This window comes from Symphalangus syndactylus, chromosome 6 (assembly GCF_028878055.3).
Source record: "Symphalangus syndactylus isolate Jambi chromosome 6, NHGRI_mSymSyn1-v2.1_pri, whole genome shotgun sequence".
NCBI classification, from domain to species: Eukaryota; Metazoa; Chordata; class Mammalia; order Primates; family Hylobatidae; genus Symphalangus; species Symphalangus syndactylus.
This window is the reverse complement of record NC_072428.2, coordinates 81,175,541-81,245,780: the sequence shown is the minus strand read 5'-3', so window position 1 is coordinate 81,245,780 and position 70,240 is coordinate 81,175,541. Positions and strand designations below refer to the sequence as shown.

Below are 70,240 nucleotides of genomic sequence, written 5' to 3'. Positions count from 1 at the left end.
CGTATTCAAAGGCACAATGACATTGGGAGGAGTCAGGGGAACGATGTCAGAGAGATTCTGAGTAGTGCTACCCTGGGTTAGCAGGCACAGGGGCCAGGGTGCATGGGTTCATCAGGATTCAGTGGGGACCCCAAGGGTTGAAGATCAGGGGCACAGCAGCACCCAGAAGCCTTGGCAAGATGCTGAAGCCCCGAGTTCAAAGGTGCAACTTTGTCCATCAAAGCTTCATCTGTATACAGCAGATGAGGCTCAGGGCCCAGAGCTGAGTGCACTGTGCCCACCAGGAGGGGCCTCCTGGCCTGAGCCAGAATGGTCGTCTCCTGAGCCCCCAGTTCCAGAGCACAACGACTACGACCACGACCATGTCTGACAGTTTGGGGATGAAGATCTGGGGTGGACAGAATGAGGGTCAGCAATGGGATCCAGCCAGGCTTCTGGGAGCTGCAGGTCATGGTGGCCTCACTATGGGAAGCAGCTCCTAGGGCCGCTGAAGGACGTAGGCATGGAGAGCACATAACGGCACCCATGGTCACAGGCAAACTGGGGCTTTGAGCTCAGTGAAGAGGGAGATGCCTCAGGCCAAACACGGCTCTCCTGGTCAACTGGGCCTCCCTCTAGCTGCTGGCTGGCTAGTGCCCTGGGCTCCGTGTGGTCAACAATTGCCTGGTCTTGCCTGTGTTTCCGCAGCTCATAGGGCTTGGTTTACAGGATGTGCACAAAGGCGTCCATGGGAAAAAGTCACCCTCGTCCCCTGGCAGCCTCACTGGGAGGCCACTTTGCTGTAATTGATCCATAGCAGGGTCACAAAACTGATGTCCTTCACCAAAGGGCTAGTTTCCTGATTTGACTTATAAGGGTCCTTTTTTAAAAGGCAATTTTAAAACAGAGTTAACTAAGAGGCTGAAAATTAAGAGGTTGGAAAAGGCACAACAGGACAAATATTAAGAAACCTGGCATAGCAATGTATTTATAAGATCAAAGTGGCACATTTTATAACTATCAAAAAGAAAACTTCACTAGAAACATGTTACAATGATGAACATCATACACCTAACCATATGGCATTGAGTCATAGAAAATGAATCCTGAGAATTATAAGGTAAAACTGATGATTCTGCAATTATGGCAGGAGTTTTGATTTTTTTTAACACCATTCTCTCTGAAAGTGACAAAGGAGAGAAGAAAATTAATAATTCTATAAGAGTTTGAACAAACTTAACAACTTTGATCATATAACTCATCACCACTATAAAGCAAAGAAAACTGCTTTACAATAGATATAAAACATTTACAAAAATTTAGCAATTCGGGGTACAAAATAAATATCAATTAAAATTCCATACAATCAGTGTATTGAGCACAATCTTGACCACAATTAAATATAATTTAAAGTCAGCAAAAAGAGTTGAACCTAATCTTATTTATTTCAAAATTAATATCCATGTTTGTAGAAGTCTATTCATCTCTATGTTCAACTCAGCAGTTAGTAAAAACCAAAACCAAACAAAACAGAATTAGGCAATAAAAATGAAAGATTAAAATAATGAGAGAATGATAAACAAAAGAGAAAACAAAGATACACAAAAAAAGAGATGATTAAGGTACTGAAATCTGATGCCTTTAAAGAAAAATAAAATAAAGAATTGGCAATACTGATGGAGAAAAAGAAATTTCTAGACCTAGGAAAGGAAATGTATTGGACAAGTCTGGGATATCTTCAAGTGCTTGAAAACAAGGATGTTTTAAATACAAACAAACAAAAACCTTGATGGGGGTATGGCAACGGGGCACAGGAATGAACGGAAACAGCTCCCAATGGCCAAAGCTTGAACAAACTTAGCAAAAAAAAAAAAAAAAAGTAATCTTGAATTATAATCGAAAGTACAAAATAAATATCTATGAGTTCATACTGATATAAATAAATGATTGAATAAATTAACAAATTGAAGAAAAGAGACAAATCTATCTTATAGCAGAATTCCAAATAAATTATACAGATGCTGTACCCTAAATAATAGGGAGAATAATACCCTGCTCCTTTTTAAATTATTTTCTTCAAATGACATGTAAAAATTGTGTATATTGATGGTGTACAACATGACATTTTGATATGTGGAATAAGTCAATCAAGCTTATTAACATATGCATCATCTCACATATCGTTTATAGTGAGAGCACAAATCTACCCTCTTAGCATTCGTCAAGTGTACAATACATTATGATTAACTATAGTCACCATGCTGTATAATAAATCTCCAGAACCTGCTCCTCTCAAACTAAAATTTTGTACCCGTTGACGAACATCTCCTCAATGTCCCCACCCTTCAGCTTCTGATAACTACCATTAAACTCTCTGCTTCTATGAATTTGACTCTTAGCTTCCACATATAAATGAGTTCACGCAGTATTTGTTCTCCTGTGTGACTTATTTAACTTAGCATAATGTCTTTCAGGTTCATTGATGTTGTTGCAAATGACAGGATTTCAATCTTTTTAAGGCTGAATATAATTCTATTGTATACATATACCACAGTTTCTTTATCCATTCATTCATCCACTGAGAGACACAGGTTGACACCATATCTTGGCTGTTGTGAAAAATGCTGCAATGAAAATGAACATAGGCATGCAGATATCTCTTCAACGTGCTGCTTTCATTTCCTTTGGATATATACCTGTCACATAAAATTTTAAGAAGCCATTGATTTGGACTGGGCTCCTGCACAAGACTCAACAAACCAAACCAATATAGAGTTTAATCATGATAGCTTAGCTTCAGTTAATCACAGAAGGTTCTGTAACCAATTAACCAACTAAGTTATAACTAATTAAGTTGTCTCTATACCTCACTTCTGTTTACTATAAATGCTGCCAGATCACTTTTTTGGCCAGAGTCCTCTGAACCTGTTTTGGTTTTGGGGGGCTGTCCAATTTGAGAACTGTTTTTTGTATTGTTTTATTTTGTTTTACTTAAATAAACTCTGGTAAATTTAAGTTTAAGGGTTTTTTCCTTTTAACAGATTGGCGTGGTCAGCAGGATCTGAAGCAGAACTCCAGTGATTGCCAGGGGCACCGGGTAACCAGGTATAGTTACCTGCATTGTGCTTATTTTTTCCTTGCTGCATCTGGGGCTCATGAGTAAGTTCTCTCTTGGATTCCAAAGCTCCACAGATTTGTGCTTTGAGCTATCTTTGAGCAAAGTTTTGATCCGGACTAGATTTGGAAGTTGATTCTAGAATCATGAATAAAGGATCTTTCTTTTTGCCTTGAGCCCAAAACCGAGGTTAATTTGTGCTATGAGAGAGCACATGAACTTGAGCTGGGTACCAAGGATTATCTTGTGCTGTAAGAAGGCATATAACCTTTGGGGTTTGCAGTGTCTAGATCAGACAGAAACTGGACTACAAGATAGGGAGTTCATTTGGATTAAGGAGTCTAGAACTCTCTGTCCTAGCAGACTGGGAATCATGAGTTCATATGAATCTAAAAAGTCCAGAACTCTTCTCTGTAACTCCAGTTAATTTTATATACAGTACAAGAATGCTTTTATAGATAAATGGGTGAACCTTACCAAAGGTAAGTTAGGGTTACTGTGGCCACAGTGGGGAAGTTTTAATTCAGATAAAGTTTTTCAATTTTGAGGCACACTAGAAAAGCAAAGGTTAATTTCAAAAGATACAGAAAAAGCATTAAATAAAATTCAACATCCCAAGGCCATATATGACAAAGCCACAGATGGCATCATATTTAATGGGAAAAAGCTAAAAGCCTTTTCTCTAAGACTGGAACAAGACAAGGATGCCCACTTTCACCAATTTTATTCTTTATAGTACTAGAAATCCTAGTTACAGCTATTAGACAAAAATAAGAAATAAAGGGCATTTGTATTGGAGAGGAAGAAGTCAAACAGTCCTTGTTTCCAGATTATATACTCTTTTATTTAGAAGAAACTAAAGACCACCAAAAAAACTGTTTGAATTGACAAATGAATTCAATAAAGTTCCAGGATACAAAATCAACATGCAAAAATCAGTAGCATTTCTATACACTAACTGCAAACAATCTGAAGAAGAAATCAAGAAAACAGTTCCATTTACAATAGCTGCAAAAAATAAAATAAAATACCTAGGGATAAATTTAACCAAAGAAGTGACAGATCTCTACAATTAAAACTATAAAACACTGATAAAAAATACAGGACACAAAAAATGGAAAGATATTTCATGTTCATGGATTAGAATAATTAATATTACTAAAATGTCCATAGGGATCTACAGCTTTACTGCAATCCCTTTCAAAATACCAGTGATATTCTTCACAGAAATATAAAAAAAAATTCCTAAAATTTATATAGAGCCACAAAAGACACCAAACAGTCAAAGCAATTCTGAGCAAAAAAGAACATTACTTGACTTCAAAATATACTACAAAGGGATAGTAACCAAAACAGCATGGTACTGGTATAAAAACAGACATACAGACAAATAGAACACAATAGAGAATGCAGAAATAAATTTATGCATTTACAGCCAGCTCATTTTCAACAAAGGCAATAAGAATGTGCATTGGAGAAAGAACACACTCTTCAATAAATGGTGCTGGGAAAACTGGATATCCAAAAGTGGAAGATTGAAATTATGCCCCTATCTCTCACCATACACAAAAATCAAATCAAAATGGATTAAAGACTTAAATGTGTGACCTGAAACTATAAAACTACTAGAAAAAAATTGGGGAAATACTTTGGAACATTGGTCTGGGCAAAAGTTTCCTGAGTAAGATCTTAAAAGCACAAGCAACTAAAGCAAAAGTAGACAAATGAGGTTATATCAAATTAAAAAGCTCCTGCATAGGAAAGGGAACAACTAACAAACTGAAGAGACACCCTGTTGAATTTAATTGAGTGCTTTTCTGTATCTTTTGAAATTAATCCTACAGAATGGGAGAAAAGATTTGCAAACTATTGGGCATTTTTATTTATTTCATTGGTATCTAAAAGATTAAATGTATCAAAAGTTGCCTCCTTACAAAAGGCAAACAGGTGCATGTTTTTACAGCTTCAATAGCTACAGTGTCCAAGAGGGTTCTTGTACATATTTTGAACCAAAACCAAGGATTTCTAAACTAAAAAAACTGTGCCCTGGTATGTGTGACTTTATTGTAAACAGTCATGCCACTGGAAAAGAAAGTGTCTACTTTATCCACTCATCTTGGCCTGGATTTCCCCTCTATATTTCCCCTCTAAAGGAAACTCCTAAAGATTTTGCTGCTGGGGCAATAATCAACTTATTTAATTAGTCCTCTCTGCTTTTCTTTCTCTATTTGCTCCTGCTTCTCCCATAGGAACCTTTTCTCTAGTTAATCCTGCTTCTCCCGTGGGAATCTCTTAGTCGACTAAAATCTCTCTTCTCGGTCCCCTGCTGACTATATGCACTGCCAACGAACTATCTCTTTATTGTTGTAATGATCTTTGCTCTGCACCTCCAAACTCTTTCTTGGTTGTAAGAAATATTTTAAAAGTATATCTCCATTTGTAAGGGAGTCTCCTTCTCTGCACCTGGAGGAGAAGGAAGATTAAATCACTGGAAACTTTTTAGAATGGAGAAGGCAAAGACTTAGGTCTGTGTAAGGAGTCTCACCTTTGACCATTTTGTCCTAACTAGGCTTCCTATAGGCTTTTCTTTGTCTCAAGAGGTAATGGTGTTTAGGCCTGAAATCTGATGCAATGACAACCTAACCAACAATAATTAGGCTGGTCAGTTAAGGAAATTACAAGGACCCTTTGACTCAACTCTTGCTGAAATGAATAAAATGGTCAGAGGTTGAAGAAAATATCCTCAGATAAATGGGTTTTGAGAAAGATTAGACTCTTAGAAGGATAGATGATGGTTTGTAACAAGGTCTGTCTGGGTGTGGTGAAGTCTCCTCTTCCGCAATGAGTTAATTTTCAGAGGATTAATGACAATTGAGTTCGTTTTGTAAAAGCTGTCTTAAGGCAGACGGAGGGACCCTCAGAAAGCCCTGCATCTTGTGTTTTTCAAGTTCCTGCAGCTCAAAATAATCACCATAATAAAGCAATATATTTTTAGGGTAGCATTACCTAAATTTCTTCAATGGTAGCTTTGTTTACTGAGCAATTTAAGCATAATTGTTAAGAATGAGTAAATTAGGAGGAGTAAAAATGGGATGGAAGTTTGTGGATGAACTTGACATGGTTTCTGAGCCCTTTTAAAGTAAATTAAAATGCCAAAATGTGCCGCTCAACCATTCTGATTTTGTGTTTTGGAAGAAGGGTCTCTGATGAAGAGAGGATAAATGTGATACTGACTAGTGGGGAATTTCTCAATTAACTTTAATGATTGGGGTACGCTACTAGAAATTGTAAAGAAGAGAAAATAGCTGTTCACTGCTTTCATTCAGAAAATATGGAATGTGTCTTGACTAGTTTGAAAACACTGAGTAATGAAATGATGAGCTGGTTGAGGCTGATAATCAATGCATGGCCATATTCGTTTCTTTAACTGATATTTGACCATTTAGTATGTGTAACATCCTACCAGGGCCAGGGAAGTAATGTTAAACAAGGTAGATGTAGTTTCTTCCATCATGCAGTGTCACAGAAGAACTAGATGTACACATGTACGCAGTGTAAGTCAAAAAATTAATAATTTTTTAAGTGCTATGAAGAAAAAGTATTATTCAATCCCTGTGTTCTGTGTTAGTATCTGCAAATAGATGAATGGTTGAATTGAACTCATGTCAGCCATTTTTATTGTCATTTATCTGTCATAGTGTCATTTATTAGACACAGTGCTATGACACTATGTCATTTATTAGACATAGTGCTAATATCACAGGTTAATGTTTTGAAAATGGATAAATTCTGCTAGTGATACATCTTTTTATATGATGTAAAGAAGCTAGGTGTATCTGGGTATTAATAAACATGAAATGGATTGTATTATGAGGAAACATTTTTCTAAAATTATGAAATGGGCCTCATCTACAAAATGCTGATATAAAACAGTTCAAAATTGCTCACTCTGGCTGGACATGATGGCTCATGCCTGTAATCCCTGAATTTGGGGAGGCTGACACAGGAGGAATCATTCATTGATGAAAGTTCTGCCCTCCATAACTCATCATGGAGTAGACAAAATAATACAAATTTTAAAAAGTATTGGCATGGTGACTCTTCTAAAAGTGCTAAAATTGTTTATAACCAGTGTTTGGTTTGTCAAGCCCATAATCCTAGGGAGACAATCAAAACTTCAGGTGGCATACTCCTGTTATCTGATGAACCACTTGAACATTTACAGAGAAATTTTGATTACTATTTTCCATGAAATATGAATATGTTCTTGTGGTAGTCTGTGTTCCACTTTTGTAGAAGTTTCCGTATGCAGAAGGGCGAATACTAGGGCAGTAGCTGAAAGGTGATTTAAAAATGTGTTTCCTGGCTGGGTGCAGTGGCTCATGCCTATAATCCCAGCAATTTAGGAGACCCAGGCGGGCAGATCACGAGGTCGGGAGATCGAGACCATCTTGGCTAACACAGTGAAACCCTGTCTCTACTAAAAATACAGAAAATTAGCTGGGCATGGTGGCACGCGCCTATAGTCCCAGCTACTTGGGAGCCTGAGAGAGGAGAACTGCTTGAACCCAGGAGGTGGAGGTTGCAGTAAGCTGAGATCATGCCACTGCACTCCAGCCTGGGTGACTGTCTCAAAAAAAAAAAAAAAAGTGTTTCCTTTATGTGGCATTCCTGGGGGGTCTCCAGTGATAGAGGTGTTTGTTTTACTGGACAAAATTTGTAGGACAGTTAAATAAGGTATTACAAACATAATGGCAGTTAAGAGAACCAAATGATGAAGTTAACTGAATCAACTGAAGTTAACTGAATCAATTGACTGAATCAATTGGATTACCTTGGCCAAGGGAACTCTTATTGGCTTTAATAACGATCAGACCCACACCATTGGAAAGCATGGATTGGTCCTTTGTGGAATGGTTGCTGGAGAGCCTATGCACTGGTGATGAAACTTCACTTCATATATCTTCAGTTCTCTTAAACTCTCATATGAGTAAATACTGCAAGGTTTTAATGCATTGTCCCAAATAATATTTTCTCCAGGTAAAGGAAGCTCTTCATGACTTATCAACTGTAGATAACTAGATCTTTCACTATCTAGAAACCTGAATACTGGGTCTTCTGGAAATGGTATCAGAAAAGGACTTCTCTTAAACCACATTGGAAGAATTATGCCAGATTCTTCTCATCGCCCACGCTACTGTGGATGTTTGTTTGCTTCAAGCCTTTGGTCTTCATCTCACAACTCAGGAGAATCCTTCCAGACTTTTTGAACTGTATACTTGTTGGAGACTTTAAGGTAAAGCTGACTAGGGACGAGCTTCCCCAGAAGTAGACAGCATCTTAGATGTGAACAGCCTTTCCCAAAATGCAAGAACAAGACTAATCATAACGAGACTCTTACTTTTCTTAATTTTTTCTTTGTTATGGCTACCTCTTTTCCTTGGTAGGATAATACTGTAATCAGACTTCTAGACTCACTTGTTCTCACTGTTTTAATTTAACCAAGTCATGGGATGCTAGAATACATACTAGCTGAACAAAGAGGAGTTTGTCTAGTTGCTAATACTTTTTGTTGCATGTGAATAAATACTTTGAGCATTGTAGGGACTCATTTACCAAAAATATTAATGGATAGGCTATTAGGCTAAAATGAATAGACTAATCTGGCTCATTCTTTGGGTAATCAATTTTTATTGGCTTTGTTGATGAGGACCCTGGCTAAGGAACATACTTTAAATTCTTAGTATTATTCTCCTAAAAGTCTCCCTCACGAACTGTATTTTCTCAAAAAGTCTCAAATATCTACACGCAGCCATCTGATGAATGCCAAATGGTTTCCCTTCAGCCTGCAGTGACAAAAACTTAAATAAATGTATGATTATGGGGACATAACTCATACCTATGAATGACATGTTGAGACCAGAAACCCAAGACAACGGTGACTGAGAGTAGCACCAATTCCCCCAATTTTGGTCACACTTTAGCTGCTAAGAGCGTGACCAAAAGAGGGGAATTGTTAAGCAAAACTGTAAAAGGCCATTGATTTAGACTTGGCTCCTGCACTCAGCTCAACAGTCCAAACCAATATAGAGTTTAATCATAGTAGCTGTACTTCAATTAATTGCAGGAGGTTCTGTAACCAATAAACCAATGAAGCTGTGACCACCTAAGTTGTCCCTAGACCTCAGTAACATTTTTTCTAAATGCTGCCAGATCACCTTGTTGGCTGGAGAACCCTGAACCTGTTTTGGCTCTGGGGACTGCCTGACTCAAGGGTTGTTTTTTGCTTTGTTCAAATAAACTATGTTAAATGTAAAAGTCTAAGGCTTTTTCCTTTTAACACCTGGTAGTGGGATTGCTGGTAGTTCTATTTATTAAAATTTTTTATTTATATTTAAGATACACAACATGCTTTTACACAACATATATAGGCAGTAAAAAGGTTACTACAGTGAAGCAAATCAACATATCCATCATCTCACATGCCCATTGTTTCATTGTTTTGTGTTTTTGTGGCTAGAGTAGTTGAAATCTACTCATTTAGCATGAATCTAGCACTATTTATTTATTTATTTATTTATTTATTTATTTATTTATTTATTTTGCAGAGAGGGGATCTCATTATGTTACCCAAGCAGGTCTTGAACTCCTGGGCTCAAACGATCCTTCTGCCTTGACCTCCCAAAGCGCTGGGATTACAGGCATCTGCAACCACATCTGGCAAGACAATTTTATTATCTATAGTCTTCATGTGATACATGAAATCTCTCAACTTGTTCATCCTATATATATGCTACCTTTTATCCTCTGACCATTTCCTCATTTTTCCTCCAACCCACACTCCTGCTGTTGGTAACCACTATTTTATTCTCTATCTCTGCATATTTGAATTTTTCTTTTTTTCTTAACATTCCACAAATGAGATAATGCAATATTTTTCATTCTGTGTCTGGCTTATGTCACTTAACATAACATCCTCCAGGCTCATCCACATTGTGGCAAATGGCAAGATTTTATTCATTTTTAGGACTGAAAAATATTCCATAGTGTCTATGTATCAGGATTTCTTGGCTGAGCATGGTGGCTGACACCTGTAACCCCAGCACTTTGGTAGGCCGAGGTGGGCCGATCACTTGAGGTCAGAAGTTCAAGACCAGCCTGGCAAGCATGATGAAACCCCATCTCTACTAAAAACAGAAAAATTAGCTGGGCATGGTAGCGCATGCCTATAATCCCAGCTACTCAGGAGGCTGAGGCTGGAGGATCCCTTGGGCATGGGAAGCAGAGGTTGCAGTGAGCTGAGATGGTGACACTGCACTCCAGCCAGGGTGACAGAGCGAGATTCCATCTAAAAAAAAAAAAAAACAAAAAACTTTATCCATTCGTCAGTCAACAGCCAGGCTGTTTCCGTACCTTGGCTACTGTGAATAGTGCTGCAATGAACATAGAAATGCAGATATCTTTACAAGGTGATGATTTCATTTCCTTTGGGTATATGCCATGGGTCATATGATAGGTTTATTTTTAATTTCTTTTGGAAACCTTCATACTGTTTTCTGTAATGGCTGTACCAATCTATATTCCCACCAATAGTGTATGAGTTCCCTTTTCTCCGTACCATTGTCAACATTTGCTGTCTTTTTTGACTTTTTGATAGTAGCCATCCTAACAGGTGTGAAGTGGTATCTCAAAGTGGTTTGATTTGCATTTCCCTGATTAATGATGCTGGGCACCTTTTAATATACTTGTTGGCTATTTTAATGTTTCCTTTGGACAAACATCTATTCAGGTCTTACATGTGCACACTTATAGCAGTGCAAATTGCAATTGCAAACATGTGGAACCAATGCAAATACCCATCAATCAACCAGTGGATAAACAAACTGTGGTGTGTATATATATATATATACACACACACACACAATGGAATACTACTCACCGATGAAAAGGAATGAGTTAACAGCATTCACAACAACCTGGATGGGATTAGAGACTATTATCCTAAGTGAAGTAACTCAGGAATGGGAAACCAAACATCATATGTTCTCACTCCTAAGTGAGAGCTAAGCTATGAGGATGCAAAGGCATAAGAATGACACAATGGATGTTGGGGACTTAAGGGCAAAGGGTAGGAAGGGGGTGAGGGATAAAAGACTACAAATTGGGTGCAGTGTATACTGCTTGAGTGACTGGTGCACCAAAATCTCACAAATCACCACTAAAAAACTTACTCATGTATCCAAACACCACCTGTTGCCCAATTACCTATGGAAATAAAAAGTTTAAAAATATAAATAAATCAAACAAAAAATCTGCACCACACCAAAAAAAGAGTTTCCCCTGTTTTCTTCTAGTAGTTTTACCATTTCTGGTATTATGTTTTAACTCTTTTAACTATTTAGAGTTGATATTTGTATATGGTGTGAGATGAGGATTTAATTTCATTCTTCCCCATGTGGATTATCCAGTTTTCCTAGAACCATTTACTGAAGAGATTGTCCTTTCCCCATTGTGTGTTCTTGGCACCTTTAACAAAGATCAAGTGACCATAAATGCATGGGTTTACTTCTTGGCTCATTATGCTGTTCCATTTGTCTACGTGTCTGTTTTTATGCCACTGCCATGCTGTTTTGATACTACAGATTTGCAGTAGATTTGCAATAAGGTACTGTGATGCCTCCAGCTTTGTGTTGGAAGTGGGGCCTGGTGGGAGGTACTTAGATCATGGGATTGGGTTTCTCATGAATGGTTTAGCATCATCCCTCCTTGGTACTGTCCTTGCAATAGTAGAGTTCTCATGAGACCTGGTCATGAAAGTGTGTGGCACCAACCCCCTCTCTCTCTTTCTCCTGCTCCAACCACATGAGGTGCCTGCTTCCGCTTCACCTTCCGCCACGATTTTTTTTTTTTTTTTTTTTTAAGATGGAGTCTTGCTCTGTCGCCCAGGCTGGAGTCCAGTGGCGCGCTCGGCTCACTGCAAGCTCCACCTCCCGGGTTCACGCCATTCTCCTGCCTCAGCCTCCTGAGTAGCTGGGACTACAGGCGCCTGCCACCACACCTGGCTAAATTTTTTGTATTTTTAGTAGAGACAGGGTTTCACGGTGTTAGCCAGTATGGTCTCAATCTCCTGACCTCGTGATCCGCCCACCTTGGCCTCCCGAAGTGCTGGGATTACAGGCCTCAGCCACCGTGCCCGGCTGCCTTCTGCCATTATTCTAAGTTTCCTGAGGCTTCCCCAGAAGCTGAGCAAATGCCAGCATCATGCTTCTCATATAGCCTGTGAAACTGTGAGGCAATTAAGCCTGTTTTATTTACAAATTACCCAGTTTCAGGTATGTCTTTATAGCAATGCAAGGATGGACTAATCCACCATCCTCGAAGCATGACTGCAACCCAGCCCCCCTACCCAGCCGGACAGCCATGTGACAACCATCCCCTGAGCTCATTCACCACCATACAATGCCATAAATGTTTTCAAATAATTATGAAGTAATAAAGAATAATCTACACACACACACATACACACACAGGTTGAAAACACAATAATTGCAATAAAATCAAATTTTAACATTTTGGTTACCTTTAATATATTTGGGAACAAATACTGGTGACAACATATTTTAAGTACATAAATAACTCAGAAAAGTCGTATCTTTTATTCTGGAACTCTACTGACCTTATCTGTAAAAAGAACCTAGTTTTATAAGAAAAAGGGGGTGAGGGAGGGGAAGAAAGAAATGGGTAGACTGAAGAGGAATCAAAGCTCAGGATTCTTCACAAGTGCAGCAGCTTCCACAGTTGGCCCAGAGGATGGTAGTTGCATATACCAGGTTACACTAACCTCAACAAGACGTAGTTCTCAGACACAAATGTGTCCAGTGGATAAAACCTCAGCTGCAGAAATAGATTTTAGCAATATCCAAAGACATTCCAGGGTCCGGTAGGAAGAACAAAAGTATGGCAAAATTGAAAACTACCATGGACTTGGCAGCATCCAAGGGCATCACCACGGGGGCTCTTTCATGCATAACGAGAGTCCTGCAAACTCAACCAAAGTTTTGGGATGTAAATGTAACCAGTTTCATCAAACTGTCACACAGCAGTGCAGTGGGATATAAAGACAGCCTGTGGACTTAGGGCACAGGGGCCCAGCTGCACCCAGAAGCCTTGACAGGATGCTGGAGCCTGGGGCTCAGTGGTACAGGCTTGTCCATCAAAGCCCCATCCTCAGGCTGGGGCTCAGGTTCTGGGCCCGAAGCTGTGCATGTTGTGCCCGCCAAGAGGGGCCTCTTGGCTGGAGTCTGGAGGGTCAGCTCCTGAGCTCTCAGTTTCTGAGGAGGGCGACCACGACCACGTCTGCCATTTGATGGGTGGATAATCTGTGCAGATGGACCAGGGGTGGATGATAGAGTTGAGCTGGGCTTCCTAGAGCTGTGCACAGCAGCAGCCTGGGGCTGCGTAGCAGTGCCACTAACTGCAGATCGGCGTGGGAGTGAAGAGCACACAAGGGTGTGGCACCGTGTCCCACTGCGGGCAGCCATAGGCCAAGGGGAATGCCGGGCCCAGTGGGAAGGGAGTTGTCTCAGGCCCAGCGCTGCTCTCCTGGGTAAATGGACCTCCTTCTGGGTGTTCAGCTCTTGGCTGGCTGGTACCCTGGGCTCCACGTGGTCCACAACTGCCCGGTCTTGCCCACGTTTCCACAGCTCATAGCGCTCAGGTTGCAGGATGCGCACGAAGGCGTCCATGGAAAAGGTCACCCTTGCCTCCCCACAGCTACACTGAGAGGCCATTTTGCCATAATCAATCCATCGTGGAGTGGCAAAATTGATGGCCTCTGCGCAGTTGAAACCATGGTTGAAGCCAGCATGGTAGCCATAGGGAAAGGTCACCATGAATTCTCCAGCCTCCTGAGTTATGCGATTGAAGGGAATCCCATTTTCCTTGAGAACTGTAGGCGAGATGAGGGCCACCTTGTGCCGCAGGAAGGCCCCACAGCCCCGGGAACTGCCTGGGAAAAGCTCCCTGGCCAGGCGTTCCAGGCGCTGGCCATGTTCTGGGGGCACCACATACCAAGTTTTGGGCTCCCCAAGGTGCAGGTAGTTGATGCTGTAAAGGTCCATGTCCTCCGTGTGCCAAGCAAACGTGGTCTTCCACATGCCAAAGTACAAGTAGGGTGTGTTGACGCCTTCTATGACAACCCCACATTCCTTTTCCAGCAGGTCCTGAATTGTTCCCAGGTGCCCAAGATTCCATTGTTTAGTGTTTTCATCAAACAAGGAGCCACTGATGTCAGCACCATAAATCGGTGAATTATAGATGCGGTTCTTCCAGTATTTTCGCTCCAAATCTTCAAAATTCTGGTGTGGTGGAGTCTGATATTTTTTACTGTTTGCCAAATGGCGATACTCCCCCACCGTCATGGCTTTCTTTTTTTTATGGTATTGAGTAAACACCCCTGCCCGCCCAGAGGCCACCTGCTGGAGGGGAGTGGCTATTAAGATTTCACTGATATTATCATAGGTCTCTCTGGCTTTCCATTCTTTGGGTGGAATTATCTTAGCTAAACCAGCTCTGTGTGCACCTTGGGATTCCATGTAAGCAATATATTTATCAAAATCATTAAACTCTTCTTTGGTTGGATGAAATATCATTATGTTACAATTTGGATTCTGGGCACAGTTGGCCTTAGACTTCATAGTTTCCGTTTAATAAGCAGTAAACTTTAGTGTTTAGGTATGTTCCAGATAGTGGACAATATAGGAAAATGCTACTTAAAAAAAAAATTGGGTTGGTGTATCTATGAGGTAGCAGGATCTACCAGTGTACTTTTTTTTTTGCAAATGAGATGATAATCTTTCTTGGGCTTGTTTATTCACTAGTGAGATTCCACTCTGGGCAGCAGCTTTGCCCAGGCATTGATGTTCGCTGACCCTGCAACTCTGTTATGTTTCAGTTGCTGCTGGGCTCTGTCTTCTTAAAGTCTATTGAATTACTCAGACCTGGGGGTATGACCCAAATGTAGCAGAGTATGTCCTCAGTGTTTAGAACAAAATCTAAAAGACAGAATACACAGAGATTGAAAATTAGTATTTGGAAAAAAGTATTAGGCATCCAGAAATTAAATACCAGAATAGAATACTAATATTACAAAGAGAGGCTAAAATTTTATAAGATTGATAATTCAAGTGGAGGTGTGGATGTGGAATAGTGGGAATTTTCATACCCTACTACAGAGAATATGAAGCACTATAATCACTTTGGAAAACTATTTGGACAGTATCTTCTAAAACTGAACATACACATGTTCTGTGATCCAACTGTTCCACATGCCTAGGAAATGTGTATGGTTGTGAGCTGAAAGTCACATCCAATAATGTTCATAACAACATTGTTTCTGGTAGCCAAACACTGTAAACAACCCAAATGTCCATCAGCAATAGAATAAATAAGTACACTGCAGTATATTCACACAACAGAATACCATATAGCAATGAAGATAAACAAAAGCCACATGAAAATGCAGTTTTATAAAGATCAATACTAACATTATCAAGGCTCAAAAGAATACCTATTACATAATTGCATTTATATAAAGATGAAAAGGAGGCAAAGTAATCTATGTTTGAATTGTTTCTTGGCCTTTTGGCTAAGATCAAGTGTAGTTATCTATGTTTGAAGTCAGAGTAGTGGCTACCTTGGGGAAAGAGGGGTTGTTGTGTAGGGGGGCTTAAGGGGATCTCTTGAGTAAAGTTAATCTGTTCAGAACCTGGGTGCTGGTTTCATACCCATCAGAATAACTCATTGTGTTAATTCATCAAGGTATGATGATTTTCACAAATTTCTGTATGTTCATTTAAAAATAGGGTTTAGGAGGAAAAGCATTGAAGACAACTAAGAGGCATATTTCATTGTATTAAAAGGAAAAGAAAGAATGACTGAAAATAAATTATACATTCAAATGATAAAGGCAGCAAATTACAGTTAAGGGAAAGAAAGAGGAATGGTACAGAAATAACAAAGAATAAAGATGATGTGTTTCCTTAACTCATACTGTGTGACTTTGCAGTGTCTCCTATCCCTTGCACAACTGGTATCAGCCCTACACGGACCAATCTAGCATGACAGGAATTTTCCCCCATGGAGAAGGGCCATTCAAAAGAGATGATGAAACCAGATAGTAAGGTTCCATCAGGGTTAGGATTTTTCCAGGCAAGTATACCTCAGTGAGAAAGAGATAAGGTTGTTGATGGGTTGAATGGAGAATGAACCATTATATCTATCCTGGATAAAAAAGGAAATAAGAACTTGAAGGAGCTTCGTGGGCTAGATTTCTCTATTTGGTCAAATAATTCTGTTAGGACACTAGGAAAGGGAAGCTCAAAAGAGACGGGGATGCTCGAAACAGATTTTTTAAACTAGGGGCAGTTTTTAACTGAGTGCCTATTTTACTGATGTCTTGACATCTTCCTGAGTTTTGACTTTATGCTATTATTCAACTTCAAACTGTTTCTCGCCTCCCACATTCTCTCTCCCAAACTTTCCTTTCTTTGTCAGTTCTTAAGTTCCACTCCTTCCCAAGTAGATGAACTTGACCGTTCATCTTCTTTTACTGTCCCAATAAAACAGCACATCTTCTTTCATATCCTGTAGTTCTCTTGGCACTTATCACTTCTACCTTATATAATGTGAAGTGTCACTTTATTTAGCACTTCATTTAGCCAGGCACCTTATTAAGCACTTTATAGTATCCTATTCAAAACTCACAACTAATCTATGAAGTTGGTACTATCATTATCCCCATTTTATGGAGAAAGAAACCAAGGTATAGAGAAATTTATAACTAACTCAATAGCTTGTGTTTCCAGTCTCTACAATTATGTCTATCCTTGACTTATCTTCCATATAAAAAGCATTGAGAACATGATCTGTGTCTTGTTCACTATTGTGTTTTCCAAGAATATTGGTATCTTATATATTGTAGGCACTCAAAACATTTTTATTAAATAATTAAATGAGTTGGCACACACTTCCCTCTGTCTCCTATTGATTACACCCCATCTTTCTTACTGTTCTCCCTCCTCTCAGGAGAAGAGAAAACACTGCTTTCTAGGGCTAATTTCTCCATCTGAACTCCTTAAATCAACATATCCCACTTGCTCCAGGACTATGTTGAATTAAATAATCGGTTATTTTTCTCTTTATTAAATTATCAGTCATCAATCTCTTTCCTAATTTTAGCTACTGTCCTTACTCCCTCTCTCCCTCCTCTCAGGCTCCTCTCTCTCTCCCACCCAACCCCAGGTTCTGCCCCCACCTTTCTACTGACATTGTTCTCCGTAAATCATCAGACTGACTCCCAAATTCTGCTCCAGGGGTTACACTTCACCTCTCCACATCACTGGTTCACAGAACACCTCCCCCTTCCTCCTAAAACTCCTGCAACCTCTAGGGCACTGATACTTCTTTTAACACTGGTTCTTTTCTTTCTTCTGGGTTCTACCTCCTCTTCTACCACACACATGCAGACATCTCAAAGTTCAATTTTTATCCCTCTTAACTTTCTTTCTCTCTTAAAATTTCCTATTTATAATCAGGGCTTCTGTTAGTACTATGCTGTTTCCTTTTAAACATGTTATTTATTGTCATAACTTTCTCCAATAACTGACTCTCTCCTAAGCTTCTGCTTTCCTTCTCCAACTTGGATGGCCCAGTGAGTCCCTGAAAGTCAACTGGTTTAATACAAATTGATGATCTTTCTCCTGAAACTAAGTTACTCCTTTATGTGTCTTTTATTTCTACCAAGGGCAGTATTGTGTTATTGTAGTCACCACTGACTATTACATCTCCCTTTTCCCAGACATATGGTCAGTGCCTGTCAGAGGATCCAATGATAGTCTACTGTGAGGCCTCAAAGACATCTAGACACCCCAGGGTGTACTCTCTTTATCTTCCTTATAGAAGAACCCAAGGATCCAGCTTGTCTTCCTCTCCTACTTAAAGCTGTCACTACTGAAGCGAGACATTGAGGACGTACAAGTGACAAGATTACCTGTATCATATGATAGTCTCCCAATCTCATCCCAATTTTTTAATCTTAAAAATTATTCTACAATGATTCTATTACGAATTCTTTACATTTTTGGAATATAAAATATTTCATTATTTCTACTAGAAAATTTGCTCTAAAGAAATGAAAAGAGAAAAGTGAGACAATTTAGAAGGATAATTAAATATCAGAAACTTAAATATCATGCTGAGGGTCTTTCCCTCAAGAAATAACAAAATGCTGACTATGAAAATCACACAAATCCATATTTCTTTTTGAATATACAAGTAAAATAAGCTTTAGGTTGAGCAGTTTGTATCTGTTTTATAAACTGCTTTATTTCTTTTCTACATTTCTAAGGATTCTAGGAAGAATGATGCAATATCTCCTTATACATATAGTCTTCAGGTGTTGCATATCAAAAGAAAATACTACAATTCATAAGTGTGACTGCACTCCAAAAAAAAAAAAAAACTGCTTAGAATTTGCCAGGTACAATGACGGAGTGACCCTTCAGTGTTCTAGCCAAATGTGTCACTTCTCTATGTCTTCAATGGTTGCTTTTGTTGTGAGACTACTTCTTGCTTCTTTCAACTGGAACCATAGCTACCAGTAGAGAATAATTACACTGTCACTTGATAGTCTTCCATCTTACCTTACCCACAGTAATCACAATAAGGCAGAATTCGTCATCTAAGAAAACTTGACAGTTCTGACAACCAAAGAAAAGTATTTTCTTCTTATCAGAATAATTTAAAAATAATACTTGATCCCTTAAAATTAATGGATTTCTGGAAATAAGAAAGTCTTTCTTTGGGTCTTTTAGAAATAATGCCTCCTAAGCTTCTTGCTGTGTGTGTGTATGTTGGGGGGTGTTAAACTGGGGAAGTTAAGAAGTGAAGCTGAGTAAGTTTAACAGTCCCTTTCACTGCAGCCCTTGCCCAAACTGTTTGTCTTTCTTGCTGCATATGTATTTCAAATCTATTACTTCAAGTGGGGGATTGTTGACAAAATGCCTCAGACATCAGCCCTTGTTTCTTCTGACAGTCAGTATCTAAATGCTATGTTTAATCAAATTTTTTTCTCAGTTAGAAAATCTATGACTTATTTAAAATAATTTATAAGCATAATATATTTGATAACTGAAAAAATTCTACTCTATGTAGACAAGTGATTAAACTTTTCCTGTGTTATTGGACAGCTATTTTGTTTTCACTTTTCCACGATTATTACTAATCACTTTTACTTAAATATGTAGTCCGTATTTCAGTATCTAAGACAGTACATCCCGTAAAATATTGGTTGAATGAAACTTCTTAGATTAGATACTTACAAATGAAATTACATTATAGAATTTAAATATTTTAAGATCTTTAATACATGTCGCCAAAACTTTAAAGAAAAAGCATATTTTACATCCTGAACACTGACCAACTTTACTTTGAAAAAATATATATTTCACTAATTTTGGTAAGTTAAAAAGTTAGATCAAGTTTTAATTTACATTTCTTGGACTACCACTAAGGTTGATTTTGATTTTTTTCGTAAATATTAGTCTTTTGGATTTCATCTTATGTATTGGTTCATATCCTTTGCCTGTTTTTTTCTAATAGGGTCCCAGGGTGTTTTCTTACCTAGTTATATAAACATTTTACATATTAATACATGAATATTTTACATATTAAACCCTTTTGTTAGATATGTTAACAGTTTTTTGCCAGTTTGTCATTTAACTTGTATTTCTTTACATTTATTTAACAAAAATGTTTTTGACATACAATGTTTTATTTTCCTTTGTAATATTTTTCATGCTTTTCATGTTTAGAAAGTTATAATACTTCTTCATCTAGATGGAGATAAATATTATTCTATAGTTTTTTCCTTCGTATATGCTAATTGTACCTTTAATTCTGATTTTAATTATACCTTTAATTCTGTATTTTGGAGAGGGGGGTTATTAACTTTTGAAATTATTGTGTGGGTATTGGTGTGAGCATGAGTATGAAGAGGATATGAATATGATTCTTGGTTCTTTACAGATGACCTGTTCATTATATGTGTTGTTTATTTTAGGTTGTTCATCTCTCTATCAACATTTATAGAAGCTTTTTTTGAACCCATATTCTTAAATTTTATCCATCTCAAAAATGAAGTTCTTTAATTTTAGGATTTTTTTTTTTTTTAGTTCTTTGATTTCCTCTACTCCTTTTCATCTGTATATTAACTCCTCTTATTTGGATATTGGACCTCTCATGGATTAGACCTCTAATTTTTACCTCTTTGTTTTCCCCTCCCCAAAATTTTCTATTCCTTTATCATTACATTTTATCTTCTAAAAAATTTCTTCATCTTTATCTCTAAACTTCCTCTGTCTTTTTCATTTCTCCAATCAAATTTTTAATTTCCAGTGATCATTTCTGTTACCTGTGAGTTCCTGCATGTATGTACATTGATTTGATTTCTTTCTTATTGTCTTATTCTTGCTTCATGGGAGCATTTCTTATCTCTCTAGAAATACTAAAATCTCAATGGTTTTTGAAATTCTGTTTTGTTTTTCTCCCTGCATGGTCTGTTTCTTTGAAATTGCCTTTTGTCCATTTTATCTTTCATTTTTTTGCTTTGGTCTCTTTCATATTTAAGGCTTTCCTCAAATGTCTGGTAGCCTTTAGTAATTGCCTTATATATAAAAGTACAGCACAAAAAAGGCAGATTAGAAGCTCAGGGTACATGAATTGTTTTAGTGATTATGCTTCCCTGCATGATATTCTAACTGGGCGGTTTCCTAGGTGAACTCCTAACACTGGTATTTCTAGAGCTGGTCATATTCAATGCAAAAGATGCTTCAGTCTTTCTCCTGGAGGGTACAGGTCTGACTTTCCTCCCAAATGGCAAAAGAGGCTACACATTTCTAAAAGTACCCTACTTGTACAGTTCACTTTATCAACTTATTTTCCCTAAGACAACCACCCTCTCAAAAGTATCTGGAAATTCCCAGTCCAGAGGCCACCTTTTTCCCTACTCTAGAACATGAAGTTCAATCTTTTGCCAGGGTGTAAGAGGGGCAGTTTATCCAGCTGCTTAGAGGAGGGTGGGAACCTAGGGCTCTGTTTTGTTAGACAGATTTCAACAAATTCTCCTTAGCCTCATTTTAACTGTCATTCCCAGAGGTACCTAATGCCATGACATCCTAAGCCTTTTGGGTTCTGTAGAGACAACTGTGTTGCTTCTTGGCTTTCCTCATTACCAATTTAGGACTCAACTTTCCAGTGTTTGATAAATCAGTTTATACTTGTCCATCTGCTTTCCAATTTCCAAAACTGGCCACTATCTGTTTTCCTTTACCATTTTCTGTCTTTGTAAGTTCATTTCTTAAAACAAAAATCCTGTTACTGTCACTTTAGGGAGGTTTGGAAAGGGAACAAAGTAAATGATTGTGTTTAAACCACATCTTTATTGCTTGTTTCCCAAATTTATCTCTCAATTTTCTTATACAAACTTAGTTCCAGTCAAATACTCCTAATCATTGTCCTTGACTCTATGCTTTTCTTCCCTTGCTTCACTTATCTCTTCCTTCTCTTTTATAAGTTATAAACTCTGCCTTACAGACCAATCTGAGGCTCTCCTACATCAGGGATCCTATCTCAGGATACCAACCTCAGACCTTGGTGAGAATTCTATCTTCTATACTCCATGAGTGCTACATTTATTTGGTGCTTAATACAAGCTGTTGAGGCGGCAGCTCTCCAGAATGTGTCTTACTTGACAAGCAGCTTTCATCTCTAATGGGCACTTGTCTTAAGGGAATAAGTCTCTTCCATGAGATGTGCTTGCTTCTCTCTCCAAAATATCTGCATGTCTCTGACCCAAAAGCTTTGATAGACCCTTTCTGATAAGCTGCATGAGAAAAGGAAGGTAAGGCTGAGTGGGACACCTGAGGTGAGGAGTTCAAGACCAGTCTGGCCAACATGGTGAAACCCTGTCTCTACTTAAAATACAAAAATTAGCTGGATGTGGTGGTGGCCTGTAATCCCAGCTACTTGGGAGGCTGAGGCAGAAGAATCACTTGAACCTGGGAGGTGGAGGTTGCAGTGAGCTGAGATCATGCCATTGCACTCTAGCCTGGGCAAGAAGAGTGAAACTCTGTTAAAAAAAAAAAAAAAAGAAAAAAGAAAGAAAGAGAGAGAAAGAGAGAGAGAGAAAGAAGGTTAAAGGGCAACTTTTCCTGTATCTTTTGTGCCTACAAATGCCAGTATTTGGTGTGGACTTCTTTTTATGAACATCTAGAGAAGTGTGGATATAAAGGAGAAAGACACATGGCAGCAAGTATCAGGCATGGACAGCATAGATTAAATTGTGACATAAAACCCAAAGTTTGGGACTTGGCCTTTAAATCCAGCATCTTAAGTGCATCATTATTATTTCATTGTGACATATAATAAATTGAACATGGGATTATTAACCTCATTCAAATCATCTTTATTTTCATCTGTTGCACGGATACTGCAGCAGTAACAGTGGTTATCTGGCAGCAGAGAGAGGCAGGAGCCAGAAGTCTTCCTGCTGAATCCATCTACAAGGACACACCACTCCATTGAGTTTTAAGGAATTATCTAATATATGCTTCTTTGGACTGTTAATACATTTTAAATACATGTCTTCAGTAGCATGTAAGTTTGGACTTACATGGACTCTCCCAGAGATTCTGTAAACTACTCAATAACTTTTTTAACTTTTAAAAAAAATCCCCTTTGGCTTAAAGTGAATTCTATATACATGAATAAATTTTTATTTATTCTGCAGTTAATAATTGTCTCATTCTTTCATTTGCTTGGCTTTACACTTTATATTAATTCATTCCCAGATTCATTTCCAGAAAGGTAAATCTCTTCTAAATGCATAAAACACATCTGGTACTGAATCAGATTTCTTTTCTCAGAAATATTCTTACTGGAGCCCTCAGATGCTTACTTAAATCTAGACTGATTAGTCTTTAGGTTGTTGCATGACGTGCATCTTGAGGTTTCTAGTCATTGTAATCCTGGGGGATCCCTTCCCCTCTCAATTATGTTAGATCCTGATTCCCTCCATCTCAAGTCTCCTTCTTGGTTTACTCCCTTGTGTTGGTAAAGCATATCTACCAGGAGCATCCTTAGAAGCTTCATTAGAGATTATTAAGTAGCTCACAAAATCTCAGCAGGACCAGAGACTAGGGATTGGAGCCTGTGTATCCAGGAACAATATCCAGATTACCAAACAATAGTTAGGTATTTCTATACATCCTCTGGTCAAAGGCACCAAAGACTCTGGGCAAGGGACATTTCCAATTAGAGTCTAAGCTACTGCTGCCTCTGAAAGGTCACTGTCTCTCACTACCCTTCTCCAGGAACAGAGCCTTCATGAAATCTACTTCCTCATATTTCTTTACATTATAGTCCTCCATGGGAATGTCTGATTGGAAGAGTCTAAGTCATATCTCTATGTCTTCACTGCAATAGATGCTGGATAATTGAGTTCCGGCTCTGACCTTGGTGAGGCAGGGATCATAAAGTTGGGAGGTTTACCGAAAAATAAAAAGGGAATTTTAAAGTTACTGGATGGACACAAATATCACAACTCTCTCCCGAAGTATGCATGTCTGAGTCTGAAAATGTCTTTGTTCTATTCTCGTGCTTTTCTTTCAGGATTTTCAAGACATTGTTCTGCTGAATTCTACCTTCCAAAAATCCAAAACTTGTTTTTTGTTCCTTTTTGTAATCTGTCTTTACTCTCTAAACAGTATTAGGGTATTCTTCTGTTCCTTGTTTTCTGAGATTTCATTAAGATATAATTGGTAAGTCTTCTTTGTCAATTATTGTGCTAGAATTTTCAATATAGAAACTCATGTTGTTCCTTGCTGTGAAATTGCCTTACATTATTCCTTTGACATTCCTTTCTATATTTTCAGTTTTCTCCTTCTCTGGAAATACCATCAGACAGCAAATACCGTTAGACAGCAACCTCTTGATTGATCCTCTAATTTTCTTTACTCTCCATTTCCTAATGCTTTTTCTTTGGTTATTATTTTCCAAACCTTCTGGCAATTATTTTTAATTTCCAGGAATTTTTTTTGTTCTCTGAATATTCCTTTCATTATATATTTCTGAAATTTTCCATGGCTGCAGATTTTCTCTTCTCTTCTTACAGTATTATAAGAATTTTTAAGTTTTATTTGCTCTCTACATTGTGTCTGTTTCCTCTGAGTTTGCCCTTCCACAATGTCTTGGTTTCTGTCTTTCATGTTAAACGTTTTCCTCGTATGTCTAGTTATTCTTGGCTTGTATTTGAGTCAGGCACTAAAGAGTTGCGTTTGCTACGTATGACTGGTAGGCATCATTGCGAGTGCTCCTACAGGAACCTATTCATTTCCTTTGAAGATGGGGGCACCTGTCAGTAGTTGAAGGTAAGACTATAATGAAAAGACTCTACATTTATATGTTTATCTCCTTTGATATTGGGGCCCGAATTTGTGGTGTCCGAGTTTTTGTTTTGAGAAACAAAAACCTGCATTCCAACCAGCCAGAACTGAAACCTTAATATTTTATCAAATTTGCTTCAAGTAGTTTTTAAACAACTTTATTGAGATATAATTTACACAACACAAAATTCATCAATTTTAAGTGTACACTTCAAAGATTTTTCATATATTTACAGCGCTGTGTGACCATCACCAAAACCTAATTTTAGAATACTTCTATCACTTCAAAATCAAACCTTGTTCCATTTGCAGTCACAGCTCATTTCCACCCCCAACTCCATGCAACCACTAATCTACTTTCTATCTCTATAGATTTGCCCACTCTGGACATTTAATATAAATGGAATAATATGTAATATTTTGTGTCCGGCTTCTTTTACTCCACGTTTTTGAGGTTCAACCATGTTGTAGTATATATCAGTATTTTGTTTCTTATGACCAAATCATAATCTATGGTATGGATATACTGCATTTTACTTATCCATTCATCATTTGATGGACAATTGGGTTGTTTTCATTTTGGGACTATTATGAATAATACTGTTATGAACATTCATGTACAAGTTTATGTGTGAACATGTTTTTATTTATCTTGGGTAGATACCTAGGAGTATAATTGCTGAGCCATGTGATAACTCCATGTTTAACGTTTTAACAAATTGCTACAGTTTTTCAAAGTAAATGTAACATTCATAACCAGCAATACATGAGGGTTCCAATTTCTCAACATCCACATCAGTACTTGTTATTGTCTTTTTCATTACAGCAATTCTAGCAGGTAAAAAGTCATAATTTTTGTGGTTTTTAATTTTTTGTTTTTTAAGACAGGGTCTCACTGTGTTGCCCAGGTTGGAGTGCAGTGGCATGATCACAGCTCACTGCAGCCTCGACCTCCCAGGCTCAGGTAATCCCCCTGCCTCAGCCTCCCAAGTAGCTGGAACTAACAGGCGCACATCACCATGCCTGGCTAATTTTTTTTTTTTATTTTTTGTACAGACAGGGTCTCACTATGTTGCCCAGGCTGGTCTTGAACTTCTGGGCTCAAGCAATCCTCTCACCTTGGCCTCCCAAAGTGTTGGGATTACAGGTGTGAGCCACCATGGCTGGCCTCATTGTGGTTTTCATTTGCCTTTCCTTAATGACTCATGATATTGCACATCTTTTCATAAGCTTATTGGCCATTCATATATATATATTTGGAGAAATTTCTATTCAAATCCTTTGCTTATTCTTTGTTTTCTTATTACTGTGTTGCAAGAGTTCATTATGTGTTCTGGTTACAAGTCCTTTACTGGATATATGATTTGAAAATGTGGTCTCCAAGTCTGTAGGTTTTCTTTTCACTTTCTTGACTATGTCTTTCAAAGTGCACAAGTATTGAATTTTGATGAAGCCTGTCTTATCAATTTTTGTTGTTGCTTGTGCTTTTGGCTTTGTGTCTGAGAAGTTATTGCCCAGCTCAATATCACAAAGATTTTTCCTGTTTTCTTCTAGGTGTTTTATAGTTTTAGCTCACATTCAGGCTCACAATCAATCTTAATTTTTGTGTATGCTGTGAGGTAGGAATCCAAGTTCATTCTTTTGTATGTGGATATCGAGTTGTTCCAGCACCATTTGTTATTCTTTCTCCACTGAACTGTCTTGAAACTTTTGTTGAAAATCAATTAACCATAAACCTAAGGGTTTATTTTGGACTTTCAATTCTATTCCATTGAACCACGTCTATCCTTATAGCAATTAGCAATGTCTATTAGAGCTCTGTAGTAAGATCTGAAATAGAAAAGTGTGAGCCCTCCAAATTCTTTTTTTTTTTTCAAGATTGTTTTGGCTATACTGGTTCCTTTATATTTCTATATGAATTTTAGCACCGATTTTTAATTTCTGGGGGGAAAAACGCCAGTAAGAATGATGGTAGGATTGCATCAATCTGGAGATCAATTTGTAGAGCATTATCATCTTAATAATATTAAGTTTTCTGATCCATTGACATTGAATGTCTTTCCATTTAGCTTAACAATATTTTCTAGTTCCCAGTATATGTCTTGCACTTCTTTTGTTAAATTTATTCCTAAGCATTTTAATCTTTTTGACACTATTGTGAATGGAACTGTTTTCTAAATTTCGTTTTCACATTGTTCACTACTAATGCACAGAAATCAATTTATGTATATTGATCTTGTATCCTGCAACCTTGCTGGACTTCTTTTTTAGTTTTAGTGGTTTTTAGCAAGCTACCTAGGACTTTCTACATATAAGATCATGCAATCTGTCAATAAAGATAGTTTTAGTTCTTCCTTTTCAGTCTGAACTTCTTTTTCATGCCTAATTACCCTGGCAGTGTAATGCTGAATAAAGTAGTAAAAACAGATATCCCTTAAAAATCTTGCTCCTGCTACAAGTATTTTTAAGTAGAAATAAATAAATATTTCAGATGAAATGGGATTCTTTCTCTGATCTGAATCTTAAATCCTGTTCTCTCTCCCCCTGCCTATTGCAACTACTGTCATGAATAGGCTACAACGTCCATGTTTGGGTATCTTTTTGTGTGTATATGTGTTGGGTATCCATCAATAATACTGTTTTGTGTATCGCTATTATTTTTTTGAGACGGAGTCTTGCTGTGTTGCCCAGGCTGGAGTGCAATAGCACGATCTCGGATCACTGCAACTTCTGCCTCCTGGGTTTAAGCGATTCTCCTGCCTCAGCCTCCCAAGTAGGTGGGATTACAGGTGCCTGCCACCAAGCCTGGATAATTTTTTTTTTTTTTTTTTTTTTAGTAGAGATGGGGTTTCACCATGCTGGTCAGGGTGGTCTTGAACTCCTGACCTCAGGTGATCTGCCCGCCTCAGCTTCCCAAAGTGCTGGGATGAGAGGTGTGAGCCACCATGCCCGGCCTGCTATTGTTATTTTATATAAATAATTTTAGGCTAAATATGCTCGTTTTCTACAATTTTTATTTTTATTCATTTATTATGAGAAAGGGACTGGCTCTGTTGCCCAGGGTGGAGTGCAGTGGTGCAGTCTTGGCTCACTGCAACCTCCCTCTCCAAGGCTCAAGCCATCCTCCCACCTCAGCCTCTTGAGTAGTTTGGAACATAGGCGCAGGCTACCATGCCCAGTTAATTTTTCTATTTTTTATAGAGACAGGGATTTGCCATGTTGCCCAGACTGGTCTCAAACTCCTGAGCTCAAGCAATCTGCCAGCTTCAGACTCCCAAAGTGCTGGGATTACAGGCATAAGCCACCGTGCCTGGCCTCATTTTCTGTAATTTTTAAATTCAACATTAACAGTTTCAAGATATATTCATATACACATACACGCACATATGCACAGATACACATATGTATATATACATACACACACATACATACACTATATATGGTCTGTTATAAAAATATATTTTATTAATGCACTTTCCTGTTGGTGGGTATTTACATTATTTCCAGTGTTTCCTATTACTTTCAGTACTGTGTGTGTTCTCTTTCTTATATGTGACAATTTATCTAGGGTAGATACTTTGAATTATCATTTCTAAATGATAAAGAAACAACATTTTTATTTTACTAGGCAATGTCAAATTGCTCTACCTAGTGGCTATCCTAATTAACCTATGTACTAATAGGAGTTTCTGTTTCGAGGGCATTTGATAAAATGATTTATCTCCTTTTATTTTATTATTGTAGTTGTTGTTATTGTTATTATTGTGTGACTTGTTTACTGGTGAAGTCAAGTACTTTTTCACTGATTTATTTCTTTTGTGGGTTTCGGTTTTCTGAATTACCAGTTATACCTTTTGCCCACTTTTTCAGTTAGATTGCTTTCTTTTTCTAGTGATTTTTAAAAGTTCTTTAAATGTTTGGGATAATTTTATGTCTATTGTATTGTTGCAAATAACTTAGCACACCACCTCCATTTACTGTTTATGATTTTTCTGATATTTGAAAAAATTAAATGTAGTCAAATTTATTGATCTTTTCCATTATGATTTGTGCCTTTATGTACTGTTTAAGTAATCCATGTATTCTTTGGGGTCAAAAAGATCACATTTTCTTGTCATTGTTTTCTTTGCTTTTCACTTTTGTTTTGCCCATTTAGAATACTGTGTTGTTATTGTAAGAAAGAGAACTTTTTTTTTTTTAAGAAATCCAGTTGTTTGCCACCATTTTCCCCATTCAGTTAGAATCTTTTTCTCACATATGCTAAGTTACAATGTAAGGATAGATGTCTTTCTAAACTCTTCATCTGGTCTATTTATTTATTTGTACATTGCTATGCCAATGTTAGATTGTTTTAATTACTAAAGTTTTATACTTAGGATAATTGGTAAGGCAAGTCTCCATGTACTTATTCAACTTTTTTCAATATTATCTTGGGTATATTTACAGAGTAAAACTTCAGTATTCATTTTAGAATAAATCTGTCAGGTTCTGTCAAATACTGTTAATTTAAATTGGGAATGCATTGAAATTAAAGGAAAATTAGAGGTGTATTTTCATAGCTCCCGCATTGATCATTCCCACCAATTAACTGGTATATTTATACATTTATTCAGATCTTGTTGCATGTATATCAATGAAGCTTCAGATTTGCATCAAAAAGGTAGTGAATCTGTCTTCTTAGATAAAATCTTAGGAACTTTATAATTTTTTGAGTGTACTATAAATGGAAATTTTTTTCTATTAAGTTTTCTTATTATTTATTGATCTTACATCCCTTTTCAAACCTTGTACCTCTTATTTCCTATTAGTTCTATTAGCTTGGCCATTAATTCTAGAATTCTCTGTGTAGATAATATTTTCTAGGAAAAAAATCATAAAAATTATGTCTTCTTTTTTTAATAGTCATGTCTCTTACTCTTTTTTTTTTTTAGAAATAGGGAAGTCTTAAGTAACTAGATATGATCTCTAGCAAAATGTTGAACATTGACTGAGTTGGTACAAATTCTATACTCATCTAAGATTTTAATAAGAGTGGCTCTAAACTTTGACATTAATTATATCCTATCATTTACCATCTAAACTTTTGATGACACTTTTGAGAATAAAAGAAACCCAAGGATGACAGGCATAAAGCTGGACCCTACTGATCAAGCAGTTAAAAAGCAATAGACATATAAAACTCAGTTCTGCCAAGCTGCAGAATATATATTTTTCCAAGTTCTATAAAAAATTTAGAAAATTGACCATAACTGTGGCCATAAAACAAGCTTTAACAAATGTCAAACAGTTGAGAACAGTCAGAATATGTTATTTGACCACAAACAATGAAGTTAGTAATATCAAAGATAACTTAAAAATTCCCAAACTTATAAAATAAAAGGTATATTTCTAAATAAATTTTTAATGAGAAAATAAAAAATGGAAATTAGAAAATACTTTGAACTAAATGAAAATACTATATTTCAAATCTTGTAGGATGCAGGTAAATAGCATTAAAAGGGAAATTTATAAACTTAAATACATATTTAAGAAAAGGAAAAAGGTTAAAAAAAACTAAATGAGCTAAGCATCCATCTGAGGAAGTCAGAAAAAAGTAACAGCAAAGAAAGAAAAAGAAGAGAAATAATAAAAGACCGGAAACTGATGAAATAAAAAGCCAATATAAAATATGATGAACAAAACCAAAAGTTGGGATTTTTTAAAAAAGTCTAATAAAATTTAAAAGACTGGTGAAAATGAGGAAGAACAAAAATAGAAGGCACAAATAACCAATATCAACAAAGATAAAGAAGCCATCACTACAGATGCTGCAAACATAAAAGAGACAACAAAGAAGTATGAACAACTTTATGCCAATACAGTTTAACATTTCAATGAAGTAAATACATTTTTAGAAAAATATAACAGTGATACTGACAAAAGAATAAACAGAACAATAAATATATCCATAACCCTCAAGGGCACTGAAGCAGTAGGTAAAACTCTTCCCAGAAAATATACTCTAGGCCCAGATGGCTACACCAAGAAAGTTTAGTCGACATTCAAGAAAGATATACTTCCAATCTTAGATAAATTTTCTCAGAGAATAGAAAAAGAAAGAATACTTCCCAATTCATTTTATGGTACAAATCCCCAACAAGGATACTATGAGAAAAGAAAATAGGTCAATCTCGCTTATGAATATAGATGAAAAAATCCTAACTAAAATCTGAGCAAATTGATTCCAGCAATATATACATCATGACCTAGATGGGTTTATTCCAGTAATGAAAGGATGAAACTTTAGAAAATAATAGTGTAATAGCACATATTAACAAACTAAACAGAATCTCATTAGATGCAGAGAAAGTATTTGATAAAATTAATCAATTCATCATTCTTTCAGCAAATTAAAAATAGTAGGCAAAAATCTTAATAAAGTGCATCTATCCAAAACCTTCAGCCAAATCATACTTAATAATGAAAGTTATAAGTTTTCCCTTGCAGATCAGGAAAAAGACAAGGATGCTTGCTATCAGCATTTTTATTCAACATTATCTTGGAAGTCCTAACCAACATAAGAAGGGAAACAGAAAAGGAAGAAACAAAGCTGTCACTATTGGCAGATGACATGATTGTACATGTGACAAAATCCGAAAGATCTCTGAATAGACCCTTTGAATTAATAACACAGCTTAGCAAGTTCTCTGAATTTAAAATAGCTACATATAAAAATCAATGATATTTCTACACACCAGCAACAATGAGACAACCAAAATTTAAGGAAGACGCCATTTATAATAGCATTAAGCATTAAGTAACAAGACTAATGCTAACAAAAATTTGCAAAATTTCTATGAAGACAACAATATGAATGTACTTAGGGAAGCATATTAATATAAACTAAAGACATCCTAAACAAATATAACCTGTTAATAGATTTGAAGACTTAGTATTGTAAAAATGCCATTACATTTTTAAGAATGTTTTCTTAATCTGTAAATTAAATGTTATCACAATTAAAATTCCAAAAGTATTTTTGTGGAACTTGACAATTGGCTCCTGAATTTTATAGTAAAGTCCAAAGGGCCAAGAATAGCAAAGCCACTCTTATAAAAGTGAAACAAGGTAAGAATATCTGCTCCATCGGATTTCAAGGCCCCTTCTCCCAGCATGCCACACACAAAAATGAATTTCATGTGCAGCTATGAAAGCTTTAGAAGATAACACCTGAGAATATCATTATGACTTCCCAAGTAGGGACATTCGTAATCAAGAAATGCCATGCATTAAGCAAAAAGGAAAAGAACGATAATCTGAACCACTCTAAAATTAAAGATTGTTGTATATCAAAATACACCAAAAAGAGAAGCAGAGAGGCGGCAAATTGTATATGCAGCACAAATAAGTGACAGAGAACTATGCCTAAATTTAAGAAATCATAGAAATCCATAAAGAAAAGATGATTCAATAGAAAGATTTAAACAGATACCTCACAGAAGAAGAAATCCAAATGGACAATTAACATGTGAATTAATAATCAGGGAAATGCAAACTGACACCTCAATGATATATCACTATACATACACCAAATGAGCTAAAATTGAAAAGCTGGACAATATCAAGTGTGGTGAGATTATAGAACAAGAACTCTCATCCTGTTGATGAAATATATATATATGAAAAATGCACACACATGCACCTCTGCACATTTACAAAAATGTTCATTGTGGCATTATTTGCAATTATCACTACAATGAAAAGACAATTACTAGAATTAACAAGTTACAGTGTGTATTTTTATACAATGAAACTCTAAATAGTATATCAGAGCTACAGATAGCACATATTAAGTGGGAGGAATAAAGCAAAAACACAAAGGAATACATATTCATTTACATAAACATTTTGAACGTTTATATAAGATTAAAAAATTGGCAAGACTATTATCATTTAGAAATGCACACATTGGGCCAGGTGCGGTGGCTCACACCTGTAATCCCAGCACTTTGGAAGGCTGAGGCAGGTGGATCACTTGAGGTCAGGAGTTCGAGGCCAGCCTGGCCAACATGGTGAAACTCCATCTCTACTAAAAATACAAAAATTAGCCAGGCATGGTGGCAGGCACCTGTAATCCTAGCTACTCAGGAGGCTGAGGCAGGAGAATCCATTGAGCCTGAGAGAAGGAGGTTGCAGTGAGCTGAGATTGTGCCACTGCACTCCAGCCTGGGTGAGAGTGAGACTCTGTCTCAAAAATAAATAAATAAATAAATAAATAAATAAATAAATGCATATATTGGCATTTGTTGAAATTTGGGGGGGGCTTTATACTTGATTACTTTTTGTAAACATTCAATGTTTATTGAAAAGAATATATATTCTGCTCTGATTACAGTGAACTTTTTACGTGCACATAGAAATACAATAAGCATACATATATAATGCACATATATATGTACACACATATAACTTATATAGTAGATCAATGTTGCTGTTTGCTTGATCTGCTAGTCTAAGAGAAATTTATCTTAAAAAAATTCCCACCATGATTTTAGATTTGTCACTTTTTTTACTTTTGCTTCATATTTTCTCAAGTTATGTCATTAGCTGCATACATGTCCCTGATAGTAATTTTCCTAGTGGATTTTTCTTCGTAATGTAATACATGCACTTCTTTGTCCCTATTAATGTTATTCAACCTAAGAATACTTTTGCGAACACTGCTACATCAAGGTTTTTAAATTAGAATTTGCCTGGCATGTCTTTTTCTATCTCTTTATTTTCTACATTTTAGTTTTTTAGTTTTAACTATTTTTAATATGTTTGATTTTAATTGTCTTCCCAGTAGTACACTGGTCAGCTGGTGAGGTATTTATGTGATTAGATTAGATGAGAGGTGATTAACTTATGATATTATCCAGTAACCCAGCCTGGACCATCAGCAAATGATATTTCATTTGGAGGCTGTCTCCAGGAAATAATCTCTCTAAGCCCTAGAATGTCTTCATTTAAAATCAAGATTTTGTTTTTATATTCTCACTCATCAAAACATCAAAGAAAGCGCTAGTTTTTTATATTAGAAAATGTGTCATTTTCAGGTTAAAAATTTAAAGTAGATTTCATTATTTATGTTACTTTATTTTAAAATGTAATTTCTGACATGTGGACATTGGTTTTTTTCACATTCCTATTTAAAAGCCACCAAGAAACATTTTTAAGCAAAATGTTCACATTTTGTGGGCTAATAACTTGGTAAATGAGAGTTTAGTAGAATTGGAGAGAGTGATTCAATTGGAAGAGATGGAGAGAGTTGGGTTAGAGTTCTGATTGGATTAGGGCTGATTTAATTAGGATTTTGATGGTACACATAAAGCCTGATCTCATATGATTTTTTCATTTACAGATTCTCGCCCGAAAGAAAGCCTTATTTCTGGGTCTTAGCATATCTTCATTGGAAATTGGGATTTCAGACTAATATAAGTTACTTTTTTTCCTTTAAAATATAAAATAGATTAAGGCAATAACTTTTTACAACAGAACACAATTTTTTCCTCTTAAAACTAGTTCATCCATTCATTCATCCATTCATTCTTTCTTTTATTCACTCATATGGAAACTGTTTATTGGGTAGCTATTGGTGCCAGGCATTGTTTTAATGCTTGGCCTATATTACTGAGCAAAACAAAGATCTCTGCCCTTTTAGAACTTATATTCTACATTGGAGAAGTAGAGATAGAGACAATAAATGTAACATAACTAAATTATATAGGGTCATGGAAGATGATACATGCCATGTAATTACATATAATATAATTTTAAAAGATAAAAAGAAGAAAGCAGGGGAAGGGAGATACGGAGTACAGAATGTTAGGGGACAGAGAGGGAGAACAGTTGCAATTTTAAGTAGAGATGCCCAAAGTTCGTTGGCCTCCATTTGAACAAAGACTTGAATAAGACAGGGAAGAATAGCCTTGGCAGAGAAAATAGCTAGTGTGAGGGCCCTGAAGCAGGAGCAGCTGTGTGTGTGTCCAAGCAACAATAGGAAGGAGGTAGCCATGAAAAGCATGAGCAAGTGATGAGGTCAAAGAGGTAGGGGAAAGGGTAGACCATAGAAAACTCTGGAAACCATTGTGAACACCCTGGCTTTTACTGTGAGGGTAATGGGGGACCAATGCCCTCTGCCGTCTGACTGGATCCCCTTTTCTCTCAATCCCATCCAACTATGTTATTAATTTTTTTAATTGTTGCCAATCTGATGCTGTAATGTGATAATCCATTTTTAGTTTAGTTTCATTTTCCTCATTAGAAGGTTGAGTGTCTTTCATATTTATTGACTATTGTCTATTTGAAATTGCTTTTTCTGAATGGCCTGCTTATATCTTTTGTCCATTTTTTAATTGGGTAATTTGTGATTTTTATATTATGTGTATCATTAGCAGTAGCAGTAATCCTTTATATGTTACAGGCATTACAAAATTTATTTGCTAATCTAGCATTTTATTGATTTGTTTTTGGCATCTTCTGCTATAAAATTAATTGTTGGATAGATGAATTTTTAAAAGTATTTCTCTTAAAGCTCTTAAGGTGTTCTGCTTTGATTGAAAGGTCTTTCCAAATTCTAGGTTCTATAAATAGTTTCTTAAATTTTCTTCTTAGGTTTTTATGGTTTCTATTTTCCCTTTTAGGTGTTGATTTTGTTTAAGCTTTAAACTGGAATTCCTATGTTACTCCTGCCATAAGAATAGTAAGTTTTGCAATCAAGGGCCAAACTACATCCCTTTCACATTTAATTAAATGCTACCTTTGGCATATTAAAATGAAAGAGCTTTTTTAAGGTTAAGATATACTATACCATGTCGAAAAGCTGATAAAAATGATCTGAAAGGGATGGCCTCATAGATCATAAGAAAGAGAAAATATATAGCAAAATGCCAGTCACTAAGAAACCTGGAGGAATTAGGACCCAGAGCACAAGGGAGAGTGTGGGTCACCTCATCTCCAGTAACACGTGGGAATCTGAGGATACAGGAATAGCCAAAGGCAGCTCGACAGCTCTGCGGAAAAGAGGAGATGAGAAGTCCTTGTTTAAGAGCTTCTGTTTTCTCAGAGAACTGAGAAGATCTACTGCCAGGAAAGAGAATGCAGAGGGAAAAGGAGGTGAAAGAGGCATGTGGACTTGAAGAAAGGGGAATGTGGGAAATTATATTATTGCAGAGAGGGAAAATAAACAATCAGGAGAGCACAAGAGGACTGGCAGGCAGAATTAAGGGCCAAACTAGATTTTGTGGTAACAGGTTTAACATAAGAATTCTTAGGAGGTTATATGATTTTTGCCAGCTAGGTTAACTGATTGGATGAATTTCAAGATTTTAGTAAACTTAAGTTTCTTTTTCTTAATACTTTCAAACCATTTAAGTCAAAAGCTTTAGTTTCATTTTCTTATTAGCACTTTCAGACCATTTAAGTCAAAAGCTTTTAATTTTGTGGATTGACTATATTGAATATTGGTGTTAATGAAATTATAGGGTGGTTATTTATCACCACTGGCAACCAAAAGATTGGGTTAGTGGGCTGGGAGTTAAATCAACGAAGTGATTCACTCCGGGCTAATGAGGACAGTTGGAACATAAAAACTGTGGGTATCTCCTATAATTGTGTTACCATGTTGCCATTGTTACTTCATTCCTCTACTTCATAGTGCATCATCCATTCATTCATTCATTCATTCAACAAATACTTACTCAGCACCTATTATGTGCCAGGCACTGTTCTATATGCAGAGGATACACCCAGTGAACAAGAGAGACAAGGTTCCTGCTTTCCTGGAACTTATGTTCTAATATAGGAAGATAGACAATAATAATAAAAATAATATTAATAATAATAATAATAGCTAACATTTATTTAGCAAGTACTATTTGCTGAGACAGTTCTAAGCACTTTACAAGTATTAATTCACTTAATCCTTAGAGTAGTATTATAACTTAGGGACTAGAATTATGCCCATTTTACACATGAGGAAACTGAGGGCACAGAAAGGGAAAATGACTTGCCTAAGGTTACAGAGCTAGGAAACGGCAGAACTGGAATTTAAAACAAAAATGGGCAGGCTGAATATCCTTTTCTCTTAATGACCTTCCTGTGCTGTCTCCTGAGAGACATGGAAATAAAAAATGAATAGAATAGATTCTGGTAATGTTTAGTGGTATGAAAAATGAAACAGGGTGATGTGATGGTGTACAAACACAAGTGTAGGAGGGGTGGGGGTAGGAAAACCTCACTGTGATACCTGAGACATGAAGGATGGTGATACAGTTATCTTGGGGCACAGGCAACAGAGAAAAGCTAGTGCAAAGGCCCTAAAATAGAAGGAATCTTGCCCTGCTTTCTAAAACAGAAATGCCCACTTGGCTGTGTCTAGAGCTTAGTGCGTAAGCGAGTGACTGATTGGAAGTGAAGTCTGGAAGGTAGGCAGGAGCCAGACTCCGTGGGGTCTCAGGTCACATTAAGAAATGTGATTTTTATTCTAAGTGCAGTGAAATTGTACACAGGATAGTAATACCATTTGATTAATTTTAAAAGATCACTCTCTTGGCTATATGCAACACTGACTGTAGGATAAAAGATGGCGCAGGAAGATATAATAGGAAGCAATTACAATCTAGGTAGGAGATGGTGTTGGCAAGGACAAGGGTAGTGGCAGTAGAATAAAATTTCGGGTAAGTTTTAAAAGTAGAATTGTTAAGAGCTGTAAATGAACCATATGTGAAGAGTGAAAGAAAAGGAATTTAAGTAGGCACTCCGGGATTTTGGTTTGAGTAACTAGCACGATGATAGAGTATTTTAGTGAGGCGTGTTAAGACTGGAGAAGGGATACGTTCGGTAAGAAAAATCAAGATTTTCATCTTGAACTCTATGACTGAAAGGACTTTTTCTGCTTTTATTTCTTCATTAAAAAGTTGCAAAGAATTTAGGGGTAAGAAAGCATTTAAATATTCAATTTTGTGAGTTGCTTACATTTTAAACTAAGTTGGGGAAGTTGAATTTTCATTTGTTTAACAAATATTAATTGAGCAGCTACTATATGTCAAGGTCTATGTGATGAGATACTAAGATGAGCTAAACAACCAAGATCTCTATTCTCAGAATTTTTTTTTATGGAAGGGAGGAGAGACGACTGGTGGGTTTTTGGGTTTTCTACTTTTCGTTGTCTTATTAAAACTTAACACTTAAGTAGCCATCTTAATAATTACATCTTGTGCTCCTGGTAGTTGGGCCCACCGTTCTAAACGCTCTCGTAAATACTGACATCTCCCCTCCCACTAAAACTAACGTTTTTTAAATAAGAAATTTTAGCAAACATTACGAATACAACCTTTGCTTTGAAGTGTTAATATTTTTGCAGGAATGGTACCTTTGTAAAGATCGTGGTTGCCCCGTACATATTTGTTCTTTCTTCATATCCAATTAAATGAAAACACTAGTTTTTCCGAAGCCCAACTCTCTAGGTTTGTTGGTTCTAGCTCAGGAGAAAGGATGGAAGCAGGAGTCGTTGGATTTAAACAGTTTGGTGTAATCCTTTTCCACGCTCTCTCCCGCTAGCCAGGGACGTGGTGTCGGCTACCCGGGGCTTTCCGTCCACGCAGTACCGGAATGAAGGAGTCTGGGAGGGGGTCGGGGACGGAAAAGACGGAAGAGACATTAAGTAATTGGTTCTTGAAGGTATAAAATGAGGTTTAGGGTCTACTCTAAGGAACTGATTTCAAACGCCCGCCCCCTGGGCCGTTTCGGCCCCGCCCCTTAGTGCCGTTACGCCGACTTCCACTTCGGCCACTGCGGATTGGTCGTTGCTTCCGCCCCCGAAGCGCTTGGATTTTGCTTCCGGGTCGTAGGCGCTAGCCCTGGGCGCAGAGGTTTCTGGGAGCCAAGAGGCGTAATGGCGTCTGTATGATCTTCGGAGCCTGCTGCATCGGACCTCGGCCAGTGTGAGCGGCAGGAGGATAGGAGATTATCTTTCCTATTGCGGTGGGACGGGAAAGGGCAGTTGGGGTCGGAGTCGGCGGCAGAGTGTAGAGCGCGGGCGGTGGAGGCCCTGGAGCAGCGGGCTAGGGGCGGAACCGAGTGCCTGTCAGGCGCGTCCGGAGTTCTTGGGCCCGCCGAGGAGATCGCAGCGTAAAGGCAGCTCGCCTACTGCGTAAAGCGAACCCCAGGTCCTCCCTTCACTACCCCTCGCACCGCTGCAGTGCTGGACACAGGTGAAGAGGCAGCGAGTTTCTGGTTATAGCCAAAGACTAGCTCACGGGAGGCCGGAGTGATAATTCCTTTGGTGTGTGGGAAGGGGCGGCCTCCCCAGCGCCAGATAACCCTGTTTTCTTCTTTGTATACATGTCTCTACCCTTTTTGAAAATTGAGACAATTAGCACCCCCAAAAAATCCTCCCAATTCGCCCACCCTCCCCACACACTTGCTTTTCCGACACTAACAGGGTTTTTGTGACTGCATCTGCTACACAGTATTCTTGTGACTGCTCCAAGCAGAAAGTAACTTAAGGAATGGGTCCCAGATTTTTGGCATCAGAATCCTCTGGGGGTGAGGTTCTTGTTTTTTTTTTGAACAGTCCTTAAATTATAACCCACAAACGATCTGATTTATAGTATGATGCTTGTTGTAGGAGAAAATTAGCTCAACAAACCGTTAAGATTTTTTTTCTATGTAACTGTCATTGAAGTTTAACACACTTTTCTCTGGGACATTTAGTAACTTTGTCAGTGATATTTTTTGTTTGTTTTTAGCTTTTGTTTCTACTAGCCTATTTGCTATTGTGTGAAGTTTAGATAAAATGCAAACTTTACAGAGTCTGGTAGAGTAAGGTTAAGTTGGAAATTTTTAAAACTCAGTCATGGCAGTACTGTATTTTACAAGGATTTTGACATGTCAAGTGTCATAATTCTTATAATCTATGAGGAATATCTCCATTCCACAGATGACAGAAAGTTAAGCCAGGTGACTTGTTCAAGCCCATATAGTCAGAAGGAGAATAGGGATGCAAATTCAGATCTTCATGACAGAATTTTTTGTACTAAGACGAGCCTGAGAAGCCATATTCCTTGTACAGCCTAAGCCTCATAATTTGTGTTCTTGAAAACTTTTGTTTAAGAAGATTAAGCAGGTTTTGGGGAATGAGTTTTGGAACTTATTTTAGCAGTATGGATATTAATACTCTATAAAATGTTTGCAATGTTGGAAATAACTTGATTATATTTTTCTTCAAAGCATAAAAGATGACAACAGCAGCCAGGCCAACCTTTGAACCTGCAAGAGGTGGAAGGGGAAAAGGAGAAGGTGATTTGAGCCAACTTTCAAAGCAGTATTCAAGCAGAGACCTACCCTCTCATACAAAGATAAAATACAGGTAATTAAGACTTTCTTTTTTTGTTGTTCACAAAAGACCAAATCTGTTAAATGGCATGGTCATGATACAGTAGTCTGTTTGAGTTATGTCACTTATCTATTTTCATAGGAATAGAATGCAATAGGATATTTAATACTAAAATTTTGCTGTGATTTTAAAATGCAAAATTCCTACTAACCGGGAATTTTCATATGTAGATAGAACAATAAATAATAGAAATAATAATGCCTCAGAGAGATTATACACTATCAGCACCAGTCAATATATTAAAAGTATTACTGTTAAGTTCTGAGTTGATATAATACTAATAAAAATTAAAGACATTTTAATCACTGTAAAGCCTTATTATAGGAAAATATGTGATTGAATTTGGACTTCTTGAAATATTGGGAACGTCACAAGAGTGGCTGTTAGTAACCTTCAGATTAGATTATGATCTTGTCTACTTCCCTTTTTTCTGCTCGAAGGACAAAGTCTCATTCCTGAATTGTCTTCCATTGCTACAGTGTGTGTGTGTGTGTGTGTGTGTGTAACATTTTTGCCCTCGTTTGTTTCTACTTTAGACAGACTACTCAGGATGCCCCTGAAGAGGTTCGTAACCGTGACTTCAGGAGAGAGTTGGAAGAAAGAGAGAGAGCTGCCGCAAGAGAGAAAAATAGGGATCGTCCAACCCGAGGTACCAACACTATCCAAGACATTTGTCTCATAAAATTATGTTGTTGATAGTTTTTCTTTATGTAGCAATTGGAAAATGTTAACCCTTTGTTTACTTTTACAGATTGATGTGAACTGTAATACTTTCTTAGATCATTAGAGATAATAATAACAAATACTTACCAAAGGCTTACTTGCCCAGGCACTGTGGTTGTGAGTTCACTGTGGATAATGCCTTTAATGTGGGCTCCTTGTGCCCACAGGTCCCTAAAACATTTTAAGAAAGGAAGTATTTGTTTTATTAAGTTAAATGATTTTTGTTTCCCCCCAGAACATACAACCTCCTCTTCAGTGTCAAAAAAGCCACGATTAGACCAGATTCCTGCCGCCAACCTTGATGCAGATGACCCTCTAACAGATGTATGTTTTGTTTTCTCCTTTCATCTCTAATAATTGATTTACCATGTTTTTCTAAAATATTTGTTATGTCTTTGCTTTAAGAAGTGACATATATTTATGTTTACTTACCGTTATTCAAATATAACCCTGACCTCAGTGCTAAACTTTATAGTTGATTTTTAAACCAAAAGTATTATTTTGTGAGACTTTAAGAACAAGTTTGATCTCTAGAGAATCAAATATGGAAGGAATCTGTTAAACGATATGCTTTCCCCCAAAATAATGTCCTGTACTAAACTACTGCACTACTGCTGTGTTACACACTTCTACAGGGCACCCTTCATACTGGGCTTCCTAGAAGCAGTGCCCTCTAGAGTTGTACCTGGAGGCCTTTCCATATTAGATATGTCCCCTTCTATAAGTGCAATTCACTTAATGGTTCCCTCTGTGCTTGGGGAGGAAAGTAATCTAAGCAGAAGGTTTTTAAGGATTAGCACATCAGTTAATGTTAAAATTCTGTGGGACCCTAGAGCCTATAATCAATTTGCAGTTTTCTACATACAGGACAGTGAAAAACCTGAGTGGCATCCAATGAGTAATATCTAACTATGTATACATATCAGCAGTTAATTCTAGAGTTAATTGATGGAGTTACTCATAATAGTTAAAACAAGAAACCTAATTTCAACTGAAATTTAATGATTATTCATTTGAAATTATTTTCTTCTGAGAATTTAGCACACTTTTGCACTTTTGATTATCTTTGCTGCTAGCTTAAAGTTCTGAGCTACATAAAATTGTTTTGATTTTCTTAGGGTGATAAATTGTACATATGTACTGCGTTTTGGTAGTGTATATTTTGCCTCCAATCTTCTGGGCTGTCACTGTTCTTTTAGGAGGAAGATGAAGATTTTGAAGAAGAAAGTGATGATGATGATACTGCAGCTCTTCTTGCAGAACTGGAAAAAATTAAAAAAGAAAGAGCTGAAGAGCAGGCCAGGAAGGTAAAACCAAAGTATTAAATATTTACATCTATCTTCTCACATATACTAAGGTAGAAATTTTTTTGAATATAAGTAATATCTTCTTACATTAGAAATCTCCCTTACCATGTCTAAATATAGCACTTGTAGATCTATAAATCTGATTATTTTTATGACATCCTAGGTATCCTGGTTATGTAAGAAATTCTTTTCAAATAGTTCAGATACACTGAGTAATATTCACAAGCTTGCTATTCATTTACTTGTTTATTCATTTGTTCAACATTTAGTCGATATCTGTTAATTGACAGGAGAATCAAAGATGATCAAGATATAGTTGTGGTCTACAAAGATTATCTCTCTGCTTGTCTACTGCCTAGGTACTATTAAGGCAATCAGTCAGTAGATATTATATAACCTAGGTCAAGCTACCTAACTTCTCTGAGCCCCCACAGTCTCTCTGTTTACACAATATGAGGAAAAAATATAAAACTCAAAGACAGTTAAAATTCTGAATAAATTACCCAGAGTGATAATAAGAGGTGAAACTGAGGAGGCAAGTGCAAGTCAGAGCATTAGAGGTTTGCAAAACAATGCTGAGGCAGTCTAGATTTTTTCTAAAGGACATGAGCTGGTTGATTTCAGCAGGAGATTGATAAAATTGGATATGCATCTTAGAAAGATTACTCTGGCAAAATATGGAGGATGGATTGGAAAAAAACAGTTAGGAGGCTGTTCCAGTAATCCTCCCAATTAAGAGACTCTTAGCTTGTATGATAAGAGTTGGAATTGAGGTAAGTAATTAGATGCCGATAAAGCTGATTATCAAGGAGGTCAAAGTGGGAAGGGGAGCAGGAAAAAATAAAAAAGGAGGTTGAGTTGACAGATAAAGTGACTGATTGATTGTAGCAGCAGAGAGGACCCTCACTTTCTAGGTAAATGTTGGTGCCATCAATACAAGGAATGCAAAAGAATTGCCATATTTAGGCAGAGAGAAGAGGTAGTTGATGAGTTCTGTTTTGAACATGTTAAATTTGACACATTGTGAGACATTCAGGTAGGGATGTCTGCCCCTGTTTTCAACCAGAGCAGCACAGCTTTTTTATAGATTTCTGTGAAAAATTTTATTTGAGGCAAGAATTGTTCTGTGTTTAAAAAAGAAAGTAACAAAATATACTACATGGTCAATACCAGGAATCTAGGGAAGTAGACTTCATGTGAATCAGGAGGGCCAGGGAAGAATTCAGAAAAGAGCTAGAGTTTGGGATAGACTTTGAAGATTTAGAATTCAGATTGGAAGAAGAAAAGCATTTCAAAATACAATTCTCATCAAAGTTTTGTATAAGAGAACATAATTCCTGTAATAGCTTATAGTTTTTACATCTAGTTTTTAAAAGTCAAAGAATTATAAAAACATTCCCAATCCCACTTGCATACCACTAGAGGGCAATTGTTCCAAATTTTTTTAGCTTGCCTGATAGTTCTGGACACATAAAGAGATGAGCAATTCAAATGCTTTTGGTTGACCTGAGGGAGGATAAACATTTTAGACAGAAGGCCTTGCAGTTTTGTGAGTTTCATCTAATATCTGTATTAAAATGTGTTGATATTTCTTGCAGTTGAATGATAGTTTTGTTTCTTTTATCCCTGTTTCCCTTTCTATTGGCTGGTTTTTGCCATGTCCCAAATTTAAGATTTTCAAACCATTTAGCCCTTGTCAGGGGTCAGCACTCTTTCTGTAAAGGGCCAGGTAGTAAATATTTTAGGCTGGCTGGTCGTGGAGCCTCTATCGCACCTACTCACCTCCACTGTTATAGCATAAAAACACCCACAGAGTACATAAATGAACGAGTGTGGCAATGTTCCAATAAAATATTTACAAAAACAGGTAGTTAGGATTTGACCTACATGCCATCTGATGACTAGTCTATATTATGAAACATAGTATACCTGCTGTTTGAATATAGAAAGAGTTTATGCCTTTTTTTCCAGTGCTGTGTGTGCAATCATTCAGTAACTCCAAGGAAATAATATTCCAAACATAAAATGTCCATAACCTTTATATGTCATATACATTATAAGTTTGGATATATTGTATATTTAAGCTCCTATTTTTCTAGTATTTCAGAGAAATATCTTTTCCCTTTAAGCATCAGTATAATCTGTTACAAATAAATATATAGCTTTTAGAAAGCCACCTGTTCTGTGATGGATAGTTCCTGATTTTATTTAAGTTCTGACCAGTGATGTAAAGGAATTTTCCTATTTCCTTACAAGTTAGATCTTCTTACCTCCCATTTTCATTTTTATTTTTCTTCATAAAAATGAAATTCATTGTTTACATTTGAATATTGAAATGAAGTATCAGTAACCTATATGAAAAATTAGGTTATTAAAATAGTAACTTTTTTTTAAATGACTTCCACACCATCTGTTTTTCCTTGATCTCTTAAGTCATCAATTTCTGTCATCCCCAAAACACAGCAAAATGGGATTTATATTTGGCTTAAGATAACATGTTAACAGGTAGATGTAGAAGTGATAGCTAAGGATTTTAGACATTTTATATTCCACATTCTGAGAAGGAAACTCAGGGTGATTTGACTTTGAAGAAGTTGATGCTAAAATAAAAGTGAAGAAAGACTGTGTTATAACTGATAAAGGATGGGAGGTATAAAAATAGAAACTGAGGCTGGGCACGGTGGCTCACGCCTGTAATCTCAGCACTTTGGGAGGCTGAGGTGAACGGATCACAAGGTCAGGAGTTTGAGACCAGCCTGGCCAACTTGGTGAAATTACGTCTCTACTAAAAATACAAAAATTAGCCAGGCATGATGGCGCATGCTGGAGGCTGAGGCAGGAGAATCCCTTGAACCTGGGAGGTGAAAGTTGCAGTGAGCTGAGATCATGCCGTTGCACTCCAGCCTGGGCAACAGAGTGAGACTCCATCTCAAAAAAAAAAAAAAGAAACTCAATAAGTCAATAAAAACAAAATAGATCAACCTCAGGTAAATTAGTAGAAATTCATGTTAACTGGTACATGGTAGTTTGTCCTATTTTAGGAGTTACTTCTTCATTAATAACTTGTCACCAAACCTAGAGATGCAAGTTTACATTATTAGTAATTCAAAATAAGATTAAATTTAATCACAGTTAGGTATGACCCTTTAAAGTTGAGGTAATAGTTTTGCTAAATGTGTCTTTTTGATATTCAATATGTTCTTAAATTATTAGACTATGCTTATTGATATATGCTTAAAATTTAAAGCAATTAATTTTACATGTACTTCAAGAAAGAAAATAGATTTAAATATGAATCTGTAGCATTTTGCAGTTGGAAGAGACTAATTACTGTATGATACCAACCATGAAATAATTTAAAATAAAAATGCCAAATTATTTTATTTTGATGAGGAAGACTTTTCTAGTATGCCTCGAAAACCAAAGAAAAAAAAAAAAAGAAAAGCCTGCGTTGATGCTTTTCTTGCTGTAAAATCCTAATGATCAGTTTTTTTTTTAGTGAGCTAATATAAAAAAAATTGAACCCAGAGTTAAAATAAGTAAATGTTAATCTTCCTTTATCATTCACAGGAACAAGAACAAAAAGCTGAAGAAGAGAGGATTCGTATGGAAAACATTCTAAGCGGAAACCCTCTCCTTAATCTCACTGGCCCGTCCCAGCCTCAGGCCAACTTCAAAGTTAAAAGAAGGTACTATACAGTAACGGAGTAATGGAGAGAGAGAGAGAGAGAGTGTGTGTGTGTGTGTGTGTGTGTGTGTGTGTGTGTGTGTGTGTGTGTATGTGTATACACACAGGCATGCAGATTATAAGTTGGATAGCAAGGTGCATTATATAAACTTCTAAAAGTCCACTGTTCACTGATACTCTTCTCTGTTCAATTAGGAATAATGGAAGAAGCTAAATGAAAGAAAATAAACTTATTTTCAATAGATAGTTGCATTAACCAGCTGTGTACTAGATGATGAGGTAAGCACTAGGGACAGAGTAATAAACTGAGGCCCTTACATTTTAGGTGTGCATATCAAGGGTCCTCAAGACGGCCTCTCAAATTCAGACACTCACTAGAAGAACTCAGGAGACTTGTGTAGTTATATGCTTGGCTAAGGTAATAAAGACACATAGCTAGATTATAAAGGGAAAACACACACACACAGAATAGAGGAATCCATGTGCAGGTTTCACTATGCTCTGTCCCTTCCATGAGTGGTCACACAGTACATTGTTTCCCCCAGCAATGACAGTGCAGCAACGTGTGCAGTGCTTCTGCCCAGGGAAGCCCATTAAAGATCCCGTGCCCAACGTTTTTACTGGGGGTGGCTAGTCATGTACGCAGCTTTTGCTTAGAACATACCAAATCCAGACTTCTAAAAGGATAGTAGGTGTTCGGCATAAACCACATTATTTGTAAATTGTAGGCACAGTGACAGTGGGAAGATTTCTTAGATCCAAGTTTTCAAAGGCCAGCCAGGGGCCAACCTTGCAAGCAGGCATGTCTAAGGATTGTAGTCCTAGGCCTGCTTTTTAAATTCTTTCTGTACAGTGTGTGTGTGTTTGGAGGGGTAAAAAAGGAGGGCTGAAAAGGGAGAAAATATAAATTGTAAATACTGTAAATCCTTCAGATGGTGATACGTAAAATAAAACAGAAAAGCTTACAGGAAATGCTGAGGGAGGAAGATTGGTTGTTATTTTATACACATTTGTCAAGGAACCACAGTGCTTAACTTTTAAACCGTATTCGTTATTTTTCACCACCTCTACTGCTATTATCTGCCATCTGGAGTGATGCAGTACTGCTGACCGCTTTCCCCTCTGTAGTGATGCAGTACCGCTACCTGCCTTCCCCTCGAGTGATACAGAACCACTACCTGCCCTCCCCTCTGGAGTGATGCAGTACTGCTGGCTGCTGTCCCCTCTGGAGTGGTGCAGTACTGCTGATACAGTTCTGGAATTAGTCCAAGCTGGAGATAGTAGATTTGGAAGTTATGAGCTCAGATAAACTTTTTAAAGTCTTAAGACAGGATGAAATCACCTAGGGAAGGGTATAGCTAGAGAGGAGAAGTCAGAACTGAGCATGATATGTTTAGAGGTTAGGTAGATTATTAGTTACCAGTACCTGTTCTAATCATCTGCCCAACCTCTAAACATTATACAGGTGCCTGATAAATATTGATTGAATTAATTTTGAATGAAAAAGTCTAGGCTAACAAGGAGCAGCCAGTTGGGAAGAACTGGCTAGAGAATATCACCTAGGAGTGATACTGAGGAGGAGAACTGAAAGAAGTGAAACAAAGTGTTTCAGGAGGAGAGGAGTCGATCATCGAGGACAAATACTAATGTCAGGAAAGAGCATTTTGGTGTTGGGAAGGAGGGACAAAAAGCCTGTTTGGAGTCGAGGAAAGACTGGATACAGAAAAAACTGTACTGATTATATACAAAAATAAAGCTATATAGTTTGTTCTTTTGCCTTTTTTGAATGCAAATAGAATTGGAGATAGAAACATGTCTTATATCCCAGTCATATTGATCAGCTCAGCTTGTTATGCTTCTGTGTACTGCATCAGTGATGACTTTACTGCACTGTTTTCCAAAGGTGCCCACGTTTGTTGCTCATTGTGCACTTTCCCACATTTGTTCCCATGTGCAGTTTCTCCTGACATATAAGCGCATGCACACATAAACACTCACATTATATGGGCTTGTGTTTTATATGTATTTGTAAGGGTATCTATATTATGTATATGGGCCTGTGTTTTATATGCTAGGTGATGTTCTGAAATCATGCTCTTTATTTTCTATAACACATGTATTTTATAAGTTACTTATGGGTGTTTTTTTTTCATGCTTATACATTATGGAATCCAACCAGAGTTCTGCCCTGAGCTCTTCAGCTGGTACTTCTCCTTGGTTAATGTACATGTGGGCCATATCTGAGCCTTAATTATTATACCCCAATGATACCTTCTCCTTTTGTTGGCCTATAATGTGAATATTACAGTAGATGATTACTAAACAGTAACTGATAAAAGAGGAATATCTACAATCCTCAAAACCACATAATCTAAACTACATTAAATTGATTGGCTACTATCATCTACAGATGCCTGTACTAATATTAGGGTAGTCCTAGGTGCTGCTTCTTTCTGTTAGACCTAAGAACATTAAATATTTATGCAATTAAAATGTATGTATTTCTGTTTTTTAACTCAAAAGTTTATTTTACTGGAGAAGTAATGTTTTACATGTTCTAAGTAGGAATTGCCATTCTTGCTATAAGAAAGCAAGATTATGTATTAAGGATGACATTATTCTTTTGAGTGTAATTTCTGCATCAGATGATACACATGTTCAGCATCTTTCTGTGTAACTGACTAAGCCTTGCAGTGCATGTAGTAGTCTTGTCTCCTGATACAAACATTTTCAGACATGCTGTTTGCTTTTTCTTCCTCAGGTGGGATGATGATGTTGTCTTCAAGAACTGTGCAAAAGGTGTAGATGACCAGAAGAAAGACAAAAGATTTGTAAATGACACACTGCGATCTGAATTTCACAAAAAGTTCATGGAAAAATATATTAAGTAGTACAGTTTTATGTGCTTAATTAAAGACTGTAAAACATAAAGGATCATTCTGACTTTTTTTTATGAGTTTTTTTTTCTTTTCTCCTGTCTAAACTGTGTGTGGGCTTCCCCAATTTTAAACTCCTATCTTTTTCTTTAGTGATACCTTACTTGATAATGGACTTGGGAATAGGTTTAACCCAGTTTGCATTCTCTGAATGTTTCCGGTGATACGTTTTCCTGGGAAAAGCAAATCTGCCTGTAATAAATATTTTTAATCTAAATAACCAAATCCGGGTGCCCAATTTTTTGTTGAAATTTATGCTGCTAGTAATACATTCCATAATTTCTTTTGAAAAGAAAAATTACCATTGTGTATTACAATGTGCTTATGCATTAACTTGCCCTTTCCCCCGTTTCTCTCACATTTATTTAAGATGAGTTAATTCATAATATTTTCTCTGCATTTTTTAAAATAGTATAATGAAAGATGAGAGGGATTCTATTTTGGACCACATGTTGGTGTGGAGTAGTGTCATCGACAGTAAGCAGGAGAGCATTGGGTATCGCTCACTTCTGCAGGCACTTGTTTTTTTTTTCTCATGGCCCAAGAGGAGAGCTCTATAAGCATTCTTTTAAAGTATACGGTACTCACTTGTGTTCTGGATACTCAACTGCCATGTTTCTTTTGAAAGAGATTGAATATGCACTCTGACATGCATTTAGTGCAAAGCCTGAGAAAGCTTCAAACAATATATAAAATAAAACCTTTGGAAATAATGTTTTGTTATCTTGGAGGATATATCTTTGGGAAGTGAGAGGAAGAGCTAGACTATACTAAAAGCAGTAGTTCTGGAAAATTAAGTTTTTGTGAAGCTAGGCTGTGATTTAAGAAGGCCGCTTTTGACAGAAAATTTGAGACCAGAAGTTGAGCCTTTTATAGATGAGACTCATTCATAGGCTTCCTCAGCCATGAAAGATACTGAGGTTCCTAAGGTTAAAGATAGAAGTTTTAAAGCAAAATAATGTGTTACTATTTAAGTCCTTTAATACCTTACTTCCTAATTAAATGGAAAGTTCCATTTTCCCAATGGAAGCTTGGACATTGGTTTTATCTATCCTGAGTCCGGAGTAGAGCTGGAAATGGAGCCCAGGTCTGGATTCCACATTTATGTTCTACATTTTTTCAAACTGAGCTCCTCAACAAAATTTTGGATACTTCAGCTAGTGTTTTTAAGAAGCTTTTAATATTAAAACCTTTTTATCTCCAACTTTACAACTTAGAAAATGAATTTACACATGGTGAAACCCTGTCTCTACTAAAAATACAAAAATTAGCCAGGCGTGGTGGCAGTCGCCTATAATCCCAGCTACTCAGGAGGCTAAGGCAGGAGAATTGCTTGAACCCAGGAGGCGGAGGTTGCAGTGAGCTGAGATCGTGCCGTCGCGCTCCAGCCTGGACGACAAGAGTGAAACTCCATCTCAAAAATAATAAAAATTTAAAAAAATGAATTTACATTCATTTTTGGTTATCTTCATAGCAACCTTAGGAAGTGCTGTGTTATTCAAAGTTGAGGAAAATGAAGCTCAAGCCAAGTAACTTGTTTAGGATTAATACATGATGGATCATGTATGAGCACCTTACAATTACATAAAAATATGCTTATAGATGTAGTGGGCATTATCAGACTTCTAAAACTGTAGTTCTTGGAATTGCCCTTTTTAGTATCTGAAGGGCCAGGGGTCTGACTTAGGGTGCACTATTTCTCCAGGGTCCACTTGTTTCAGATTCCCTATTTGAGCCTGAAAGGTTTAGAAAGAATTAGAGTAAAGCTGATTTCATTGATTTCTTTCTTCCTTTCCCTGTGGTTTCTCAATGTAAAACATCCTATAACCTGAGTCAGACCCAGGAGGTACATAAATGTGTTGTTAGCCTTCAGATTTACAGCGCAAGTAACAACATACTTAGCTAAATTGCCTTGCACCCTCCTTGTAAAATACTTCTTGTTGGAGTGGTTGTGGAATCTGTCTTATCCCTTCAAAAGCTGATGCCAATTGGAAAAAGAGGTCTTTGAAGCCAGGAGGACCTGGTGTGAAGCCATCTGTGCCACTTCAAGCTTTATTAGAACTAACATTTATTGGCCAGGTGTGGTGGCTTATGTCTGTAATCCCAGCACTTTGGGAGATCAAAGCGGGCAGATGACTTGATCTGGCCAACATGGCAAAACCCCATCTCTACTAAAAATACAAAAAAAATTAGCCACGCTTGGTGACTGGTGCCTGTAATCCCACCTACTGAGGCTGAGGCAAGAGAATTGCTTGAACACGGGAGGCGGAGGTTGCAGTGAGCCAAGATGGTGCCACTGCACTCCAGCCTGCATGACAGAGACTCCGTCTCAAAAACAAAAACAAAAACAAAAAAACTAAGATTTATTGAATGATCACCAACTGCATTTGTACTTTACTCATCTAATTGACACCACTGCCTGTTAGGTAGCTGATATTATTTTCCCCATTTTATAGATAAGGAAACTGACATTTGTAAGAAGTTTAAAAACAAGCAAAGTCGTAAATGTAAGGGAGGTGGGCTAAGATTGAAACCTGGAACTCTATTCTAAGCCCATCCACTTTATTGCTTTGCTTGACTGCTTCTCTGTTAATGAGCCCTTTTGACTGTTTTCTCTCCTATGGAACAATAGTAACAGGACAATCATGAGGGAGTTTTGTGAGGATTAAATAACAAGGTTTAAATATCTGGCAGGCACATAGTAAACTTCATGCATGTCTATTCACCTATCTCTAGTAGCATTTAGCAGAGGCTGTGTAAAAGTTCAAAAGCCTATTGTTTTGTTCTGTCATAAAGTTTGATTCTGAATTAAGAGACTCCCTGACCCCTCAGAACTTTGGTTGGGCCATAGGTATGGCCCAGACAGGCATTGCCTGGTCACTAGGATTGGAAACTCAGTCATAGCAACTCAAGTAAAATGGAGGCTTATCTTTAGAAAACTTAAAAGGCATTTCCTTTGTTCAGCTCTTCCTTGGTCTCCCTCTCTTTGTCTGTTCCACTTTTTCTGCAAGACTTGGTTTCTGTACCACAAAAATAGAGGTCACTCATTCATGCTCCTGGCTTCATTGATAGAAGGACTTCATGTCTTTATAGCTCCACTGGCCAATAGAGCCTCTGTGTCCTGAGACAAGGCTGGTCCTGTGAGCAGTGGGCAGGAACCCGGTTACCTAGAACAAATGTGGGCACGGACAGGAAGACGTTGACAGTACAATCTCTTGACATACTCAGCTGTACACGTTACATAAAACCTGGAAACCAAAGATACTGCAGCTGTAAATCTGGACTCCTCAGGGGCAGTGCCTGCATCTTCTCCACCATGCTGGGCACACAGCAAGGCCTGTCTAAAAACTGGGTGGCTTCAAATGTTTGCTATTTTGGAGGAAACATTATAGAGTAGAAACAGCACAAGAGCCTGAAGAAACTAGATTAAATTTTAGTTCTGCCACTTGACAGCCTTATGGCCTTAACAATTTATTTAAATCTCTGAGCCTGTTTCCTCCTTTGTACAGTGACAATAACAACACTTCCCCCAAAAAGCTGAAGATTAGAGGTGATATCAATACCTAGTTTATAGAATTGTTGGGCACTCTTGGAGGGTGGGGGTGATTATTCCCTTGTCTTCCTCACTCAAATTTCCAATCATCTAAAACACAGAGGAAAAGTATTAACTGAGGATCCAAATAGCATCCTGGCTCCAGTGCAGTTGCTCAGGCCCCACACTCAGGAGGAGTCCACCTTCAGGGTATAATGCTCAGCCGTTGCTGTCTTAAAATTGTTCATAATTTTATCTTTGAATGTGTGTTTTGTAATAAAATGTTATGGAACAGTGAAGCATGTGTCAGGGCTTGGAGGCTTGGGTCACATGAGGTCCCTGCCTCCTGGACTCCCCAGGACAGGTTCTCTGCTGCCTACTTCTGGTGCAGGCCTGGGCACAGGCTTGGGGAGGGGCAGGTACCCACACAGGCAGGGTGGAAAAGCTGCAGCCTAAAGATCAGAGGCCTGGGGAGTCCTGCCAGGATCAGGCCCTGTTGAGTCAGTTTCCTGCTAGATACCGGAAGCACAGGCACCAGTGGGCAGGGGAGTGCTTGTCCTGTCTTTAGGGCACCTTCTTAGAAATAGGGCAATTAGGCTGGACGTGGTGGCTCATGCCTGTAATCCCAGCACTTTGGGAGGCTGAGGTGGGCAGATCATGAGGTCAGGAGTTTGAGATCAGCCTGGTCAACATGGTGAAACCCTGTCTCTACTAAAAGTACAAAAAAAAAAGAAGAAAAGAAACAGGACTAATTAAATTGAGCCACTGATGTTGGAAGAGGAGACAGGTAGAGCTTTGGAAGGGTGGGGTATTGGCCAAGGTCAAGCGTGGAGGAAATGGGATCCGCCTTGGAGTAATCTTTTAGTAAATGCCTGGTGTCATTTTATTTGTGGTGCTGTTGTTATTTGTGGTGATGTTGTAGATGTGTCACTAGCATCTTTCCTAAATTACACTCCCGCAGAGCCTCCACATACATCTATGTTCCTGAAATCTTTATACAGGGCCCTTTTAGGAGTTTTGTATTTTTAAAAATGTCCTGTTCTCTCTCACCTGACCTAGCTCTCAGAGGCACTTTAGGAGGTGAGAAGAGGAGAAGGAAGAAACTTGTGTTCACACTCCTGAGAGAGGCGTCTGCCAGGTTTCCTCTCCGGGGGGGTCTCTCAAACAGCCTCCCTTTTCAGAAAGAGGCAGGGAAATGTTTCCTTAAAGTCCTAGACTAATTGGAAGCAGCTTCCTGGGAGCTCAGCCATCTCTGTATGTGCTGGAGCCCAAGAAAGGGGGAAAGAGGGGTGGGGGCTTAAATAATATTTTGACTTTTTCAGAGAAGAAGATTCTAATGCATCTTGAGATTTCCTCAGCACCCACACCTTCAAAGTCTAACTCTTGGTCTCAGAGGTCTATTTCCAGAGAGTATTTTCAGTAAGAACTGGGAAGTGAGTCACTCTCTTGAAGAGTTTACTTCAAACAAGTCACAAGGGAGGAAAAAGCTGCTAATGAGAAGAAAACTGGGATAGCAGACATGGCAAAGCTTGCAGAGCATCCAAGCATGTTCCCTGTGGCAGCAGGCCCTACAGATGCCCCAGTTCCTGAGCTGGCTTTGTGCCTCCTGCTAGGCCACCCTGACCCCACCATCCCTGTAGACCCTTCAATAAACAATAACCATTTAGGAAATATAATGGACAGACAATCCCATTCATGATAGCTACAGAGAATGTAAAATGCATAGTCATAAACTGAAGAAGAAATGTACAGGACCTCTTTGAAGAAAATGTCAATACTCTCTGGTGGGGCATTAAATAGGACTTTAATAAATGTGGAGGAATACGTATGTCTGGATGAGAAGACTCGGTGGTATAAAGATACCAGTTCTGTATCCAAAAGAAATTATGAAATGGGTTGGGATATTTTTTAACCCATATAATTGGTGTTTTGACCAAATTCTTTTAGAATTTTTCATTAGAATAAATTTGTAAGAACATCCAGAAAAAAACATCTTGCAAGCAAGAATAATGAGAGGGGTTTTCCATACCAATTTTTAAATGCATTATAAACGTACAAAAATTAGTGTGGTTCTGTCCCTAGAATAGAGAGATGAAGGAAAAATGGACTGTAATAAAAGGTCAGATACTAGCACAGTTACAAAATAATTTAGTATATGGGAAAAAAATTCTGAAAGGAGAAGAAATGAGAAAAACAATGGAAAAGAGAATGAACTATTTAGTAAATGGTGTCCGGAAAATTTACCAAAATTTGCTAGAAAATAGGTTACTACTGTCAAGCACAAGGCCAAGCAAGGCTGATAGAGTCAGTGAATAAGGAAACAACAAAACCCTTTTAGATTTAGATCGTTGGGCACTGTCAGACTCAGAAGAAAGTAGCCAAAGGTGCTAGTCCCTGTGACCCTGGTGTAGGGCAACACAGAAACAAAAGAGACCAAGTGACAGTGACTCTAATGATTGCACACCCTAGTGTGACACTGCAGCTAATGTTTTACAGCTTCCAGGCGTACCCTAAGGGTGGTGAGGAAGAACACCTCCTACCTCGCCAGAACCAGGAGATGAGAAGCAAGTAAGAAATGCCCCTTGCAGCAGCTCCTCCTAAGCATCCTATGTTCTTAGGGTCCAGGAGAGATACAAAGTGTTCTGCCAAGATTCAGGCCAGCTGTAGGTCACATCTTGCCTATGCAGCCTGTAGAGATGGCTATGAAGTCATGGGTGTCAGCACAGGGCTGTTCCCCTACTGCTACCTCACAAGTTCTCTAGGATAAGTTGCATGTGGTCTAAAAAATTTGAAGGAAAAAAACTGTACTGGAGAAAAAATAGGTAAATATGTGTTAATATTGAGCTGAGATGGCCTTTCTAAGCATGATATCAAAAGCAGAAATCATAAGAGAAAAACAAAACAGGTAAATTGATTACACAGAAAGATTTTGTAGATGAAAGAATTTAAAATGCCAGTATTATGATTAAATTTCCTTTTCAGATTTCTTTCTTAGAATGTTTGATTGGCTTTCTTCTTGTAATTTCTTCATATATTTATCTTTATTTTAAAAGATTATTTCATTATATCAGATACACAATCAAGTCCTCTCTTTTCCAGAGCCATCCAGTCTGAGCAGTGGCCTGGAGATGAGTGTCATTTATACAACTGCCTTTAATGCTCTCCTATGTAGAATCCCCTAAATTTCCAGTGTTCCATGTTTTCTTCTTTCTCGATTCGCTCCTTTCTTTCCATGGAGTACATCCTAAAATAACTTTCTAAGAAAGAATGAAGGAGACTTAACATATTGAGCCCTTGCATGTGTACATCTAACTTTATTCTGCTACCCCTCCTCCATCACACACACAGACACACACACACAAACACGTGCACACACACACACGTGCACACACACACGAAAGTTTTCCTGAATATAGGTTAAAAATAAATTTACCCTATTATTGAAAGCTTTTGCTATGTTTTCTTCTAAATTTCAGGATTGCTCTTGAAAGCTGATGTCAACCTCCTTTATATTTCTTTGTATATTCTGTATATATTCAAGTCCTCTCTTTTCCAGAACCATCCGGTCTAAGCTGTGGCCTAGGGATGAGTGTCATTTATGTGACTGCCTTTAATGCTGTCCTAGAAAAAAAAAAAAAATATATATATATATATATTCTAGTTTTGTTTTGAATCTGTAATCTGTTGGGATCATCTCCTTTTTTTTAGTCGTGAGTCTTTTACCACTTAGTATGTTTGGTTCCCAGTGGGCTCTTCAAGGATTCATAGGCTTTAGTTCTGGGAAAAATTCTCATTTTTTCGATAATATCTACTCCATTTCCTCTGTTCTCTCTTTCAGAACTTCAGTTGGTTTGTAGATTAACATCTGTCTTTCTTTTTTTTCTCATGTTTTGGTCTCTATCATTTTGTTCTACTTTCTAGGGTATTTTCTAATTATTCCAATTATTTCACCTAATTAATTATTTCAATTAAGTTTTGTACTCAAATTTAAAATTGTCAAGATTTCTTTCTTATTCTTTGAACCTCTCCTATTATTCCAGTGATTCTCAACGTTGGCTGCATATCTAAACTACCTGGGAACTTTAAAAAATTCTGATGCTCAGGCCACACCCCAGGTCAACTGATTACAACACAGGTTTGAACTGCCCAGGTCCATATACACACAGGTTTTTCTAATAAATGTATTGGAAAAAATTGTAGAGATATGTAACAACCTGAAAAAACTCACAGATGAACTGTGTAGCCTAGAAATACCAAAAAAATAAGAAAATGTTACGTGTGTCATAAATGCATAAAATACAGATAAAAACTAGTCTATTTTATAAATTACTACCAAAAATTGCACACGAATCTATTTTAAAAAGTTAAAATTGATCAAAACTTATGCACACAAACAAACCATACATTATGCCATTCACAGTTAAGAGAAATGTAAACAAACATAATGACGTAGTATTAAATTACAGCTGCATAAAATTAGCTGTAGTATATATTGAACTACTGTAATAATTTTTTAGTCACCTCCTGCTGCTACTGCAGTGAGCTCAAGTGTTGCTAGTATCCACCTAAAGTGCTGTATGATGCTGATCATCTCCTCTTGAGCAATTCATCTCTCCAGTAAATTGCAGGTTGCAATAAAAAGTAATCCCTTATTTCTTCAACATTTTTCATCATGCTTAGTGTAGTACCATAAAGGTTGAATATATGACCCATACAAAGTGTCACTAACAGTGCTGGAAGTGTTCTCAAGAAGCAAAGTGATGACATTACAAGAAAAAGTTGAATTTCTTGATATGTATTGTAGATTGAGGTCTGCAGCTGCACTTACCAGCCATTTCAAGATGAATGAATACAGCGTAGGTACCATAAAAAGAAAGAGCGATTTGTGAAGTCATGGCTGCTGCTATGACACCAAGTGCAATAGCCTTGAACTTTTTGTGAAGTACTGCTTCATCTTGTACTGAAAATGCTGCTTTTATGTGGGTGCAGGGTTGCTATAAGAAATGCATACATATAGACTCTAATATGATTTGAAAAAAAACAAAGTTATTATATGATAACTTAAAAGCAAAAGGATGGTGAAAGATCTAAAGCTGGAGAGTGTAACACCAGGAAAGGATGGTTTGATAATTTTAGAAGGAGATTTGGCTTTAAAATGTCAGGATAACAGCAAAAGCAGCTTCTGCCTGCCAAGAGGCAGCAGATGAGTTCCCAGACCCATTAAGAACATCACTGAGGGCTGGGCGTGGTGGCTCACACCTGTAATCCCAGCACTTTGGGAGGCAGATCACCTCAGGTCAGGATTTTGAGACCAGCCTGGCCAACATGGTGAAACCCTGTCTCTCTCTACTAAAATTAAAAAAATTAGCTGGGCGTGTTGGCAGGCATCTATAATCCCATCTACTTGAAGGCTGAGGCAGGAGGACTGCTTGAACCCAGGAGGCGGAGGTTGTAGTAAGCTGAGACGGCACCACTGCAATCCAGCCTGAGTGACAGAGTAAGCCTCCATCTCAAAAAAAAAAAAAAAAAAAAAAATTCACTGAGGAGAAAGGATATCTGCCTGAACAGGTTTTTAATGCAGACAAAAGTGCCCTATTCTGGAAAAAAAAAAGTCACAAAGGACATTTATTAGTAAGGAAAATAAGCCAGCAACAGGATTTAAGGCAGGACGGGGTAGGCTAACTCTACTGTTTTGTGCAAATGTAGTTGGGTTTATGATCAGGACTGCCCTTATCTATAAATCTGCTAACCCCCCAGCCTTAAAGGAAAAAGATGAACACTAGCTTCCAGTCTTTTGGACTGGAAGGCCTGGACAACCAGAACCCGTTTTCTGAATTGATTCCATCGATGCTGTGTCCCTAAAGTCAGGAAGTACCTTGCCAGTAAGGGGCAACCTTTTAAAATTCTTTTGATATTAGACAATGCCCCTGGCCACCCAGAACTCCATGAATTCAACACCAGAAGTGGTCTACTTGCCCCCAAACACAACGTCTCTCATTCAGCCTTTAAATTGGGGGTCATCAGGACCTTTAAGGTTCATTTCACATGGTACACTATGGAAAGGACGGTCAATGCTATGGAAGAAAACCCTGATCGAGAACATCATGAAAATCTGGAAAGATTATACCACTGGAGATGTTATTCTTATAGAAAAAAAAGCATGAAAGCCATTAAGCCCAAAACAATAAATTCCTGCTGGAAAAAGAAGTGTCCAGATGTTGTGCATGACAGGATTTATGACAAAGCCAATCAAGGAAATCATGAAAGAGATTGTGGATATAGCAAAAACGTTTGGGGGTGGTGGGGGGTAGGGTTTCAAAATGTGGATCTTGGGGCAATTCAAGAGCTAATAGACACCAGAGGAATCAACAGGAGACAATTTGATGGAGATGAGAGCTTCTGTACTAGTGCCAGATGATGAGAAAGATGTAGGAGAAGCAGAGCCAAAAAATAAATTGACATTAAGCAATCTGTCAGAAGAGTTCTCACTATTCAAGACTGCTTTTGACTTCTTTTACAACCTGGACCCTTCTATGATATGGGTACCAAAACTAAAGCAAACAGTGAAAGGATCGGTATGGCATAGAAACATTTTTAAAGACACATAAAAGCAAAAAAGTCAGACAGAAATTACACTGTATTTCCACAAAGTTACACCTAATGTGCCTACCTTTCCTGCCTCCCTTTCCACTTCCTCCACCTCTTTTGCCTCTGCCATCCCTGAGACAGCAAGACCAACCTCTCCTCTTCCTCCTCCTCATCCTACTTTACATGAAGATGACAAGGATGAGGACCTTTATAGCAGTCCACTTCCACTTAACAGTAAATATATTTTCTCTTTCTTATGATTTTCTTTTCTCTAGCTTGCTTTATTGTAAGAATACAGTATATAATACATATAACATACAAAATATGTGTTTATCGACTATTTACATTATTGATAAGGCTTCCAGTCAACAGTAGGCTTATTAGTAAGTTTTAGAAGAGTTATTATTAATTTTTAGAAGAGTTAAAGTTATATGCAGATTTCCAACTGCACAGGGGAGGGAGGGGGTCAATTGTAAATCAGAATCTTTGGGGATAAGACCCAGGCATCAATATTTTATAAAGCTCTCCAGTTAATACCAATACTTATCCTAGTTTGAAAACCACTGCGTCATTTCCTAGTTTGAAAACTTGCATAATTCTGCCTATGTTTCAGACCACCAAAATCTTTTTCTTCAGTATTGTGTGTATGTGTATGTATATACTATGCATATATAAAATTAATATCTATTTAAACACAATTCCCGCCCTCTATATAGTAAATAATTCTCAGGCCACACACTCAGGCATGCAAAAATATATTTACTTTGTTTTACCATAATTCAATTTAATTTGTGTTTCCTACCCCTATTCTCCAAAATAAGAAATGCAGTCTTAGTCAATTCAAACTTATTTCAGTTCTGGGTTTAGACACGTAATTTTAAAAAATCTTTCTCACATTACTTATTAGAAAGAGGAGATAAGTGTGCTTGGTCATTATTTTTAAACCAAGACGTCTATTGAATAAATTATTCATTTTGAAGTGAGGTCGTCAACATTTTGGTTTTCATTTTAACTTTCTTTATGGAGTCCAGAAATGGGGTGTCATTGGTTCAGATATGATAGACATATTAATACATATATTCTGTCTTTTATAAAAGTTTATTTGTGCCTTTGTCATATTTAGACTGTATTTTTCCCTCTCGAAAGAAGAAATCCCATGTTATCCTTCTAAAGTTCCCAGCACTATATCTTACCCATAAGTCATTTAAAAAAAAATTGAATTCTGCATGTTTCTGTCTATATATCAGGACAAGTATACACAGGCTAGTCTGGGTTCAAAGTAGACATCATAAAATACTTTCACAGTCAGGCACACACACCCATGTGCACATATCCACTTGTTTTCTGTCTCTCTACACACACACACACACACACACACACACCGGCACATACATATGCAATCTGTTTTCCTCAACCTACCCCAAATTGCCACAGTGCATGAAGATCTTACCATCCCAGTTGTTTCTCCACGATCTGGGAGGTAGCATGATGTCACGGCTGCACTAACTACTCCCTGAGAAAGGACAGAGGGAAAGGACTCCCCAGACCCCAGGGAGGATGGTGAGGTTAGAGTTGGCAAGGCGGAAAACCAAACTCAACTCTGCCTTTCCCTCCAGCAATTCATGCACTTTTGGTATTTATATTTTTTAGAACAGCAAGGATAAGGTGCTCTATCATGTTAGAAAAACATATAGGTCCTGTATGTATTTTTAACTCACATTGAGGCATTCTTCAAAGTTAATTCACTGGTTAAACCCCAAGTATAGCTCGCCCAGAGGTACACTAACTACATTTTGTGTGGGAATTCTGGATCCACAGAGAAGCCCAAAAGCTTTAGGAAATCTATGTTTCTGACCCTGAGAGAATGTTCTAAGGTCAGGGGAAAAATTTTATTGCTGCTGCATTCTCTTACTAATGTTGTACCTAAAGTAACTAAGTGATTTGTTCTCAAAAATTCAGTTCTGGAATTTAGTGATGTTGTGACTATGCAGATTGATTTTTCATATTTACGGATTCTTTTTTTTTTTTTGAGATGGCGTTTCACTCTTTCGCCCAGGTTGGAGTGAAGTGGCACGACCTCGCCTCACTGCAACCTCCACCCCACCATTCAAGTGATTCTCCTGCCTCAGCCTTCCAAGTAGCTGGGACTACAGGCATCTACCACCACGCCCAGCTAAGTTTTGTATTTTTAGTAGAGATGGGGTTTCGCCATGTTGGCCAGGCTGGTCTCCAGCTCCTGACCTCAAGTGATCCACCTGCCTCGGCCTCCCAAAGTGCTGGAATTACAGGCATGAGCCATCGCACCCAGCCACATATCTACAAATGTATTTTTAATAATGTTACAGTCCATTTAAAAGTGTGTGGGGGGGTTGTTTTTGGTTTTTTGTGATGGAGTCTTGCTCTGTTGCCCAGGCTAGAGTCCAGTGGCACCATCTTGGCTCACTGCAACCTCCACCTCCTGGGGTCAAGCAATTCTCCTGCCTCAGCCTTCCAAGTAGCTGGGATTACAGGCGCCTGCCACCATGCCTGGCTAATTTTTGTATTTTTAGTAGAGGCAGGGTTTTACCATGCTGGTCATGCTGGTCTCGAACTCCTGACCTCAGGTGATCCTCCCTCCTTGGCCTCCCAAAGTGCTGGGATTTCAGGCGTGAGCCACTGCGCCTGGCCCTCAGTGATGTTCTTAACGGAGTCTGGGAACTCGTCTGCTGCCTCTTGGCAGGCAGAAGCTGCTTCTCCTGTTATCTTGGCATTTTAAAGCCAAATGTCTTTCTAAAATTATCAAACCATCCTTTCCTGGCATTATATTCTTCAGCTTTAGATCCTTCACCTTCTTTTTGCTTTTCAGTTTTTATATAATGAAAACACTATAAATCAGGGTCTTCAGTTTTTTCAGGGAACCAATATATCACTGGTGCAAGTTTACAATAATTTATGCAAGCAATCACCTGTTATTAAGTGCTCATTTTATTTCTTTTTTCTATTTCTTTTCTGTTTCCCCGTTATATGAACAATGTGGTAATAAACTCAAAGAGGATTTGAGCAGTGCTGTACTGAAGAGGTTTGAGCAGTCACCACAAAGTCATACTGAGTACTGGCTGGACAGGAGAACAGAGGAATGCCAGGTATCACCCCCAGCTGCGACAACCTTCTTGTTCCCTTGCATGCTACAAACAAGCGGACTTGCTGCCTCAAGTTTTGAGAATGCCTTGCATGGACACTTCCAATGAGGGTTTTCCATGATGTTGACTTTTCATTTCATTGTGTCTTCTACTTAAGCTCTTCCTGCCTGTTTCCCTAGGCTGCCTCCCCTACCCTTAACATTGTGAGCAAGATCCACATAGAATAGCCAGGTCACAGTCCTCTGGGTTTTGAAAATTCAGCAACCGGCCGGGCGTGGTGGCTCACGCCTGTAAACCCAACACTTTGGGAGGCCAAGGCAGGCAGATCATCTGAGGTTGGGAGTTCAAGACCAGCCTGACCAACGTGGAGAAACCCCGTCTCTACTAAAAATACAAAAAAATTAGCTGGGCATGATGGCCCATGCTTGTAATACCAGCTACTCAGGAGGCTGAGGCAGGAGAATCGCTTGAACCCGGGAGGCGGAGGTTGCAGTGAACAGAGATCGTGCCACTGCACTCCAGCCTGGGCAACAAGAGTGAAACTCCGTCTCAGAAAAATAAAAAAAAGGAAAAAGAAAAAGAAAATTCAGCAACTTAAGGAATTGTGGGTGATAGGAAGGTTTAGTGGAAATGGGAAGAAGTTTTCTCCACTTGGTTTAAGCTGTTTCAGAAGACGATGACACAAGCTTTATGCCACTGATCTCTATGTCTCCAGCCCAGATCTATATTCCAAACTCCTATTCTTTATTTCCAGTTCTCTAATGAGCATCTCCACTTACGGCCCAAAAGCCCTGAAAATCAATAAACATCTCCAGAATATAACCCCTCATCTCTCCATCCAGTATGATGACTTTTGGCAGCACTGCCATTTCTTCATTTGTATTTATCCTGGGAACGTGAATTTTTGTGGGGATTTAAATGATCTTATGCATGTAAGAAGCTTAGGTGTTCAGCAAATGTTAGTTCTCTCGCCCTTCTTCCCTCTCCCTTCCTTTCCTTCTCCTTTCTAAAGTAAGAAAACCCTCAATTTAGGAGAAAAGTTCATAGAATTGTTAAAGAGAATGTGCTGGCACTTAAGGTAAAAAAATGCTCTTTAGAAATAAACCAAGTGTGAGAGCCTCAAGAGGAAAGTGACACTCAGAATTGATACCTTTTACCACTTTGTCATTGACCAAGACTCAAGTGAGAGGCAAGATGAGGCACGCTATGAGGTGGATGTGTAGTGAGAAGCAGACTGGCCTCTTCTTGACTCTCTTGCCACCAGCAACAAGGGGCTCCAGGTCAGAGCAGCCTGGAGGCAATTATGCAACTTAGGACTCTAGCCTGGCTGAGGGAAATAGAGTTGTTTGAGGCCATCTAAATCGGAGAAAAAAAAAAAAAAGATTCTTTTGAGTTTCTGTTTTTCTTACACTTGAAAATTACTGAAGACTAGCAGACCCAACCATCAGCCCTGGATGAACATAACTACATCCATCCTCTCATTATCTCTTGAGCTGGGTCATTGGAAAAAAGCTCATAAAACATGTGAATGCAGAACATAATAATTTAATAGGTTGTCGGAAGTCTGAGAGCATCAAGGCCCAGCAGCATACCAAGAAAAGTGAAAGATCATTCATGTGGAAAAGTTTGTGGTTTTGAAGCAGAGGGAGGTAGGGAGACGGAGGGAGAAAGAGGAAGAGAGCAGGAGAAAGAGAGAGGAAATGCAGTTGGAATGGGGCTTTGCTTATAACAGTGAGTCACCACTCTCTTTCGAGGGCAGGCCTAAAAATGTGTTCTAAAACTGAGCACCTACTATATGCAAGACACCATGCTAAATGCGGGGAAATATGTTCAAGACATAATGCTGTCTTCTGACATGACTGTCAGCCTGTCTTGGATCAAACAGAGATGGGTTCAAGTCACAGCTCCACCACTTACTGGCCCAGCCATTTTGTCTCCTTCAGCCTCAGTTTACTGATCTGCAAAATGGGTATAATTATCCCATCTTTGTAAGAATAAGACACAACATATATACAGCTATTTGCATACTGTATACTGTCTGGTATTTGGTAAATGATCAGCAAATTTTAGTTCACTCCTGCCTCCACCCCACCTACTCCCACCTCTCATATTAACAATAGCCCTATCTGTTTTCTTCACTGTTGTATTCCCAGTGCTTAAAGGAGTGCAAAGTAGCATGCAGGAGGAAGGCAGAGTGTCAAATAGTAAAGGTTCACTTTAGGAGGAATAAATGAACATATTCAGAGGAGGACAAGAATGTACAAGAAGCTGGGTGCGATGACACTTGCCTATAGTCCCAGCCACATAGGAGGCTAAAGTGGGAGGATCGCTTGAGACCAGGAGTTCAAGACTGCAGTGAGCTGTAATCGAGCCTGCGGATAGCACCTGCACTCAAGCCTGGGCTACATAGCAAAACCAGGTCTCTAATACACAAATAACTAAAATATAGAAAAAAAAGTTTTTAAGAGACTGGGTCTTTCTGTCTCCCAGGATGGAGTACAGTGGTGTGATTGCAGCTCACTGTGGCCTCGAACTACTGGGCTCAATCAATCCTCCCACCTCAGCCTCCTGAGTAGCTGGGAGGGACTTCAGGCCCATGCCACCATATCTGGCTGATTTTTCATTTTTTATTTTTTGTGGAGTTGGGGTCTCACTATGTGGCCCAGGCTACTCTTGAACTCCTGGTCTCAACAGATCTTCCCACCTTCCCCTCCCAAAGTGCTGAGATGACAGGCATAAGCCACTGCACCTGGCCTGAATAAAAGTTTAAAAATAAATAAGTAAATTAGAAAGTACAAGAAGAATGGAGAATGGACTTAAAATTTTACCACTTAGGGGACTGTTGAAGAAATCCCATATTTAATCCAGAAAATAGAACATTCAGGGGTTGGCTAGAAGGGAACTGATGCCTGTACTCATCTGTCTGGAAGACTGTTGTGTGGACGGGCAATGAGGCTTGATAAGTCTGGACTTAAAGACAGATTTCAGCCTGGGGGAAGAAAGCACCATCCGAGGGCAGGGCTGTCAAGGTGCAGGGAGGCAGTGTTGTGTGCTGGCAAGGAGTGAGAGTGTGGGCTAAATGGTTTCAGGTGGGGTTTCCGGGAGAGGGAGCTCAAGTGTAGCATGCTGGGGAGCCTTTCAACCCTAAAGGCTTTGATTTTGAGAATCCTGCTACATTATGAACAGTTGTCTAGGGAGGCCAGTGTTTGCCACTTGTGGCTTATTCCAAGCCTCTCTATTCCCTGCTTCCTAAATAATGTTGTTCAAGATAATAATACCACCATTTAACTCAGGCCCTATGGTGGTCTGCTTGTAGTTTCTCAGGTATTCTGTCACTCTCCCTGCTTCTTGACCTCACTCAAACTATTTCTTCTCGTTTGATTGCCATCTCACTAATCCCACACTGTCTTTCCAAGTTATGCTCATTCCTCCATGGTCCAGCTTAAATCTATTATCTTCTCAGGAACTTTCCTAGATGCCAATTATACAATCAGCACCTTTCCTTTCATATTTCCACAGTATTTTCTTTTTTGGTGTATCAGGGATCTCTAGGGTCTAACTCTTCCATACTACATTATGAGCTCCTGGCCTCTCACAGAGTCCTAGTGTTATTTATTCTCATCTCCTCCCACCCCTAAGAAAAATAGAGGGTCCTCAATATTTGATTAATTGCTTGAATATGGCAAGTGATTACATACTCTCTTCCCCTTTCAAAACAAACAAACAAAAAACAAGCAAGCTGCTATGGTTTGAATGTTTTTGTCTCCCTTCAAAATTCATGTTGAAATTTAATCCTCAAAGCAATGTACTGACAGATGTGACCTTTGGGAGGTGATTGAGTCTTAAGGGCTCTGCCCTCATGAATGGAATTAGATGCCCTTAATAAAGGCCTTGGCAGAGGGAGCTGATCCCTCTTCTTACCCTTCCATCTTCTGCCGTGTGAGGACACAGCATTCCCCACAAGAGAACATGGCATTCAAAGCACCATTTTGAAAGCAAGGAGCAGCTCATCAGATGTTGGTACCTTGATCTTGGACTTCTCAGCCTCAAGAACTGTGAGAAATAAATTTATATTCTTTTATAAATTACCCAGTCTGTAATATTCTTTTATAGCAGCACAGAACAGACTAAGACACAACAAAATCAATTTGCATCAGTTTCTGTTTGGCTTCTTCATATTTTGGGTGCATGAGAAAGAGAGCAATGCAACCATTTTCTACATTATGAACGACAGTGGGACAATGCTTAATTCATAGTGTTAGGTCCCCAAATATCATGTTTACCCTTAGGTTCACTGTAACCCCAAACAGATCTTCAGTAGTAAGGTTGGCTAAGGTTTGTTCCCTTCCCCCTTCTTTCACTTCATATCTCCTGTAAATGCAGATTTAGTGCTTATGTGTTCTTCCAGGCACCTAAGGCCCTTCCAGACACATGTCTTAATTCAATCTCTTAATGTTCAAAGGATAAATTTAACCCTGCCCTCTCCAGGCAGCACAAGAATTGGCAAAGCACAAGAATTTACCCCTTGTAGCCACTTGTAGTAGTTATACCTCAAGGTCCTTCCAAAGGCTACCACCATGAGCTTTTCCACATTTTAGTCATTTTAAGAGCCTGATTTATGAAAACTCAAGTTAATGGAGCAATGAATAAAAATATCTTATTTCTTCATTCATCTATGTATTATGAATTTTATCACTGGATGAAACTAGGTCATGAAATAGCTGTGCTCTTAGACCAATAAGTTGGATGCCCACAGATTCACTTTTGCTGAACAGTTGCCCAAGTGTAGGCAATTGTTCTCCACCGTGGAATATCATGAAAAGCAGCCCTGGGCAAAATCCTATGGTAGCTTTTATGGGGTATTGTTTAGGACCATCTTCCACACTGCATATAACAAGGTCTGTCTGATGAGGAGTCATGGGAGTATTTCCCATGGCACCAGGTCTTTCCAACAGGAAAAGCAGTGCGTCTTCTAGAGAAACCGGATTGGTTTTACTCCACAGACTCAATGAGTCCTATAAAGGCTAGATACTCCTCTTTGCTCAGTCGCTAAGAAGGTCTCAAATCTCTACGGATCCTTTTTGTCATGAGATAGAAAACTTCTTCTACTACTCTTTTATTTATTTAATTTATTTTTTCTTATGCAAAGATTTTTGCAAAATCTACGACTCTTAGATTCAGGAGCTGGGGTCTGCAAACTAAAATGATAAAATACAGATTAACGGGAGAAAAAAGGTTTATTCACATGCATATGAGCTAACAAAAGAAGTAACCAAAGTAACTAGCTCATTAAAGTTGGGGTGGGGAGGAAGTGGGGAGAAGTTCTTCCTATGGGAAGAACAAATAATTTTTTTAAGGAAGACAAATTGGGTTTTTAGGAGAACAAGAAAAAGAAAGTTTGTGACAATGTTTGTTTCTGTAGGTACTTACAAGTGGTCTTTCTCAGGGCCATAAAGTTCCAGGGGATTTATGGTAGGTATATTTCAGTTCTTTCTCCTGAAAGTAGACCCTCCTGAAGAGGGAATTTATAGCAGCCTCATTTCCCAGAAGTTGCTGATTTTAATCAGATAAAGGAAGCTCCAAGAAAACTTATTTCTGCATCTGTTGAATTTCAAACATCTTCAGCTTAAAATAATCTTCATACCAGCTCTGGTGTTCCAAGTGGATCCTCACGCCTCACCCACTCATCCCAGTCTTCCTTTGCTAGTCACTCTCCAGCCTTATTTTCTGTTTGCCTGGATTCCCTCCACTATTTTTGTCTTTTGAGTCATATGTATTTTTGTAAGTAGCATACAACCTTTATGGTAAAAAGAATAAATGCTACATTTCAGAAATTAGAGGATGCCTTGACTGGTTTCTAATAGTTTCTTTCTTTCTTTTTTTTCTTTTTCTTTTTGAGACAGTCTGGCTCTGTCACCCAGGTTGGAATGCAGTGGTGTGATCTCGGCTCACTGCAACCTCTGCCTTCTGGGTTCAAGTGGTTCTCCCACCTCAGCCTCCCCAGTAGCTGGGACTACAGTTGTGCGCCACCATGCCTGGCTAATTTTTGAATTTTTAGTAGAGACGGGGCTTTGCCATGTTGCCCAGGCTGGTCTCTAACTCATGGCCTCAAGCAGTCTACCTACCTTGGCCTCCCAAAGTGCTGGGATTACAGGCATGAGCCACCATGCCCAGCCACTAATGGTTTCTTACATTAAATATGTACATTTAATCTTCTTAAATAGATTATCACTAAAACAAGAAGGGAGCCATATATATATATTTTTCACTTCTTTTATGTCTCTCATGTGTCAGTTCAGGTTCTCTGAGAAGCCAATGTCAAGAGAGAATGAGATGTACAGGAGGTTTATTTGGGAAGCACTGTAAAGGACATGGGCAGAGGAGCAGGAGAAGGTGGGGAAGGCCTCAGTCCCTGGTACAGGTCTGACATTTATGAAAGGAGAGAGGGAAGGAAGGAGGCAACACCAGGTGAAAGGAGCCCCTTCTCACCAGAGAAATCTGCACTGAACAGGGATGGCCATGTCACAGTCCCCCTGCCATGCCTACGTCACTGACTGGGAGCAGCCCGGGAGAGCATGGCTGCAGCATGAAGGCTTGGATGGACCTAAATGCATACGGCTGAAGGCCGTTGACCAGCGACCTCCCCATGGCAGGTCCTCTTGAGGAGATCTGAGCTGCACACCACAGTGGCTGCCACCCCCACAGAGCCTCCTAACTCAACACACTCCAACTCGGAAGTCACTTCAAGCAATGCCCGAGCGTCCCACCTTTCCATTTCCCCTTAGCATCAAGACCGAGTTGTTTTGTACACAGTTCTTTTAAGATATTGTGTACCATAGGGGTCCCCAATTCCTCGGCTACTAGTCTGTGGCCTGTTAGGAACCTGGCCGCACCCAGGAGGTGAGCAGAGGGTGAGTGAGCATTAATGCCTGAGCCCCGCCTCCTGTCAAATTGGTGGTGGCATTGGATTCTTATAGGAGTGTGAACCCTAGTGTGAACTGTGCATGTGAGGGATCTAGGTTGCACTATCCTGATGAGAATCTAATATCTGATAATCTGAGATGGAACTGTTTCATCCCAAAACCATCCCACCCACCATCTGTGGAAAAATCATCTTCCATGAAACTGGTCCCTGGTGCCAGAGAGGTTGGATACCACTGGTGTACCATTTTCTGGGTACATTGATGCCTTCTCCAGGAAATGACTGCCCCAAGACAGTGGTTAGGAGTCTGGAGCCAGACTGCCTGGGTTCATAGCCTGGACTTTACCACCCACTAGCTGTGGGAACATGGGCAAAGTACTGAACTTTGTGTCTCAATTTCCTAATTTATAAAGTTGGCTGGGCATGGTGGCTCATGCCTGTAGTCCTAACAGTTTGGGAGCCCAAGGCGGTGGATCATTTGAGGTCAGGAGTTCAAGACCAGCCTGGCCAACATGGCAAAACCCTGTCTCTACTAAAAATTAAAAAAATTATCCAGGTGTGGTGGTGTGTCCTTGTAATCACAGCTACTAGGGAGGCTGAGGCAGGAGAATCACTTGAACCCAGGAGGCGGAGGTTGCAGTGAGCCGAGATCATGCCACTGCACTCCAGCCTGGGGGACAGAGCGAGGCTACACCTAAAAAAAAACAAAGAAAAAGCACAGAAGCACTTAGTATAGAGCTTTGATAATAATATGTTCTCAGTCAGTATTAATATGACATATCTCCTGTTAACACTTTTGCCTTTGCAATTTTGCCTTTCAACTTGAGTATCACATTTGCAGACTTAGAGTATGCATTTCAGACAGACTGGCCAAGGGCTTTCAGGAACTCTTCCGAACATTTCATGCAGGCTAGTGATTATTCTGCCTGGCTTTGGAGTCCAACATATAATTGTTAGCATAACCCCTAACATGTAAAAAGAACTTGAAAATGGCAGCTACTTCTATTATGTTTACTGTTAAAACTTAGTCTCTGCCTTCACTTATTATTCTTTTTTGTTCTTTCATTTACACAGCAAACATTTATCAAGCATCTGTGGGTTTCAGGCACTGTGGTAAATACCAGAGAATCAAAGATAAATCAGACATGGTCCTTGCTCTCCACAAGTCCAAACTGTAAGAGGAGAGAAGGTGGTCGGGCGCGGTGGCTCACGCTTGTAATCCCAGCACTTTGGGAGGCCGAGGCGGGCGGATCACAAGGTCAGGAGATCGAGACTACAGTGAAACCCCGTCTCTACTAAAAATACAAAAAAAATTAGCCGGGCGTGGTGGCGGGCGCCTGTAGTCCCAGTTACTCGGAGGCTGAGGCAGGAGAATGGCGTGAACCCGGGAGGCGGAGCTTACAGTGAGCCGAG

At 38.3% G+C, this 70,240-nt stretch overlaps 2 protein-coding genes across 6 annotated transcripts; one reads left to right on the top strand and one right to left on the bottom strand.

Annotated features, from left to right (window-relative positions):
* Window positions 1–12,656: 12,656 nt before the first annotated feature.
* Window positions 12,657–38,428, bottom strand: KDM4D (lysine demethylase 4D). 2 transcript variants are annotated; one of them, XM_055283324.2, is made up of 4 exons: window positions 37,988–38,428; window positions 36,315–36,409; window positions 21,795–22,034; window positions 12,657–15,147 (listed from the first exon to the last, which is right to left on the bottom strand). In XM_055283324.2, exon 4 carries the CDS (start codon window positions 14,788–14,790, stop codon window positions 13,228–13,230), a length of 1,563 nt encoding a protein of 520 aa, XP_055139299.1. In that variant the 5' UTR covers window positions 14,791–15,147; window positions 21,795–22,034; window positions 36,315–36,409; window positions 37,988–38,428; the 3' UTR covers window positions 12,657–13,227. The 2 variants fall into 2 exon arrangements, with proteins under 2 accessions (XP_055139299.1, XP_055139298.1); XM_055283323.2 differs by lacking the exon at window positions 21,795–22,034.
* On the top strand, window positions 38,414–48,661 carry CWC15 (CWC15 spliceosome associated protein homolog). Of its 4 annotated transcripts, none has more exons than XM_055283325.2 (7): window positions 38,414–38,558; window positions 39,847–39,985; window positions 40,549–40,661; window positions 40,971–41,059; window positions 41,935–42,042; window positions 45,613–45,731; window positions 48,492–48,661. In XM_055283325.2, the coding sequence occupies exons 2-7, from the start codon at window positions 39,855–39,857 to the stop codon at window positions 48,619–48,621; spliced, it is 690 nt and encodes a 229-aa protein (XP_055139300.1). In that variant the 5' UTR covers window positions 38,414–38,558; window positions 39,847–39,854; the 3' UTR covers window positions 48,622–48,661. The 4 variants fall into 4 exon arrangements, with proteins under 4 accessions (XP_055139300.1, XP_055139302.1, XP_055139301.1 ...); XM_055283327.2 differs by having other exon boundaries at window positions 38,449–38,828; XM_055283326.2 differs by lacking the exon at window positions 38,414–38,558 and adding an exon at window positions 38,881–38,899.
* The last annotated feature ends 21,579 nt before the right edge of the window (window positions 48,662–70,240 follow it).

Bases quoted from the DNA above. Each gene is read 5' to 3' on its own strand.
- CWC15 (XM_055283325.2), top strand. From the start codon at position 39,855: ATGACAACAGCAGCCAGGCCAACCTTTGAACCTGCAAGAGGTGGAAGG. The intron at 40,662-40,970 runs GTACCAACACTA...GTTTCCCCCCAG, and splicing joins TAGGGATCGTCCAACCCGAG to AACATACAACCTCCTCTTCA. The intron at 41,060-41,934 runs GTATGTTTTGTT...CTGTTCTTTTAG, and splicing joins CAGATGACCCTCTAACAGAT to GAGGAAGATGAAGATTTTGA.
- KDM4D (XM_055283324.2), bottom strand. From the start codon at position 14,790: ATGAAGTCTAAGGCCAACTGTGCCCAGAATCCAAATTGTAACATAATG.